A 71,216-nucleotide genomic window follows, 5' to 3' on the forward strand; every position below is an offset into this window, starting at 1 on the left:
AGACAGAGACATTCGAGAACCAAGAGATAAAGCCAGAGCGAGCACCTGGGGGGGTCCCATTTGAAAGCAGGGCCTGGCACTGCCTGAAGCGGGAGCCCCTGATGGACTCAGCAGCTCTGAGGCAGTGGGGACTTGTTTCCAGTTCCTTGTCTTTACTGACTGCAAGTGCCCAGGCCTTTGCTCTCCATAGCTGTCACTGTATCCCCCAGCCTCACCCTCCTCAATCCTCCACACAGCACCTGTGGCTCTGCAGCCCTGGGCCAACACCATGAGGATCTGGGTCCTGGACTGGCTGTTGGACAGCTCAGACGCAGAGGCCCAGAATTGGCTGCTGGGGCATCTCCCATTCCCAGGAGAGTGGGTTGCTCTGGAGCAAGGCTGCCTGGCCTCCTCAGGGAGACCCCAGCCCCTGTCTCAGGAATGCAACTTCCTCTGAAGAGCCCACTCCATCGCACAGACTCCAGGCCCTCGCTCCCTGCCCAGATGCTTCGCTGGCTGAGATTGCCCGCGCCCTGCTTTCTGCGCATTGCACAGCGTTTCAGCTCTTTAGCCTGAAGGTTTGCGTTATTTCTTGTTGGAATAAAATGCCAAACCAGAACTAATGGTGGGACTCAGTGAGCTGTTTGGAAATGCCTCTTTGAGCCACAGCACAAAAATCAGCACAGCATGTCCAACCTTCCTGTGAATTGAGGAAGCAGGCACCTGCGAGGTCCTGCGTGGGATGGGAGGGCCGGGGGTGGCTCTGAGCCAGCATTGAGGGGAGCGACTCATTCAGTCAGCAAGTGGGCCTGAGCCAGCTCGGGCTGGGGAGACCAGAGCAGAGGGCCTTGCCCGTGGTTTGAAGCCCAGGTGCCAGGGGCTGGTGTGTCCAGGACAGAGGCCCGTGCCCCTTGCTCTCAGGGAAGATCCGCCCAGGAGTGAGATTCTGAGTGCTCCTCCAGCCTCAGCCCCTCAGCGTGTTGTGACAGGGAGGGGCAGAGGCTGGGGAAACCAGTCAGCCACTCTGTGAGTCAAGCCTTTGGCAGGCGGCCCCCAGCCCCAGGGCATCTCTGACTCAGCCTGCTGACTGATGGACAGGAGATCTATGGACAGGAGGCAGTGAAAGTGCCGGGAAAGGGTGGACCCAGGGCAGAAAAGGCGCTCAGCTTCCCCACAGAACTTGAATTGGGCTCCCTTCGCAGCCTGGCCCTGGGGCACCCTGCACTCCTCTCTGTCCTCCTCCTGGCACACCCCCTCTGTCTGAGAGCCTGAGCCTGTGAGTGCAGCCTGAGAGACAGAGAAGCACACTTCCCGGTCGCTGGCAAGCGAGCAGCCCAGCAGCCCCCTACTCCAGGGCAGACAACATCCTGCCCTCCAGAGGACCCGGTCCTCCAGTGAGGGTGGGGCTGATGCTGAGGGCTGAGGAAAGATCACTTCCTGGCCTTCAACCCTTCCACACCCTGTCATGGGCCCCACCCCACTACAAGTTCTCTCCAAGCACTACTCAACACATGCTTGGGGCCAGCCCTGACCCCCAGGTCGTTTTCTTAAGCATGTGTGCCTCATGGCCTCCCCCACCCTGTAGAGTGCTGCAGGTTTGGCCCCTCAGGACACACACACTCATTTCTCCGGTTTGAGCCCACACTTGCCCTGACTCCTCTCTGTGTTCTCTCCCTCCTCCCAGCCTCCCAGGCACTGTCCCCAGCCTGCCACTACCAAGGAGCCCCCAGAAGCACCCTCAGCCCCAGGGCCACCTGCAGGCCAGAGCAGGAGCTGCAGGAAGCTGCACTTCCTCTGGCTTTCTCAGGGCCGCCTGCTCGGTCCCCTTGTTCAGCCCCTTCTCTGCCAGCCCTACAGGAAAGAAAGAAGGCCACGCCTCACAGCTTGTGCCCCAGTCTGGAGCTTCTGCACCCATGTCCCAGGTCCATCTGGCCCCACCCTCACCTGTCTTCACTCTGAGCCTGGAGAGACCCAGGACTTCCAGAAAGCTGCAGACCAGGACCCTCAGCAGCTCCTCCCCATTCTGGGAGAAAGCCCCAAGACAGCCTCTGAGACGACTCTGACTTTCTAACTGTGGAACCTTGGGCAAGTCACTTAGCACTCAGAACCTCAGTTTCTTCACATGTAAAAAGGGATCATCGAGCCTGGAATATAGTAGAATGATGAATCAAAATTCTGTCTTATTAGTTACTATTACTGACTGTTGGTCTGTTTTGACTCACACCTGTAATCCCAGCACTTTGGGAGGCTGAGGTATAAGGATCACTTTAGGCCAGGAGTTTGAGACCAGACTGGGCAACATAGTGAGATCCCATCTCTACTGAAAATTTTAAAAATTAGCTAGGCATGTGGCACATGCCTGTGGTCCCAGCTGCTCAGGGGGCTGAGACAGGAGGATCACTTAAACCCAGGAGGTTGAGGCTGCAGTGAGCCATGATCATGCTACTGTACTTTAGTCTGGATGACAGAGTGAGACTGTCAAAAAAAAAAAAAATGAAAGAAAGAAAGAGAAAGAAAGAAATACCTGAGGCTGGATAATTTATAAAGAAAAGGGATTTACTTGGCTCATGGTTTTGCAGGCTGTCCAGGAAGCATGGCGCCAGCATTTGCTGGGCTTCTGGGGAGGCCCCAGGGAGCTTTCACTGGTGGCAGAAGGTGAAGTGGGAGCAGGTGTGTCACATGGTGAGGGAGGGAGCAAGGAGTGGGGCCGGCTCCTTTTTAAACAACTGGATCTTGCATGAACTCAGAGAGTGAGAACTCACTCATTGCCACAAGGAGGGCACCAAGCCATTCATGAGGGATCTGCCCCTGTGCCCCTAACACCTCCCACCAGGCCCCATCTCCAGCACTGGGGGTTACACTTCAACATGCGATTTGGAGGAGACACACATCCAAACCATACCTCTGACCTAAATATAGAGCACTAATTCTGAACCTTAACTGATTATAGCATCTCCGGACCCCTTTTGAAAGTGATGGAAGCTATGAACTCTCACTTCCAAGAAGGCACAAAAACAAAAATTGTAAATACCATATGGGTGCAAAGGCCTCCGAGGGCCATCCATGAATCCCAGGTTCATGGCCATCTGGGTCATTTCCACTTTGGGGCCCTTACGAGCACACACGAGGAGTGGATGCAGGGTCATTTGAGGATGGAATAGCCAGATCAGCTTGATGAGCTTCTGCTGAAGCATTTTCCAGAGCTGTTCACTGTTTTCCATGCCCATTGAGTGTAAGGAGCACTTAGTGTGGCTGCACTTTTGACTTTTTGCTCCCCTCGTGCATTCCCTTGCTCTTCTCACAAGGGCGGGTGTTGGACCTACAGACCCCGACACTGTGCTGGAGAGGCGAGCCCTTTGCAGGCTCCTGGAGACTTTCATCAGGAGTTCGCCACTGTCCAGCAAGGGCCTGCTGGGCAGCAGACACTGCTTAATTACATTGTCTCATTTAGCCCTGTCCAGTGTTCTTCAACACTGAAATGTTGAAGAAATGATTCTCCTGCATGGTGGATAAGAAAACTGAGGCAGATACACCAAGTTCTTTGTTTAATAGAGGGAACAGGCTTTAGGTCACACCAGACACAAGGAATATATCTACAGTCAGAGAATTAGAGGCCACCGGATGAGATGCCAGGCCTTGGCAGGGAACTCAAAAGTGGCAAGATTTAGGGTGACTTGTGAAGAAGTGAGTGCTGTTGGTCTTTTAGACAGGCCACATATATAGGACCATGTGAAAAAAAAGGAACATCTTTCTACAGGAAGCCATCCCTGATTTACTCTATCCCACATGAATAACTTCTCTGCTTTGCCTCCCTGATTATGCGCTCGCTTTATGATAAAACCTTTTGGGTTGAGTTGTATAAATATCCTTGATACCTGGAGTGGACACTTAAGGCATGATCCATCTCTCTGGCCACTCCACCTCTCAGCTGCCTTATTTGTGCTGAAGGATCCTGTCTCCTGGGACAGAGCTAACTAGCCTGGAGGAGAATACAGCCAGACCAATCAGATGCTCTCTTCTGAGAAACCGAAATGGCAGACTGGGAGATCCACTGCCAACAAACCACTGGAGCTGAGTCACGTTGATGAGAAGGCAGCACCACAATCTTCCATTACTGGGGTCTCCAGGGCAAACCCCTTTCTATGGCTTTGAGTTTGGGTCTTCCTTGGAGTCCATGAGACATCCAGAGTCCTCCCAATAAATTCCTTTTGGTGCTGAAGCCACTGCTATTTAGTCTCTTTTACTTGCGATTGAAAGAATCAGAAATGACCTAACTTCGGAGCAGGAAGGAAGCTCACATCCACCTCCTCACTTTTCAGATGAGAGAACCGAGGCCCAGAGAAGGGAGTCATCGATCGAGCACCTCATAGGTAGAGGACGGCAGGGGCTGGACTGGACTGCCATCCCCAGACACCCTGTGCAACACCCACAGTGTCAACTCTGAGGGTCACAGCAGGGCTCCCCACACCTGCCTCCTCCAACAACAGGAAGATCTCGGAGGGAGTTGGGTTAGGGACACGGTGGGAGGGAGGCCTGGGGAAGAGGCTTGGAATAGCTAACTGTGGCGCCAAGTACATATTTGTACTTAGAAATTTGTAACGCTTTTATAACCAACCCATACCCTAACTGGGGTTTCAAGTTATTCATGGGTTTTGGAACTCAATCAAGACTTGAATTATGAAATTAATAAAGAAGAGGCATCTGGCTGGTGACAGGCAAAGATGTGTGGGTTGTGTCTTGAGTTGACACCACAAGTTTGGCATCTGTTGGTGTGAGCCACTGACCCTTGGGAGGTGTCACCAGGTGACAGCCCTCCAAGACAGGGTTAACACATCTGTTCCAGCCCCCTGGCAGGGTGTAAACAACAACAGGCAGGTCGGAACTTGAGGATAACTTTTCATTCTTGCTATCAGCCCCAAAGGATATCCCAATTTTTTGGATGAACTGAGATTTGGCCTGATGGAGCTTTGCTTGGGATGAAGGCGCCTTTGGGTAGGACCTGAAAGTTTAGTTGGAAAGTGTGTGGTGATAGGATTGGGCTGGCCCATGCCCCTTCACTTCATTCTCTAATCTCTTCATCCATTCAAAGGGATGAAAAACTGGAAAACTGGTTCTAAATCTTGGAATGGGGAATAAATAAGGGAAAGAAGGGGATAAAGAGATGAGAAAGTATCTGTGGAGTTGACTTGTAAGGTCATAGAAAAGGTTGACATTGTCTCTCTGAGAAGAGACAGGAAGTCCCAGACACAATCCACACCCAACCGTTGGTCTTTTCTGTCGCTAATAGAAATCACTGGGCCACATCTGACTTAATTTCACTCTTTTTCTCCACCCTCTCTTCAAACTGGTGGAGGACCTTGGGGGACTTTCCAATTCTGGTTTTTCTTAGAGCAGAAAGACAGCAAACCACACAGGTCAGCTGCAATCCTCTGTACATCTCGACACCTCTGTCTGCATTCAGGGCCCCACATATGAAATTCAGCTCTGCTTTGATTTCTTGTAATTCAACAGATGGGCCTGAGATGGTGGCTCACACCTGTAATCCCAGCACTTTAGGAGGCCAAGGAAGGAGGATGACTCAAGCCCAGGGGTTTGAGATCAGCCTGGCTAACATGGCGAGACTCCATCTCTACAAAAATTGTAAAAATTAGCCAGGCATGGTGGCACACAGCTGTAGTCTCAGCTATTCAGGAGGCTGAGGAGGGAGGGTCACTTGAGCCCAGGAATTCAAGGCAGCAGTGAGCTGTGACTGCACCATGGCACTCCACCCTGGATAACCAGCTGAGATCCTGTCTCAAAAACAAAGAAACAAACAACAACAAAGAAAAAACAGAAACGTGTATGTAGTGCAAGCCTATTGTAAGCAAGACATCATGCAAAGCACTCAGTAAATATTAACAGAGAAGGCAGGAGAGGTGTTTCCACTTTCAGAGTTATCTTATTTTGGAAATTCTAACACTGAAAGTATTACCTATTCAAATCTTTTCCCATTTTTTTTCCTATTAGATTTTTTCCTATGGGGTTGTTTGGGCTCCTTGTATTTTCCGGTTATTCCCTTGTGAGATGGGCAGTTTGCAGATATTTTCTCCCATTCTGTGGGCTGCCTCTTCACTTTGTTGATTGTTTCCTTTGCTGTAGGAGCAGAAACTTTTTAACCCATTTATGCCTAGTGTTCCATCATTGGAATGCTAAGCTTGTGGGAGTTATTTGTATCCTACTGCTCAAGGTCATCACCAAGGTCCGATTTTTCACGCACAAAACATTTGCAGCCTCCAGCATAAATGGGTTAACTTGATGTGAACCCATTTTCCCATGTTGGCTTTGGTTGCCCTTGCTTGTGGGGTATTACTCAACAAATCTTTGCCCAGTCCATTAAACCAAAGTCTTCAACTATTTCAACCTTCTCATATCCCAATAACATATTTTAATTCTGAATTCTCCCAATAACCAATATCTATGCATCAAAATTCATAAGCTGAACTTTTTTTATATAACAGAATGATTAGGCTTGCACTGCCTCGCCTCTCTTACCTATCACTAGGATATTCACAGTTCTTTCTATTTGCATATTTGTATTTTTTAAAGACTTTTTCTCAGAGCAGCATTAGATTCACAGTATAACTGAGAGGAAGGTACAGAGATTTATCATATACCCGCTGTCCTCATAACTTCTCCATTATCAACAACATCCCCAGCAGAAGAATATGTGTGTTACTGTTGGTGCACTTTGATTTTTTAAAATACATGCATACACATATACACAGTCACACAAAGCCCTCGGGAACATGGCTTTGTTTTGATGGAGAAGCAGTTGACATTATAATAATGCAAACAACTTCACATGGAGCAGCAATGGCTTCGACTTGGAGTCTCACCAAGCTTAAAATGTCATTTACCACCCCCCATTCCCATCAGTCCACTCACTACCTTGCTAGCTCCTTCACTTTCCTCTAGAGTAACATTGGTCTCCATCTGTTCTCTCCCACATCACCTGCCCATCTCAACCTTGGCCTGCAAGGTATCATTTATCCCCAAATTGATATACAGGTTTAACACAATTTCTATCAAAATCTCAGCAAGAATTTTTGTATATATAGACAAGGTTATGCTAAGATGTACATGAAAGGCAAAGGAACTAGAATAACTAAAATAATGTTGAAAAAGAAGAAAACAACATGGAAGAAATAGTTCTACCCAACTTGATGACTTATTATATAGCTACAGTAATCAAGACAAGTACCCAGCCTGGGAAGCTCCCTCATCCTACTGGGTTGATACTCCTCTTCCCCACCCAGAGACAACAGGAGTCCAGGTGGAACAACCAAGGTGATTACAACACAACAGACCCCCAGCCTTTGATCAAGGAAGGGGCTATTCTGCTACAAGTGCCCAGCCTGGAAGAGCTCTTTATTCCTGCAGGCCAGAGACTCCCTCCTCCTACCCAGAAGCACCAGGCAGCTCAGCCTAGGGAGGCTCCTTCTGCCATTCTGCCGGAAGGGTTAGTGGGAGCCTCATTGGCACTAGATACACTAAGAAAACCAAAATAACATTGCAAAGACTCTGAAAATTAAATTTTCATTGAAACTACAGCTCATAAAACAAGCCAGTTTCTTTGTGCTAAACCTAATCAGGGTGACTGACTACTGAAATGAGAAATTTATATAGGACTCAGAGTCTCTTAACATAACGGGAAAATGTATGGTATGCAATAAAAGATCACCCATCATACAAAGATTCAGGAAGATCACAACTTGAATGAGAACAATCAATCAACTAACGCCAACAACAAGAATGAGAACAAACCTTGTAATTATTTGACAAGAATTTAAAGCATCCATCATTAAAATGCTTCAACAAACAATTACAAATTCTCTTGAAACAAAGGAAAAGTAGAAAATCTCAAAAAAGAAATATACACTATAAAAAGGAAAGTTATAAAACTGAAAAATACAATAAGCAAAAATAAAAAAAGACGCATTACATGGGCTCAATAGTAGAATGGAGGTGACATAGTAAAAAAAATCAGTAAACTTGAGGACAGAAAAATGGAATTTACCCCATCTGAACAGAGAGAAAACAGACTAAAAGGAGTAAGTAAACTGTTACAAGGATCTATATAAAAACGGCAAAAATCCAACATTTGTATTCTGGCATCCCAAAAGAGAGACAGGAGAAGACTCAAAAGCACTCAAAGAAGTAATGGCTGAAATCCCAGCTTGGCAAAAGACATAAGCCCACAGACACAAGAAACCGAGTGAAGTCCAATAGGATAAACCTGAAGAAATTCATGTCGAGACACAGGAAAAACGGAAGATGAAAGGAAAATGCTGAAAGCTGCCAGAGAGAAATGATACATTAATTCTAAGGGCACACCAATTTAAATGAAAATTTCTCATCTGAAACTATTCAGACCATAAGGAAGTGGCACAATCTTTTACAAATGCTGAAATAAAAGAACTGTCTACTGTGAATTCTACATTGGGTGAACGAAGGTGTTCTGCAGAAATGAAGGGGAAATAAACGTTCTTAGATGAAGTAAAAAAGAATTTGTGGCTAGTGACCTACCTTTAAAGAATGTTGAAAGGAAGCTCTTTAAATAGGAAAAGATACAAGGAGGAGTCTTAGGACATCCAGAGGAAAATAAAAAAGAAAGAAAAGAAATACGGGTACCTACAATAAACCAAACTACTCTTCATCTTGTAAATCACAATTGATGAAAAAGTAAATCTAAAACCGCTCTGAAAAATGAAGTCTATTAGTTTTTTTTTTTAAAAAAAAAGCACATGCATATTTAGAATCACTCCAAAGAAAATGAAATACTTAGATACACACTTACATATCATATACAAGATCTGTATGTTGGAAATTTTGAAATGCTGATGAAAGAAATCAGTGAAGAACTAAATAAATGGAGAGACACATGTCCATGAATTGAAAGACTTGACATAATGAAGATGTCATTTCCCCAAAAATTGATTTAAAAGTTTAATGCAATTTCTATAAAAATCCTAGCAAAGTTTTTGCCAACATATACAAGCTTTTTCTGGAAAGGCACAGGTCTTAGAATAGGTAGAATACTCTTCAAAAGAAGAACGAAGCCAGGCACGATAGTGCATACCTGCAGTCCCAGCTACTCAGGAAACTGAAGATCACTTGAGCCCAGGGGTTGGAGTCTTGCAACATAGCAAGAACCCATATCTAAAAAAATAAAAAATTCTTAAAAAGAAGAATGGAGTAGAAGAAATCCCCTTACCTGATATTAAGGCTTACTATATAGAAAGAATAATCAAGACAGTGTGGTTTTAGCAGATGGATTGACACATTGATCAATAGAAAAGAAAAGATGCCAGAAATAAACCCAAGCAAAATATGCCCAGCCGATTTTAGACAAAGGTGCAAAAGCAATTTAGTGATGACGGATACCCTTGTCAACAAACAGTACTGGAGCAATTGGAAACCTATAGGCAAAATCAAAAACATTAACAAAAAACAAAAATCCCACTCACAATAATTTTAGACTTAAATTTCATATCTTATTTGGAAATTATAGACTTGCATTATAAAAAATGAAACTAAAAAACTTGTAGAAAAATAGCAAAAAATCTCCAGGATCTAAAGCTAGGCAGAATTCTTAGACTTGACATGAAAAGCACAATCAGTGGGGCCGGGCATGGTGGCTCACGCCTGTAATCCCAGCACTTTGGGAGGCCAAGGTGGGCAGATCACCTGAGCTCAGAAGTTCAAGACCAACCTGGGCAACGTGGAGAAACCCTGTCTCTAAATAGATAGATAAATAAATAAATAAATAAATAAATAAATAAATAAATAAATAAATGGAATCAAAGCACAATAAGTAAAAGAAAAAATTAATAACAAGGACCTCATGAAAATTAAAACGTGTTGCTTTGTGAAAGTCTCTGTTAACAGGATGAGAAGTCAAGCTACAGAATGGGAGGAAATATTTGCGTGCCACACTAACAAAGGACTAGTTACTAGAATATGCAGAATATGTAAAGAACTCTCAAAGTTCAGCGGTAAAAAAAAGAACAATTCAATTAGAAAATGAACAAAAGACCTGAACACCCTTATTACCCAACAGGATTTACAAATAGCATATAAACACATGAAAAGATGTTTCCCTCACCAAAGTAAAACCATGATGAGATACCACTATGAACTTAGGAGAATAGCTATCATTAAAAATAATGATGATACCAAATGCTGGTGAGGGTATGGGAAACTGGATCTCTCACACGTGCTGGTGGGGATTGAAAAGGGCACAGCCACTCTGGAAAACGGTTTGGCAGTTTCCTATAAAACTAAGCATTCAACTACCATATGACCCAGTAATTGCATCCGTAGATGTTTATCCCAAAGAAATAAAAATGTGTGTCCACACAAAAAAGCATACACAAATGTCCGTAGCAGCTTTCTGTGTAAAAGCCAAAGCTGGAAATAATCCAGACATTCTTTGATGGGTAAATGGTTAAACAAACTGGCACATCTGTACCATGGAACACTACTCAGCAACAAAAAGGAACAGACTATTGATATATATTGGAATGACTTGGATGGCTTGTTTTTTTCTTTTTTTGAGACAGAGTTTCACTCTTGTCACCCAGGCTGGAGTGCAATGGTGCGAGCTCGGCTCACTGCAACTCCTGCCTCCCATGTTCAAGCGATTCTCCTGCCGCGGCCTCCTGAGTAACTGGGATTACAGGTGCTCATCACCACACCAGCTAATTTTTTGTATTTTTAGTAGAAACTGGGTTTCATCATGTTGGCCAGGCTGGTCTTGATGTTATATGGAAAAAGCCAGTCCCAAATAATTATACCCTGTACGATTCCATTTATACAGCCTTCTTGAAATGACAAAATCCTAGATATGGAGAACAGATTCGTTGTGTCCAGGAGCTGGAGAGAGTGGAGGAGTGGGGGCAGGGGTGGGTGTGGCTGTCAAGGGGTAGCAGGAGGGAGGAAGATCTTTGTGGTGATGGAACAGTCCTGTACCTGCATTGCCGTGGTTGGTCCACACATCTACAGGTGATAAAAGGGCAACAAACTGCACCCATCCAGTCACATGTCACTTAAAAACAGGGATACGTTCAGAGAATAAGTTCAGAATCGCCTGTCAGGCGATTTTGTCATGAGATCATCATAGAATGTATTACACAAACGTCAACGGTAGAGCCTGCCACACACCTAGGCTGTATGGTACGGCCTATTGCCCCTAGGCTAGAAGCCTGTGCAGCTTGTTACTGTACTGAATACTGTGGACAATCCTGTGTGCTCTCGGTCACCCTGTCCAGCCCTGAACACAGTGGCATTTGTGTTTCCAAACATAGAAAAGGTAGTGTGTTATGCTACGATGTCACTAGGTGGTAGGAATATTTTTGCTCCATTATATAATCACACGGGACCACCATTGACTGTGAGGTCCGTTGTTGACTGAAACGACATTGTCGTGTGGTGCGTTACTATCCATTGTACCAATGTCCATTTCCTACTTTGAGATTCCACTACAATCACAACAAGGTGAAGAGTACACAGGACCTCTCTTGTGCTATCTTTACAACCTCCTGTGAATCTATAATTACTTCAAGCTAAACAGTACACACACACACACACACACACACACACACACACACACACACACACACAGAGTCACACAAAACCCTTGGGAGCATGGCAAGAGAAGGAATTGATACCATAGGAGGGCAAACAAGCTCACGGGAAGCGGTGAGGGCTTCCATTTATAGTGTCTCCACTCCTAAAATGTCGCTCATTGCCCACCTTCCTTCTGGCATCCCTGGCACAATCCAGGGATGTGCTCTTCCCCCGCTTGATAGTTTCTTCCCCTCCCACCTCTGTTGTGCTCTGAAGTAACGTTCACATCCACCTGTCCCTTCCTACACTTCCTTCCCCTCTCTATCTTGGGTCGCCAAACCTCCACCACCCCTCTGACCCCTCTCCAAGGCAACCAATCAGAGGAAGCCATCCTCCTGGCCAAGGATGGGCATGTGACCCAAATTAGACCAAGCGGAGTCCTTGTAGGGGGCTGCCATTTGACCTCTGCAGCTCCGGGCTCAGAGCAAGGCCTTCCACGCGCATCTCCAGGGCCACCACTCCAGGAGAGCCACTCACGATGTGCTCTACGTAACATTTGACTCAGAGGGAATCTAAGCCCGAGTCCCAGAAGAGGAAACTTCAGGAAGGAAGGCGTGCCATAGCCAGGACTTCTGTGGGTGCCGACCAGCCAGGAAGGAGGGGCCAGAGCCACGCAGGTGGATACTACCCAGGCTCACCTGCCTCCCAAGGAGCCTGGTACCCTCAGCTGGGCCAGCCCCCAGCCCCATGGCTACTGGTAGCCAAAGAGCCCTTGCTGTGCTTCAAACAGCCTGAGGGTGTTACAGCACCCCACTCACATGGAAACCTTTCTGGGGTCCCCTGTCCCTTGCCTGCTGTGCAGGACGGAGGAGCCACGGAGGAGGTCAGAGTCTCAGAGCACCAGTGCTTAGGGACACAGGGCATTCTTTCCACAGGGAGGAGGCCAAAGCTAAAGGGGCTGGAATAAGAATCTCCTGGGAGGCCAGACATGGGCATTCTCTGTTTTCTCCCCCTCCCCGTCTCCTCACTTCTGTACCTCCTTTCCCTCTCTCTCCTCCCTCTCTTCATCTGTCCCTCTCTCCCTCTTCCCCCCTTGCCTGCTTCTCCGTCTCCCCTCCAAGGCATGTCAGAGCTAAGCAGAGCCAGCAGAGCCGTGTCTCTCTCCTCATCTGATTACCCCCCACGCTGGCCCCCTAGCCTTGCTTTCCCCAGCTCTGTTCCTGGCTCCCAGCCCCGGCCACCCTGGGCAACCCGGCCCAGCAAAGACCAGGCTGTTTTGGAAAAGTGCAGGGAGGTGGCAGAATGTGCGGTCTGTGAGTTCCCTCCAAACTGGCGCCCCAACCCCTGGACAAACAGAGTCCATGTTTGCCTGTCCACAGCGGTCTGTGTTCTCCTTCCAGGCTGGGAGATCCCGAGGGTAGGCGACCGTGTTGGGGACGTCATTGACCCACTGGGCCCATGGAGGAGAGGCAAGGACAGCCCGGGTGATGACAGGGCCAGCCGCCTGCCCAGCTGGGCCTGCCTACCCCAAGCAGGGTGGTCAGGCCGAGGGCAGCCCAGGGACCATGCTTTCATTGCCTCGGCTGCCACGCGGGGCATTCCACCAGGAGGGATGGAATTTACTCTCTGGAAAATGACTGCCTTTCTTGGCGCGACTCCCTGCGGAAGCTGGGGCTTTTCACTGCTTCTCAGGATGCTGGGGGCCTCTGTCCAAGGGAGCCCCTTGGAGAGGGCATGTGCGGGTGGGGCAGGCCACCAGTACTACCTTCTGCTTTTTGTGGCTTTAGAAAAGTCCCCCTGCCCCTTTCCCCACCCGGGGAGAGTGGAGGATGGGGGCCGTATCACAGTGCGGAGGAGAGGTGAGGCAGAAAGGACGCCAGAGCAGGTGAGCTGGGGTAGGATTGCTGAGCGTCCTGCTCTGGTGACATTGCTCTGGTGCTGGGTCCTTCTTTTCTGGGTGGCGAGGCTCTGAGACCTTGGCAGAGTGAGGCCCTACACCTCAGGGTGTGCCTGGGCCAGGGTACTCTGAGCTGAGGTTGGGTCTGACTTGACTGTACGGAAAAGAAACGTTGCAGCCGCAAAAAGGCTCTTCTCAGGCCAGCTCAGGGGTGGGCCTTCCCCCTCAGGCTGTGGGGATGGGACCGGGGCAGGGCGGAAGCTGGGGCCAGCCTGGCCACGCTGTGGCCTTTCCTGGTTCCCAGTGTGCAGCTCCAGGGGCCAAGGCTCTGTCTCTCATTGCCCTCCCTCCCCAACCACAGCCCCTCAATCCCGGGAACCACCTGGGGTTTTCTCAGCACTGAAAGCTATGCCCATCACAGGTCCTCGCCTCAGGCCTCTGTGATAGGCCGTGGCTCTTTCCATGAAATGTGATCATCAGCGAAAGAGGACAGGGTTTCAGTCCTCAGATAGGCCTGGAGAATGCTGCAGCCCATGTTCACCCCACACTCTACTACCCCTGAGGCTACACATCCTGTGGCTCAAGGTTCTGACAAGGTCTGCAGGAGGGGAACCAGGATGACTGTGTTTAGCCCATTTCCCAAACTCATTTGATCATGGAATCTATGTGCTCCCACAACACCCATGAAACAGGCTTTGAGAAGTGCTGGCATGGGACGCGAGGCCAGACGTCAGAAGAACTGAATTCTGCGCCCTAATTTGTCACGTGACTGTGAACATCAGTGTCCTCGCTCAAGTTAATAAGACAGACTCAGCGCTCTCAGTCCCCCTGTCCAGCCCCGAAACACCTGGCACAGCCAGCCATGGCCACACTCGGAGCGTCCTCCCAGCTGCCCCTCCCCATATAGGCTGACTGATTCTCTTTCTCCTTCCCCAAGGAACCTCCTCCTCCCAGGACTCTGTCACAGATCTCTGTGCCTGCACGCAAGGAATGGCGAACTGGCCTCACGGGACGGTTTTAGGGAAGAACTTCCTAACTGACAAGGTGGATGGGGCGTTGCTGATGTGAACACAGGTGGCCAGGGAGGACCCTTTCAGTAAGGCTGAGAAGGCAGAGAGCAGAGAGGCAACGGAGACAAGGGCGAGTCCCCACGGTTTATTATAGAAGCCTATAAAAGAGCCACATTGAGTATTTCCAAAATCACAAAATGCACAACATTCATTTTTTTAATATGCAACATGGAATATTATATACAGATTAAAACCACGACAGCAAAAACACTCACACGGTACCAGTTTCATATCAAAACAAAACACACAAGTGCTTTTTCAATATTAAAACGACTGTGATAAAAACATATTAATATTTTGAACCATGTTTACAATAGAACAAAATTCATATTTTACTAAATAACAAATATTTAACAGCAAAAACTTTATACTAAATATCTATTTTGAATTATAACAAAAATAGCACTTATAATAGTTTATAAAGACAGACACAAAATTATAACATTTATGAAAAACATGTTTGTGTATAAAATAATATAGCCATCTGGGCAGGGTCACGGTGGTGCCCAGAACACAAACGCCAGCGCCCAACATCGAAAGTGCTTCAATCTGCAAGCCCGTGGCAGGAAGAGTTTTGTGGGGTTTTGTCTTTTTAAGGTCAAGTTACAATAGTTAGGGATGATAAGTAAGAAACATCACCCATCTAACGCTAGCTCTATGAAACACACACGCACACACAGACACGGGAATCTCACCAGAGAGCTGAAAGGAGGGACCAATTACAACACAGGGGTCCTGTCAGCCAGCCAGAGCTTTCTTCGGCTCTCTTCTCATTGCCTTTGATACCCAGCGGGGCAAATGATCCTTCTTTCCTCCCTCACAGGAACCCCCCTCAGCTTTTCCTTCTCTGCCCCTACCAGGCTGGCCACCCCCAGGCAAGGCCCCTGAGACCTCCCAGCCCCATGCCTCCTGCCCGTCACCTGGACCAGACCCAGTGGGTTTGTTGTCTGAAGTTCCACTTACTGCTCTCCTAGATACTCAGTCAAAAACAATTGGTTTAGGGCCAGCTGGATCAGTTTAAAGGCAAATGAACCTTCCAGACACTCGTTTTGTGTTGGGGGAATGGGTGGGTACAGGTTCGGGTGCACCATGTAGCTATGTTGCAAGCTTTGACAAGTCTTTACCCATTCCGGCCTGTTTTTCAGGATTGGGGATGATCAATTTTGCCAATAATGTCTGTTCCACACTGTTTTTTAGTAGTGGAAAAGTAGGAAATAAATGAAACATCTGAGACTCGGGGATTGGAGAGCAGTCTGTGTGGTATGGGCCCGTTCCTATAGTCCATCGTCAAGGTGGCGGTGAGTGGGGCCAGGCTCAGTCTGTGGGGCTGCCTACGGTATCTGGTTGGAGGGAGCCGCTGAGGTGCTCACAGCAGCAATCGGGGACTGGCATGTCCTTCATTCTTCTGTGTTTTCGATTTTCTTGTAAAGAAGATTCATTGCTTTTACAAAACCAAATTGGTTTTTGATGTTTCAAAAACCAATAGAGAAACACAAAGGCAAGGGAAATCTGAAAACAGACACAATTGCTTAGAGACTCACCAAAGGCCCCCACAGCATCCCCAGGAGGCACCCCAAATTGCCAACACTCAAAACGCCAGTGGTAGGAGCTACTCCTCTTTCGCCCAGTCATCCTGACTGGCCAGTTTTCAACCCAATCCCCCTGACAAACTGCACATAGCCGCCTCGTCAGCTCTAGCTGCAGCAGCCTTCCCGCAGCTGTCCGGAGACCACACAGGGCCCTGGAGTCAGCTCCGAGGCAGAACTGCCGCTGCACTCACCTCCCCCACGCTTTCGCCTCTTCCCCACCCCTGAGCTGGGCTAAGCAGACAGTGGCATAGAGGTGGAAGGGACTTCAAGGACACCTTTTACAGGGTGGAGGGCAAAGGGGGAGGGTTAAGGAAGGGAAGACGGAGGCTCTGGCTCCCCGTCAGAAGAACCCGTATCCTTCCCCAAACTGATGCACTGGAGTCAGGGGCACTGGGGTGAACAGGGGCCAAGCAGGAACTGGCGGCCGCCTCCAAATCTACCTGATCAGGGTTTTTGACAGGAGAGGGAGGGGGCAATGGGCCATGTCCCATCTCCACCAGGGACAAGGCAGAGGCACTGGACTTCATTCAGCCCAGGAGTGAGCCTCCAAGATTAAACCCAAATAATGCCTGGAGCCGGGGAAGGCTTTCAACCCTAGGCCCGGGGGCTGGGTTTGACCACAGACCCCTTCGTCTTCACTCACAGAAGTCTTGCCAAGACAGCTGGAACACAGGCTAGGGCGTGAAGGGGAGGAGATGTTCGCTCCAGACCCCAGCATCCCCAAGATTCTCTATCAGTGAATAAATATGGGGGTAAGTAGCACATGAGCCGTGGGCCTCAGGCCCATGTGTGTAACAGGGCCCGGTTCAGCAGGGGATGGGAAGGTGGGGGTGTCAGTGCACCTGCCCAGGGCCACCAGGGAGGATGCTGGGGAGACAGGGCCTGGGGCTCCTTTGCCCCAAGGTCGGAGGACAGAACAAGTAGCAGCAATAGGTAATTTCAAATGTTCAAACCGGTGAGGCAGGGTGGGAACGGGGCACAGGGAAGGGCAGTCTCCAGGTTGGAGGCAGCCCCCACCCTGCCAAGGTTGACTCCTGTTCTGCTACCCAGGATGCTGCTCCTGGGCAGATGCAGTGGGGGCGCAGCAGAGGGAGGCGCTGAAGAGTGCACCAAAGGGGGCACCGCTCTTCCCGTCCCCGGGCTCCAGCTAAAAGGGTCCAAAAGGAACGGAGGGAAGGGAGCATTTCAGAACATCACAAGAATACTGTAGCACGCGCTGACACCAAACACTGTCACGGGCATGCAGAGCCCCCACCACGCCCTTCCCAGGGGCTGAGCTGATGGGAAATGGGGAGTGGCTGGAGGGAACCGGGAGCCAGAAGTGGAGCACGGCCCTAGGAAGGATGGGGCCCACTGGCTTTGGGTACGGTTTGCCAGGGAGGGGGGGCAGGGAAGGGCAAGTATGGGGGCCACTTGCCCTCCCCATTCCGGCCCCCTCCCACACACAGGTTTCTACCTCCCACCACCACCACCCCGCTGCCTGGGCTGGGCTGAGGCAGGTGGGCCTTGGGTTAGACTGTGGCGCTCAGCATGGCCTCTGTCTCCGGCAGGATCTTGTTCTGGTTGGAGTCCAGGCCAAAGAACTTGACGCTGAGGCCGTCCACGGGGTGCAGGACAGGGACCAAGGTGATGCGGGGGAAGGTCCGCGAGGCCAGCTCAAAGCGGCTGGTGCTGGCCAGCTCCACCGCCAGCACCTTCAGGAACAGCTTGGCCAGGTGCTTGCCCAGGCAGGTCCGGACACCGCCACCGAATGGGAGGTAATGGAAGCGGCCGTCCTTGTCCTCGCTCCGCGCCTGGCTGAAGCGATCGGGGTCGAACACATTCACGTCTTTGAACACAGGCGCTGTGTCGTGGGTGTCCCGGATGCTGTACATGACACTCCAGCCTTTGGGGATCTGGAAACCCTGGAGCAAGATGGGGGCCCAGGAGCGGGTGGTAAGAACCGGAGTAACACACGGAGGGCCTAGGACTGCCCCTGCCTGCTCAGCCCCAGATGTTCAAGACCTGTCTCTTCCTAGAGACACCCCACTGTGGCCCCCCAGGCCTGGCCAGCCAGCCCCACTCAGTATGTTAGTCCAAGCCCTTATCTGTAGATGTGCACATGTGACTTCACATATAACACCCGACTTGGCTTCACCTGATGCATTTGGGGCGCACTTCTCCCATGAGACTGAAAGTAAGCACTGTCTCCCCATCAGGCCTGATGTCCCTGAAATGGAGGCTGGTCTCCCGCCTTGCCCCTATCCCGATGCCCCCGCTCCCCCATCACCCCCAGCTCCACAGGCCCAGCCTCTCTCACATCGAGCTCGAAGGTCTGCAGCACAGTGCGGTAGCCCCCGGAAATGGGCGTGAACAGGCGCATGACTTCCTTGATGACGCAGTCCAGGTAGCGCAGCCCGCTGAGCGTGTCCAGGCGCAGTGCGCCCTCGCAGGGGCAGCCACTGCTGTGCAGCATGCCATGAGCCCGCAGCTCCTCCCGCAGCTTCTCCAGCACGGTGGGGTGCTTCAGCAGCTGCATGATGAGTGAGGTGCTGGCGCTGGCCGTGGTGGCATAGGCTGCAAAGATCAGCTCCAGGGTCCCGTCCTGCAGGGCACAGAGGACAGGCGTTGTTGGAGGTATGGGTTCAGCCAGGCAGGGGCTACCCCATTCGGCCAGTGGCCCGTGTGCCCAGGTCATCTGTGCTGGGCCCTGCCTGGTTCCTGCAGTGAATTCTGCTTCCTCTGAGTCTCATGTTGCCAGAGCATTAGTGTCACGATGGACACGGGGGTCACAGCCAGTTCCTGGCTGGGCAGAAGACACAACTGCTGCGACCCAGGGCAGAAGCACTGGCGCCAGTCCCTTGGAGTGGGGCCACTCCTCACTCACTGCTGGGTTCCTGGGCCAGCCCCACAGGCCTGATATGCAATGGGCTCACAGGAGAAAAAGAACAAATCCCAAGGAGCAAGGCCCTGCGCAGCAGGTGTGCATGTGCGTGTGTGGGGGATGCAGCGCCAGCCCCTTCCTCCATTGCAGGAGGAGGACATTCGGTGGGTAGTCAGGGGAGCCAATGGGGTCTGAGAGGCCGCCTGGGGCCACAGCCTGGGGCCACAGCCTGGGGCCACTCCCCTGGAGACCTGGGATGAGGCTGAGGGGAGGTGACCTCCTGAGGACCTAAAGACCCTGCCAGGGCTCTCTGGGGAGCAGGACACCAGGGCCATGGGTTCCCCATAGAAAGGCCCCAGCAGACCATCTCATAGCAAGCCCTGCATTTTACAAATGTGAACTATGGGCCCAGAGAGGGGAATGAAGAGACCTGGGTCCATTACTGGCCATGGTAACACCCATAAATCACAACGCTTGTTATAGTGGAAAAGCCACTCTGGCTCTTCCTAGCTCCCCAGGAAAGAAGTTGGAGCTAGAATACGGGGAGGCAAAGATAGTGGGCAGGGGAGGCTGCAGTGAGCGTCTGTGGGCACCCGGCAGCAGAGTGGGCCTGCAGAGCCCAGGTGGGGATGGGCGAGTGAGCCCTCCTCCGGTGAAACATCTGTCCAAAGCAGGGCAAGCAGGCCCTGCGCGGAGCACAGCCGGGATCACCAGGGGCCAGGGGGGTGGGAGGGCATGCAAAGTGCCAGCAACCTGAAAAGCCTGGGGGTGGGGGAGGAGACCTCACATCCAAATCTCCCCTGCTCTTCCCCAAGGGCTGAGGCTGACAACAAGCAAGTGGTTTCCCCTTGTGGGCCTGCATTTCCCTAGATGGTCTCCCAGGGATATTGGGACTAGGAAATGAACCGAGATCATTCCCAGGCCTGAGCTCCCTGTAGGCCATGGGGAGAGAAGGGAGGGCACCCCATGGCATCCTGCAGAGCAGGGGCGGGGACACAGACTTCGCTTCTGGTTTCGCGGTCTCCAGCCACTGCTCAGAAAGCATGTGTGGGGCCAGACTACAGGGGCTAGAAAGAGCAAGGCACATTTCCACCCAAGGAAAGCTCAGAATGGAGCCTGGGTGCTGGTGCTGCCAGCGAGGGGCACACGTCCCACCCCACCTTCAGCTCCTGCATGGTCATCTCCTTCCCGTGCTCCTTGCTGCTCTCAATGAGGAGGTCCAGGGCGTCCGAGTAGTCCTTGCCCTGCGTGCACTGCAGCTTCTCCCGGATGGCCTTCTCCAGCCCCTTCTGCAGGGTCTGCCGAGCCTGAATGCCCTGCGGCGGGAAGGGCTGTCACTCATATAGAAGGGCAGGCTCCCATCCGAGCCTTGGGACCACCAGGGATGACTCCAGCCTCCTCCTACCCCACGCTGACACCTCTCCCCTTTGTCCATGTGCCCTGTGCCTAGGTGCCCACTCCGGGGTCAGGTCAGCCACCCATCCCCAGAGAGGGGGCTCATGGATGCTCCTGCTCCTCTCCTCCCAGGCCCTGGGTGCTCACCCGCCGATAGCCACTGAAGGGCAGGTCAACAGGCAGGGAGAAGACATTCTCCACAAACTGCTGGTAGACCTCAAATAGGTGCCCAAGGTCCTCCTCGGGGATGCTGAAGCCCAGCAGCACCCGGATGGCCATGCGGAAGGTCAGTTTCTGCGCCTCCTGGTACACGTTGATGGCCTCGGGGTGGCTGCTCCAGGCACGCAGTGTGTCCTGGATCACCAGCTGGATCTTGGGCAGGTAACTCTCCAGGGCCTCATGGCTGAAGATCTTGGAGAAGACCTGGAAGGCAGAGAGGCAGGTGGGTGAGCAGATTGGCACAGCCCGCCCCGACCAGCCCCTCACTCTGCCTGAAGAATGAATGTGACCAAAGAGAACTTCAGCTTCCACACAATAACAGCTTTGGGAGCTGGGCAGGCCAGCTGCCAGCAAGTCTTTGAGGGATGTGGCTTGCATGGGGCACAAGTGGCAGCTGAGCGGGGAACCACCCTTCCATTGCAGAAGCCCATTTTGGAATCCCGGGACACAGGATGGAAGTGCCTGGGAGAAGTGGAGCATAGTCGTTGGATTGTACAGGAAAGTAGGGGAAGGCCATCGGGCGATAGCTACTCCACGGGGGACAGCAAGAGAGCCTGAGACTAGACCTCAAGCAGGACTTCCTGGGAACCAAAATTGTCATCACTTGCTGGAAAACACCTACTGCGTGCAGATTCTAGTAAGTTTATTAACAGCTGTGCCATGAAAAGGTCTTCAGTGTGGTCAGGTCCAAAAGCAGCGGGGGAATGGGGGCAATGGCTTTCCACCCCCAAAGATCACAAAGACAACCAGAAGCCCTGTGACTTCCCTGCATCTTCCAGGGCCACTGTAAGGAGGCAGTGAGTCCTGTTCCCACTTCCCTGTCTTCCGTCCTCCCGGCTGCCTGCGCAGCCCCCCTTGCTGCCCTCCTCACCCAGGACTCCCCCGCACATGTTTTCATGTGTGGAGGAGACGGGAGCACGTTAGTTTATTTACCGATAGCCTGTGGGTCTCGCTCATAAGCAGCAACCTCCATCCCACCAGAGTTCAGATGAGAAGGGGGAGCACCCCCACTACTAGCACCAAGCAAAGGCTGGGAGGGGAGGGACAGCGCGGAAGAGGGAGCCCCCCTACCCCATGCAAACCACACACACGCGCCGCCCTCCCCAACTGCCCCCCAAACACAACCACCGCACAAACTGTAAATGTGAGAATTTCCCCTGCAGTCAGCTCGGGGAGGAAAGGTAACATTTTCCTGGCCTGGGCCCTGCATGGCTAATGGGAGGGCTGGTTTGCAGAAATAACAGTGCTGGCCCTTCAGTGGCCCAGCCAGGCGTTCACAATAGCACTTTCATTCCGAAATTCCCGGTGGAGGGAGGGAGGGAGGGCAGGAGGCCGGCAAGGGGCAGAGAGGCCTGCACTGTTTGGGGCCGCTCCTGCTACAGAGAGACAGCAGAGAGGTAGAAGGATGATAGGAGGTCGCCTAGATCAGCCCAAGTCCAGATGGGTCATTCATACCTTGCCCAGTTTTGGGGGTCCGAGGGAATTTCCAGGGGACTCTAACTGCTGCTTCCCTTCAGAGAGTGATGGATAAAGGCAATGCTTGTTTGCTTCAACCCCCAACCCTCATGTCCTTAGGATTCCAGGTTCAGCCCTTGGGCAAGTGAAGGGTCTTGGGGGAATGAGAAGGGGCACTTCTTCTAAAGCCCAGCACTGGCCAGTGAAGGGCCCCTTACAGACAGCAGAGAGCCACAGGGTGGGCAGACAGCAGCACACAGGAGGGGAAAGTGCATCAGGAAAAAAGACAGGGACAGGAAAATCACTCTGCGGCTACCAGGCCTCCATGGCAGGACAGGGAGGCCAGAGGTGGGACGGGGAGGGCCAAAGAGGTCATACTTGGCCCAGAGCCAGCCAGCCCAGGACAGACTAGGTGTTCTGTCATGGAGGGTGCAGGGTAGGGGCTGGCCAGGGCCCCCAGCACATGGGAGACCTGGTCCTCCTGCCTCTCACCCCGTGCCCTGGAGGCCACGTCCACCAGGCCCAGTCAAAGTAGAAACTGGCGGGCTCTAAGATGCGGTGGGGTGACAGGAAAGGGGCTGAGTTGTAACTGTGCATCATCCAGCAACTTCCAGTGTGATCATGGCCAAGTGGCTACCCGCTCCCCCAAGCCTCAGTTTCCTCATCTGTAAACAGTGAGGTGGAGCCAGGAGGCCTCCCTTCAATCCACTGAGCACCTGAACAGCAGCCCCCACCTGCCCCTAAGTAGATGCTATCCCTTCCAAGTGGCCCCGAACTTGTCAATGCTCGAATCCCCTGGGCAGTGCCTTCCAGCCCCCACGCACACACCCCATGTGGGCTACAGTGGCCTAGGAGGGGCCATCCCAGGGTTTAAAAAGGGGGAGCACAGAGGGCCCACACCTCACCCACAGACAAGCCCTGCCTTGTCCCGTGGGTTCCGTTTCCTGCGCCCTCTAGCGATGGCCGGTTGAACTGCTCCTTCGCAGGCCTTGGGGGCCCTGGAGGGCAGGCAGGGATAGTCTAGGAAGAGAGAAGGGCCCAGGGACTGACCGAAGGACTCCAAGGGCAGGGGTCCACACCTGACCCCTGGAGGGAAGGGGTCCATGGGCAAGGCCAGGAGCTAGAATGAGCCGGAAAAACCACTGCCACCCGGCACCTGCAGGCCCCTGGGGCTGGGGCTTCTATAAGGAAAGTGAAGGCAGGACCAGGACACTGTCTCAGCCAGTGTCTGACTAGCTGAGTGACAGCCAGCAGGCCGCTGCCCCTCCTGGAGCTGTTTCCCCGCTGGGTTCATGAGAGGCCTGACTGGCCGTTCTGAAGGCCTTTCCGCCAGGCTGTCCATGACGCTCCTCAGAGCTCACCGTGAGGTGGAGAAATCCCCCAAATGAGAATCCCAGCAAAGGTGGGTGGAGGGCACACTGGCCCCGAGGGGCTGGGCTCAGAGGTCACCAGGTCCATGCCCCTGCCTCTGGCCCAGCTGCTCCACAGGCATAGGGGCCTCCCAGGCCCTAGGAAGCCTCCAGGGCCTCATCCCTGGGTTTGTGCCCAGGTGTAACAACGCAGGCACTTCCCAAAGCCAGGGCAGCTCTGAAACCACCACCCGCCACAAAGGACGGGTGGAGGCAGAGGCGCAGGCTAGGGCAGAGGGCGGTCAGGGCTGCGTCAGGGCGCGCTGGGTCTGAAGCCACCGCCTGCTGGGTCAGGACTCCGGCATACTGGGAAGGTGCCGGGGAGCGGCTCCCTGTGAAGAAAGGAAGGGTTCTCGGCCCGGAGCTACTTCCCTGACCACAGGCATAGCAGGAGCCACGGCTGCTTTGTTTCCTTCTGGGGCTTCCCTCGGAATTCCCAAAAGTCAGCCAAGAATGCCGGACAAAGGTCACTGGGAGCCAGCCCAGGCCCAGGCCAAGCCCTGCAGAGGGAGTGGCAGGTATGGACTCCCACCAGGGTTGGTGCCCGGGGAGAGCAAGGGTACTGTCACAGGAGACCAGGAGCGCCCATCCAGGTTTACCTGCTGCAGCCTCAGAGGCTTGGGCAGTTGCCTTGAGGGATGGCTTTGGGCAGCTCCCCTGCCAAGCCCCCAAAGACACAATAGGCTCAGGAGTCCACCCCTTGGTTCTCTCCCTCCCTCCGGAGTGGGCGCTGATCCCACAAGGGTCTAGGGGCACCAGCAGGGGCTCGTGAAGGCTCAGATTCCCTATCATTGTTTCTACAAATGCATTCTCCCCAAGCAGGCCTCCTCACTCCTCCTGCCTCTCACCCTGTGCCCTGGGAGGGGAGTCGCTTTGTGAACCCCCATGGCCCTACGGGCCGCGCTTGCTCAGCCAGATAGCCTCCCCCTTCTCTGCTGGCAGGTGTGGACAGATGGACAAATGGATGGGCAGCAGGAGCGAGTAGAGCCGGAGCGGGGACCCACTGCCCAGGCCAGTGACTCAGACTGGGAGGAATGGAAGCGGCTGCCCAGGAGGGGTGGGGGCCTGGGCAGGCCACCAGGCCAAGCCACCGGAGCCTCGGCCTGCGGAGTGGAAAGAATAACAGAGGGCAGGCAGGCGCTGAGGCAGCCGTCCGCACAGGGGTGACGCCAAGGTGTGTACTTTATATTCAAACAAGGGGGGTAAGAGAGGACGTCATCTTCCCAGCTGCCTGGCTGCCTCAGCTTCACCCTGGCCCAGTGGAAATGCCAGGCAGCTTCACCCAGAACTGGAAATGTCCAATCCGGGTCTGTGGGGCTGGGCACACTCAGCCCCTCTGGTTGTGGGGAGGCTGGCCCAGACCCCCAACAGGCTCCAGCGGTTGGAGCAGAGCGCCTGCCCCTGATTTGACTCCAGCTGTGATCATCTCACCTGGAGACGTGCTCCCCACTGCCCTAACTCTTCCACACATACCTACAGCACAAGGGGGGCAAGGTGGGGAGGGGCGGGCAGCACTTGGCAGACACCTGCCAAGCCACAGAATCTGTGATTTGCCCAGCCGCTCTTACCTCTCCCGCTTCCAGCCGCCACGAACCCCGCCTTAGAAAGCCGTGGATGGGGAGGGGCCTCCCGAGGTCACAGTCCAGAACGTGGCTGGCCACACCCACCAGAGGCCCTGAACTCCCTGCCTCCCACCACTCCAGACTCCATAGAGCTGCCCTCTGCCAGCCCTGGTGGGCTCTGAATTTATCCAAGGGTCCTGAAGGGGACTGTCCTCTACAGTGAAGTCCACTCTCAGGGTGAGGCCAGCTGTCCCCCCACTTTGGTGTGATCCTGGCATGTCTCAGGGCCCCGCAGTTGCTTCCTTTTAGGCTTAGGGAACCCAGGACAGATACAGCAGCCAGCCTGGGGGGCCCAGGGCCAGGGCAGACCCCACCAAACCTTCCCACTCCCCGCCAAGGCCACCTTCATCTTCCAAGGCTGGGAGAGTGAGCAAACACATCAGTACCACAGCCTTGGACCCCTCCCTGCCTTGGGAGAAGGACACAGAAAGAAGGGACAGAGGGAAGGGCTGGCCCCCGCATCCAGGCCGCCCACCCACCTGCTGCCTGGCACAAGGGCATGCAGAGGGAGGTTCCCACTCCCAGGCATCCTGGCAGCTGACTGTGGGCTCCCTCCCCCACTGACCTTCAGATAGATCCGCTGCTGCTACCCGCCCCCTCAGCAGCCCCTGTGCCCACCCACTGGTGCTACAGTAACTTTTGGGTGAAGGACTTGTGTTGGCAGAACAAAGGCATTGTGCCTATGCCAAGGGGCTGGGGCAGAGCTCCCAGCAGCAGAGCTGCCTGGCTGTGCCACTGGCCTTCCATCCAATACAGGTTGGACCTTCTGCCCCGAGCTGAGCCTGGTGGACATGACTGTGTGGCCAGAGGTTGTGCCTTGGTCCAAAGGCGAGCCAGGTGTGGGCTAGCCTTCCCTGGGACCCCATAACCATGGGTCCTCCTGGCACCATCTTCCTGCTGAGGCACCTCCTGGCCTCTCCATCCCAACACAGACCCCAGGAGCACAAGATTTCCAAGATAGGGCCAAAGTCAGGGATGGTGGATGGACAGGCAGGGTTTCTTGACTTCTACCTTCAAAGCCTAGTCCCCCACCTTGGCTTCAGGCCCAGAAGGCCCTGTAGGCAGGGATCTGGGTAGAAGGGGCAAGACTATCACTCCTGAGGTCTCCCCAGTTCAGAGGCTCCAAGGCTAAGTCCCTCCCCTGAAATACTCTCCAAGTTCCCTGAGGGTATCTCCAGGCCACTGTCTGGGGTGTCCTGAAGCTGCTGGCCTCTTGGTGCATAGAGGTCCAGTCCTATCTCCAAAGGAGAAGAGGAGAGGCCCAATCCTTGTGGGTAGGACTGGGCATAGGAAGCTTCTAGAATGATTTCCTAGCTCCTTCTCCATGTTTTGGACAACTGTCTCACCCCCACCTTCCTCACCAGACTCCATCTGCCCTTCTACAGCAATACTCCAGCCTCTCTACACACAAAGAGGGATGGGGTCCCTCCCCCATCCATCAGATACACCCCCAGGCCCTGGGCAGGGGAAGGGTAACCCAGGAGGAGGGAGTGAGTCTGAGGCCCTGGCTGCAAGGACACAGGCCTGGCTTCCAGAGATGATTCTGTTAGACTGGGCAAGACTTTCTGGACTTTTTCCCTGGCAACCCCACCCCTGCTGGCCCAAGACCACCAGGGCAGCCAGGGCAAACACCTGGAGCGCAGTGATGGCAGTGAGAAGCCCCCTCCAACACATCTGGTCAGACCTCCCAGAGGCAGGGTGGGCCACCAGCCCCAATGGAAACAGTGACGCTCCAGTTCCCCACCAGCCGGGCCCCAGCACACCTGGGCCCCACTTCCCGCTCCTACCTCCTAACCAGGCCAGTCCTGGCCCAGCAGCCCACACTGCAGCCAGGCACCTAACTGCAGCATGGACCAGATAAAGAGGTGCGCGTGGCACCCAGCAGCCCCCACCTTGGCCACACTCAGTCCACCAGGCCTTGGGTTCAGCAGATGAGCAGTTCTCTCCAGGACCAACATGGATATTTAGAAACAGTGGCCCTGAGTGTCCTCCTAGCTTCCAGCTAGATTCTACCTACCCAGCCCCAGGACTTCCGTGGAGTTCAGTAAACTTAAATCATCACTTAGGGAGATTTGGGGGGAAGAATTCTTTCATCTGGCTGACTACCCATTTCTCATTCGACCCTCCCTGCCAACATGCCTCACATGGCAAGCATAAAACTGCTACACACAAAGAGGGGGCCCTGCATTTGGCTCTCAGGCCTCTGGCAGGATCAACCAGCTTCTGGTGACTCCCCACCCACCCCCAGGGAGCTAAAGGACTGGCTGTTCTGAATAGGGAGCCATCACACCTCAGCCAAGGCTCTCAGTTTCTGCCCTGACCCCAGTCCCAGCCCTCCCCCTCCCTTCCCCCATATTCCTGGTCATCTGCGCCCTCCCTTCCTTCTCCCTCCCCTCTAAATGGACAATGTAGGCCAAAAAACCTTGGGGCTTTCCAGGCAAGCCCTTCCCAGCCAACACCTGGAGGCCCCAGTCCAAGTCAGGCCCAGGGTGGGTGGAACCCCAAGACAACACCCTCACCCCAAAGCCCTCTGCACCCCACACTCTGGTCCCGGCCACACCTCCTTCCTCACTGTCCACCCCAGCTTCCAGCGGCCCCAGGCAGGCCGGACAGAGGACTCTTCTCCCGGGCCCAGAGACTATTCCCGTGGACGCTGCAGTCCGGTGTTGCAGGCTCCCCCCCGAAATTTTCTTTTGTCTCCTGACCTGGTTCAAGTCTCGTTCTATGGCTCTGCGCTTCAGTGGCCCCTTCCGTGAAAAGCGGACAATAATACCCCTCTGACCAAAGCCTCTGTAAAGCAGAGCTCAGGAAGCAGCCATCTCGTTTGGAGCTGAGTCTCCGCTCTCCTCGCTCTTTGGAATGGGCCTGTGGTGGAGTCGCAAAGGCTGAGGGAAAAATAACTGCCCAACACCTTTGAAAAACCGAGGCTTCATTGCGAAGCCTCCAGCCCCTCCCAGCCACTCCCCAGAACCCCTCTCCCGCTGCCCCCAGGCTGTGGTAACTGCTTCCAGCTAGGAGTGGGGCAGATTGAAGAGAGGACTTTGGGAGCCCGTTTCCAGTTCCTGAAATACATGCTGTATAAGGGAACGGGGTGGGGGCAGTGATGCAGCCCAGCCTTCTCGGTTTGACCGCTCCTTCTTTTGTCTGCAGTTAAGAATTACCCTTCACAGGCTGTTCAGAGAACGTCAAGTGCTATAGGATGCGTCTGCAAGTAGAGCACTCCCCATCTTCACCAAGACCACAGCATATGCGGCCCCTGACGGAGGGAGTCCGCCTCCCCACCTCCCCGGTCTGCCACCGCTCCCGGACGGGAAGCTGCCTCTCCCTTTCCTTAGGTTTCAAACCTGGGTGAGTCCTCTCACCCAATGGAAAAAAATGGAGTCGGGGAGGTCGCGCGGCCCCCCTCCTGGCGGCTTCGGGCCCGCCCGCCGGCTCGGCTTTCGGGTTACTGCAGTTCAAACAGCACGTGCTGCCCGCGCTGGTAGCCGAGCGCAGCCGGGAGGGGCGGAGGCCTGCCCCGTGAGCGCCTCCTCCGCGCCTCCTCCAGTCGCTCGGGAAATCCAAGGGATAAACACCCACTTTCCCTTCCTCTTTCGGGGGGGTGGGTGCGCTTTGATCCCCGCTCGTGCCTCGCCTGCTCTCCCCCCGCCCGCCCTGCCCCCACGGCCCAGGCCCGTGCGCTCCGCGGCCCAAGGCTCACCGCACCTTTCTCTGACCAGGCCCAGCCACGGCAGCCCACAAGCTGTCCCCAACCTCCACGCGCAGCCGCCTGCCCGCGCCTCCCTTCAAGCAGCCTGTAGTGGGAAGGGCAGCTTTGATTTTAGAATGATCGCTCTCCAGTCCTCGGAATTCCCTGGGAAATGTGGCGAAAAGGCGAACGCCGGCCAACTGTCCCGCCCCCTTCCTTTTCCAGCTCTGTGGAGCAAGGCAAGGACAGGCTTTGGACACCCCAGATCCCGCACGCTCAAGCTCTTCCAAGTCACCGTTGGTGGTGCCCACGGCAGTCGGCCAGCATGATAAGGGACCAAGAGGAGGGAGGCCGGAGCAGGCCCTGGATCCGGACTTGAGGCCTTGTCGGCGGGGAACTGCGGGGTCTTCAAGCATGGTGTGCAAAGAGGGGCACAGATTCGGTAGGGGAACATTCCCCGGGCTCCAGGAACTCCTTGACCCGAGGTGAGGGGAGGGAGTGCACGGAAGAAAGAGGACAGAGTTCTTACCTTGCGCTTGTTGCGGTGGATGTCGCCAATGGAATTGGACACCGTGTTGGGGCCCAGCAACATGCGCGTGCTGCGAGGCCACTCGGTGCTCACGAGGTGGTGCTCGCCCATGAGGATCTTACGCACGTTCTCCGCGCCGGTCACGCGTATCAGCGGCCGCCCCAACAAGTGCGTCTTGAACACGTTGCCATACTTCTCCCTCCGCGACGACTGGAAGCCAGAACCCTGCGGGAGCCACACCGGGGTCTTTCTCAGGGTGCACTTCTGCAGAGGGCCCGCGAGGGAGGGGTGGCGGACCCCAACGCGGGGCACAGTCACCTGCCCCCTCTCCCCACCAAACACACACACAGACAAGCACGCAGGTTTTATTTTTCAGAGCGTGCACAAGAACTGGGAAGTAGGGCCTAGAGGATAATAAATAATGCAAGGAGGCGGAGGCCCAGGGGCACCCCCAGGAGGCTGTTTTTTAGTAATGACTTTCGAGAGGAAAGAGGTATCCCGGACAGCTGGACCCGAAGCGGGAGTCTCCGCCTCCAACCCCCCTCCCCCGCGCTCGGGAGCCTCTCGGAATAAATATTTCCAGGCTCCGGGCCACGGGCTGGCGAGACCCCGCGGGGTGGCCGCAGGCCAAAGATTATTTATAGCGGTAAGCGGTTGGTGCCCGAAGGCAGCAACTACAGATGGGGGTTGGAGTTTCCTCCGCTCTCCGGTGTGGCCCGCGCAGGGACCCGGCGGCCCTCGGAGGACTCTGCAGGGTGGGGTCACGGGCCGAGAGCCGCGATTTTCCTAATGCATTTTGCCCTGGAAATAACGGAGACCGACTTTGGTTGCCGCCCTGGAGTTTGGAACCCGAGCGCGGGGCGGGGCGGGACCGGGCAGGGCGACCCGCGCAGGTAACCAGATCCCCGGCTGTGGCGGCGCGAGCTGAGGATGACGGGGCCGGGGCCCTGCCGGGCTCTCGAAGCGGCTGGCGGAGCCGGCCCGGCGCGGGTACCGGAAACCGTGGAGACCTCAGAGGGGCGGGGGCAGGGGCGTCCTGCTCACCTTTGACGTCGGCACTGGTTACCCCACCCCACGTTAACCCTTCTCCTGCCGGGGCAGCACCGGGCGAAAAGGGGAGGGGCGCCACCTGTCTAGCCGCCCCGCCTGCCAGTCCACCGGCGTACCGACTTGGGCTCCAGATCTACCTGGTCCTGCAACCCCGAGGGGACAACTCGGTCTCCCTATCCCGGGTTGGTCCCCTTCCTCACTTTTCTTTTTTCCAAGGAAAACTATTCTCCAGCTAAATGTGCACACACCCCAGTACAGCCGAAAAGTGACTCTGCAGAACCCGGAGCCCTAATCACTTTTCCACATGCGCCTCCGGCCCCGGCGCGCGACGGGGAACGAGCCGGGAGCGCCGGCGCAGCCAGGAGGGGGGCTGGGCCGCGAGAACGCTGTCCCCCTCCCAGGCTGGAGGACGGGGAGAGTTCCCCCCGCCGTGCAGCCCTTCTAGACGGCGTCTACCCCTTTAAGAAAAATCTAGGCGGAGGTGGGGTGCGACAGAGCGGGTGGTGAGGCGAGGGGTTCCCTCCCTCCGTCTGCTGTACCCGTCTCCCTCGCTCCGTCTCACTCTCCGTCTTTCCTCTCCTTCTTTTCCTCTGTTTTTCTTTTCTTTCAACACAAAAGTTGGGTTGTGAATTTTCCGTGGTCGCCGCCGCCTCGCCCCCAACCCCTGCCTCTGATCTGCCTAACTATAATTAAAGTGCGTTTTTTGTGGCATTAATAAAGAGTTATTTGTCTGCCGTTTCCACGGTCTTCACAAAGAGGACTTTCATAGGGGCGGCCGCTCGGGCCGCGAGTCCAATTTATACAAAAATGTTGTATTTTTAGCCCTGAGCTCTGTTTAGATGGCGCTCGGTGGAAACGGAGAGCCCTTGGAGGTCCCCCCGTAAAATCTGATAAATGACTCCGAAAAAATAACGCTGGGATTCAGAGGGCTCTCATTAACCCCTTAGGCGCTCTGTACCCGTAACCCCTATTTCCCTCCCCCACGCCAGATCTAGGGCCCCGGATTGGAGGGATGGGGAGGCGTAGGTTTCCTCCTCCCTAACTTCTGTGCAGGTTGAACGCTGACCCCCAGGGGCTCTTGTGGGATTCGGAGAAAAGGTTATGGGAACCTGAGGGGGGCAGAGAGAGGTAAGGAAACGAAGTGGGGGTGGGTGGTGACAGACGGTGGATTCAGCAGACTGGCTCCAAAAGGCGGGAGCCGTTGCCCAAGTTATTTTATTTCCTAAATTCGCGGCCCAGAGCCTAGAGCACCGCTGCAGTTGACCCTTTAAGTGTGGTGGCGAGGGGAAAGGCTCTGGGGATTTCTTTGCGGGGGTGGGGGGGGATACTTCCATTGGTTGAAGGGACCCCTACCTCATTGCACTAACAACCGCAAAAAGAGATGGGCCAAATCCGGGACGTGGAAAGACCACAGGGCAGAGGAACTTCGAGCCCCCTCCCCGCCCCCGCTCCGCTGTCACTCGGCCAGGGGCAGGGTGAGTGCGCGTGTGCGCGAGCGCGCGAGCGCGCGGATTGCACGCGTCTGTTAATTTCAAGCCAAGCTTTCGCACCTCTAAACCCACAGGTCCCAGCGCTCACCTTTCGCTTCACCTCTCTGGTGCGGGGATTGTCAGTTTCAGGACATCCCTGCTTCCGCTAACAGAACAAACGCGAGTATGCACAAATACACCTCCCGCAGTTACTGCAGAGGCTCTCCCCTACCCCAAGAAGAAAACTGGTGTGTATCACATTGCAAAAGCGATTGTCTACCACTTGATGAGGTTAACTCTAGGTTAATCTCCCCATTACCTACCTGGGTCTGGTCCCTGACGCGCCCCACCCCCATTATCACCAGCAGAGTGGGGTTGTGCGGCATCCAACAAGCACCCACGCACTCTCTCTGTGGATCCCACACTCACCTCTCCCAAGTTTCCCTCTCCTGCCAAACTGTCCCCACCCAATAAGTAAATAGACCCTTTTCCCCGAAAGCCTAGAGCCCTGGCTTCTCAGGCTTCTCATTTTTCTTTGGGTTACCTTCTTCCTCTTCCACCACAAAACAGACACACCAGCGCGGACCGCGGACCAGGGCAACTGTACCTGGCGCTGCCGACGGCGCCGCCGGAACACAATTTTAAATCGGCAGTTCAAGCTGCCACCAGCCCCCTCCTCTTCCGACTCAATTTTCGGCTCCCAGCGACACAGCCAACCCCAGAGAGCCGAGGGCGACTGGGGCTTCGAGCACCGAGGGGCGGCGAAAGCGGCTCAGGACCTGAAGCTCCCTCAGGATCGCGCCGCGCTGGGAGCCCCCAGGGCGCTCCACGCCCCTATGCCAGGCCAGCCGCGACCCAGGCAAGTCCATCTTGGGAGCCCCTTCAGGTCCAGGAACCCCTCTTACCAGCCCTCTGAACCTGCTCAGCGAGCGCCAGTGGTCCTGGAACCGCGCTGCCGGCGGGCTGGGAAAGCCTGGGCTGCTGCGGCAGAGAGGAGGGAAGGGGCGGGGCGGGGACCAGTGCCTTCAGGCTCCCGGCGCCCCCTGGCCGGCCCGCCGCTCCGTCCGCCCAACGCTCGCAGCTAGCGGACCCCGGAGAGCAGCGGAGCGAGCGCGCCCTTACCTGCAGCAGCCAGTGGCCGGTCTCTCCGATGAGCGGGAAGCCCATGGATCCCTTGGGGATGGGCAGCTTGCAGCTCTTGTCGCGAGTGGCGGCCCAGCGCAGCTGCCACAGCTGCTGCGACACGGCCAGCAGCAGCGTCACGGACACCAGGCACGCGGCGAGGGTGGCCAGCGCCGACACCAGCTCCAAGCCCTCAAAGAGCATGTTGGCGGCCGCTCGGGGGATTGGCTGTGCTGGCCGCGGCGGGGGAGGGGAGGGCCAGACGGGAGGGGACCGGAGCGGCGGGGGAGGGGAGGCTGCGGCCGGGGGTCCTGGCACCTCCAGCCGAAACAGAGAATGAGGAGGAAGGGGCCGAGGGAAGGGGAATGGAGGCTGCGAGGGGAGCGGAGAGAGGGAGGAAAAAAAATTGCCTAAAAGAAGAGAGGAGACACGAGGCGACTGGGGTGTAACTTTGTTTGTTTGTTTGTTTGTTTGTTCCTTTATAGCGGGCTTAGGGGCTGCTCAAGGGGTGGTGAGATGAAGCCGTGAGTCAAGCTGGTGGGTTTGCTCTCCCCGCTACCATCACACTCGGAAAACTTTGGAAAACTTTGTCCAGAGGGAGCCTCTCTCTCCTAAGCCCCTTTCCCTGCTCGGAAAAAAAGAAGGGGACAGAGAGCTAGCGGAGAGGAAGTGCGGTCGATTTGTCAAAAGTATTGCAGTATGGCCCCAAAATTCCTATGTAAAAAAAGAATTTAAAAAAAAATCCTGAATCCAAAAATTCCAACGAACCCAGAAACTTTGGGGGCGAGGGAGAAAGCTCCCTGGCTGAGGCGAGTGGAGAGGCCGGAGCCCAAATGTCCCTGGGCTGCCCCAGGCGGCGCGCTCGAGCCCCAGAGCCGCCGCGGCACCCCTGAGGCAGGAGCGGCGGGCGCGGCGGGCGAGGCGGCGGGGCGGCGAGGCGGGCGCTGCGGCCCGAGCGCGGATGCGGAGCTGGCGGGCCGCGGCCGGGACGGGACGCAGCCGGCGACAGAGCCCCGGGCGGGCGATGGGGCGGCGGTGGCGGCGGCGGCGGCGGCGGCAGCGGGCGGGAGGGGTGAGGCGGGGTGGGGTTGGGGGAGGAGGTGGAAAACCCGAGCTGGGCTATTGTATCAATTAAGAAAAGGCAGTCCGTCCCGGGACGCGGTCTCTCGGCTCTGGAGTTGCTGCTAGGGGAAGAGAGGGGGAAAAAAGAAAGGAAGGCAAAAGGAATGAAAGAGGGGGAAAAGCAGGAGGCAGGATTTCAGGGCTGGTGGTTTTAAAAGCTTCTCTCAATGTGAATTTGAGTCCAAAGCGAGGCGATGCGTGTGTTTATATAGAGGCGGGAGGCTGCGCCGTGGGCGCTCCGCCAGCAGCCCCCCCCAACCCGCGCGCTCACAAAGCCGGAGGCGTGGTGAGAGGCCGGGCCCGCGGCCGGAGCTGTAGAGCGCAGCCCGGCCTCCCGCCCCGCCCCGGCCGCCCGCCGCCCGCAGCCCGCCCGGGACCCACTTGTAGCCGCCGCAGGATCAAACTCAGTTCACCTCTCGCCTCCTCTTCTTTCTCGCCGGCGTCTCGCTGAGCCCAGCGCCTACAGACGGACGAGATGAGACACACGCGCGCGCACCTACGCGCACACACACACAAACAAACACACGCGCGCACACACACATACACCACACACACCTCCGCACACACACGGTGCGCACTCGCTTAGTGCCTGCTTGGCTTCTAGGCTCCTTCCCTTCCTCTTTTCCTCCTCAGGTCAGCGGCCTCCTCCTCCAGCTCCGAGCAGTCGCTCCTGGGCCGGAGCCCCAGCAGCAGAGGTCCTGGCCCCACTGCCCCCTCGACTGGGAGGCGCCCAAAGCCCTCAAACCTGTGTCTAGGGTCCCGAGCTTCCAACCCGCGGGATCTTGCTGGCTCCTATCTCCAGGGACCCCTCAGTTACGAGTCCCAATCCCCCTAAGCCAAATCCCCCATTCCGGATCCCTACATCCTCACACCTCCGATGCTAAGGTCCGTCCCCCCACCCCCGCCATATGTCTCTTACCCCACGGAACCTGGAGGTTCCCCAGTCCCCGTCAGCTTCCCAGGCTGCTGACTCTGCAGCCCCTCCTCTCCGCCACGTAGGGACCCCCTTCCCCTGCTTTTGTAGTCCCCATCCACCGTCCGCAGCGTCGGGGAACCCCGATGCTGGTCCAGCAAGTGTCCTGCGCGGGGACAAACGCGGCGGCCCCGGTACCCAGAGGCAGGAGAAGACGGGCACAAACGTTCATTGATACAAATTAGTAAATAAACGTGCTGGGTGAGCACGGCCACCTTCTCAGCGCTGGCAGTAGAGGGCCCGGCGCGCGTGCTTGTGTATGGTGTGCGTGTGGCCCGGGGCCGCACCTGTGTGTTCGCGCGCGTGGCCTTGCGTCGGCCCGAAGTCTGTGGAGCGAGGTGGCATGTCTGTGGGTTTGTGTATTCTTTCTAGAGCCGTGAGTGTGTCTGCGCATCCGTGCATCTGTCATCTGGCCTCTCCTCCTGCGAGTCTGTGTTAACGTGGAGCTGCGCACAGCAACCCCGGCACTGGTCTAGCTAGTGCCTGCCTCTCCCTCTCCCATGCATCCTGCTTCCCTCAGTCCCCTTGGCTCTGGCGTTCACTCTCGCACTCCGGGAACCAGAGTCGATATCCCATCTTTTGTTTAGAGTAATGTGTGTGTCAACGATGCTAGACTTCCCTTTGAACACCTTGCCTGCACCCATACGAGTTATGCATTAGAGTTCACGAGACGAGAATGCGTGTGAGCGTCTAAGGTGCGCTCAGATGTGTTGTCCCTCCCTGGGTGAGCGCTTCGAGGCTGGTGTAGCAAGAGATCTAAACGCTGGTCTAGCTCCTAGTGCTAGGTCACCTCGGCTTCACTCTCTGCCCTGGAACCCCACCTGGTGGGCAGTTGTAGTACTACAGATTCGGGGAAACAATTCCCTCTTCCCCCTTTCCGCACTCGCCCTTCCTAGTGGGAGATAGCTCCAAAGGGCTCAGTTGTAGGTTTCAAAGCACCCCACGCCTGTGTCAGTGCCCTCAGACTTCCACCCCAGGATGCTTGGGGCCGGACACTCACGAAGGCCCTGTCAGGACCACTGTGGTCCCGAAATAGAGAGCTAGGAAGCATCCTCGGAGCAGGGTGGTTTCACAAAACAGTCACATCTGAACGGGCACATCAAAGTGCCAGAGCCACTCCACACCCTATCTGAGGATGAGGCTAACATAAAATGGGGTTGGGGGAGATTGTTGAGGCCTTCCTGGCTTGAAGAGCTCTAAGAATCTAGCCTGACCCCCAGACACAGCACTGGCCACAAGGTGGTGAAATGGGCAAGATAACCCAGGAAAACCCACCTGTAGAAATCTCCATCTCCTAAAGGACAGACATGCACACAGCTTTATGGAGATGCAGATAGATGCACAGGTTGATACTGAGCACACACACACACACAAAGGATCATTGTCACAGTCAGAAAACACCCAAGACCTTCCAGCCACCAACCCAAGAGACCACGGGAGGTGTCTGCGGTGTGAGGATCACAGCCCCAGAAGTCCCCCAACACACCAGTTGCCTTCCTCCCATCTCCTTACTCCTGGGTGGGGGTGGCTTTTGTGCCCTTTTGTCCTCCACTGCCCACCCTTTTTTCCTGTTCAGGTATGGAGGAGGAGTTGGGAGGGACGTAGGGGAGAAATTCTGAGTCCTTACACCCTGTGCCAAGTGGGATTCTGGGGAAAGTCTGCAGGGATGGCACAGCCCCACAGTAATAGTCACTGGATTTCCTAATTAGAACCGCCTCTCTGCTCAAATCTCACAAAGTACTTCGTAAAGATGAAAAGGAGAGCATGGTACTCCACTCCAAGACTTCCTGGAGGTGCTGTGGAGAGTGGGGGTGCTGAGGCCGTGGACAGGCTTGTGAAGAGGGTGGCTAAGATAGAGAAAGCTCGGCAACTGTCTTTGCCAGTCAGATTCCATCAGAGGACTTTCTTTCATTAACCTCAGATGGACTTCTGACTCTGATCCCAGACAGAGCCCTGCTCCAAACCTCAGTCTAGCCTGTAACCCTGACCTAAAACAGACCCCTGAGCCAAATCCCAGAATGATCCTTAATCCTGGTCAAAGATTGACCCTGTCTCTAAGCCCAGACTGAATGCCAGTACTACCAAGTATCACTTTGGCCATGAAAGTGTGACTGGCCCCTTGTAGACTGCCCCAAAGCTGGGGCACAGCTCAACCCCTGAGGTGCTGGGCACGCAAGTGTGTTCCAGGGGATAATATTTGCCTCATTCTAGCCTTGGGATCATAAGCCTGTTGGCTAATGGTCATCCCTCTCCCTCCAGGCTGATTGTAGGAACTCCCAGACTGCTGCTCCCACCACACACACACACACACACACACACACACCTCTTTCCCATGGACCCAGGGCATACCCCGAGGCTTCAGCTGTTGCCTGCAGTGCTGTAGTTCAGGGCCTGAGTCACACAACCCTGTAGCCTTTTCGGCACTTTGAAATCAGTCAGAGCAGCCTGGGACATGAGTAAGGAGATGCTAGTTCAAGTGGAGCTCTGCCTGGTGACATTTGCAGTCTTTGGCAGAAAGGGCCTGGGAAATACAGAACGTAGGCCTCAGGCACTCAGGAATATGCAAGCAATGGGCAAGCACAGCCTCTGCACCCACTTCCCCAGCTCAGAAAACTCCACATACAGGGGCAGGTCTGCCTAAAGTCCTGCTGCTCACAAAGACACAAAGCTGCACAGGGGTGTTGTCTGCCCTGGACTTGCTATACCCAAGGGAATGAAGGCATTACCCCTTACAAGTCGCTTACATGCATGCAGTCCTGTATAGCCAGTAATTCTCTTCCACAGCTATGATTTTACTTCAGTGAGATAAAATAGTGAAATAATACTATTTTTAGATATTAGATATACATGTTACTTTTTGTATTGATGAGAAAACAGAGGGCCAGAGTCCCTCAATGCCCACTCCCACCACACACACACACACACACACACACACACACACACACACATACATTGTGTTGTCCTGTTTCCCCTCCCACCACACCAGCACACATCTCCAGGAGCCATGAGATCCTGTCCATACGGCAGCTTCCTCTTTGTTTAATGTCCATGCTTCTGACAACTAAAGCCGACAACAGAGGGAGCTGTCAATTTTATGCTCAATTCTGTATAGTTTTGGCCCTGAATTTTTTCAACTGATGCTAATTTGCTTTCTTTTCCCTAAAACCATTTCTAATTCCTCCAACCGGAGCCAAACAGAAAGGAAGAAATTGTCCAGGATCAAGGCGACCACTTGGCCCTACTGGACAGGGAGTCCAGAGGCAAAGAGACCAGGAGGCAGCCAGCAGGAAGCAGGGCTGTGTGTTCAGGGACCAGCAGGGTTTGCTAAAGTCCTCCCAGCCTCTGGCCTGCACCTTGGGCCGTCTAGCCTGAGGGACAAAGCCCAGGATTTTGCCTCAGGGAGCTCTTTGCTCTTAGACCTGTTCTACCTTGCTGGCACGAAGGAGTCCTCGGAAAACTCAGCTCTCAGCAACTTCTCATTCTTCCCAGGGTCTCGGGCTGGCTCCCTTCTGTTCTAAGTCTTCTTGGTAACACTGCCTGACAGTGGCGGGGCCCTTTGCCTGCGAGATCCCAAGTCCCATGGGGAAACGACATTTCTGAGGGGCTGTGGTGGAGAGGGACCTGGGGGGCAGGTCCTGCCCAGACCCTTCTCCAGAGCCAGAGCAGAAACTATGACTCTGGTGGGTCAGGGATGCCCCTTTCCCCTGGAACCCAGCTTGCGGCCCCAGGTATTCATCTCGAGGCCTAGGTCCTTATCCTTCTCCCACTTTGTGCCCTCCCTCCAGAGCCGGCAGCACAAGATCGGCAGCCCTCGTCCAGTGCCCAGTCCTCAAGGGCAGCTTAGAGGGCGCTCCCTGCCTGTGCCCTGGCTGTTCTGATGGGCTGGGATCCCTGCTGTCCAGGCTGGGCGGGGGTGGGGGTGTATGGTGGCACTCAACCCAGCTCAGCTTAGAAATCAACACGGTACCAGGAATTCTGCCTTTCTAGAGCCTGTAGGGGCTAAACTCTCCTTCTCCCCCAACCCCTTGCAGCTTTGAGGGCTCTGAGGCTGTGTAGAGAATGCAGTGACCCCTCAAAAACCACCGCCTGCCAGAAGCCCACGCAGCCCACCCGCCCCTTGGAGAGGCCATCCTGCTGTTTCAGTGCTGCTGAAGCAGAGCAGGGTTCTGGGTTCTGTGTTTATTTCTTAAAGGCTGCCTTCTTCTCCTTCTTTGTTCCTTAGTGCCACTTGCTCCCACCCCACCCCTAGGTATCTTCAGATTTTGATTTTCATTTTGTTTTATAGATAGCAACCACTATACAGCCATCTCTACCTGGCAGAGCCAGATGTAGGCACAGCCTGGCCCCTCATTCCCAGCCCCTCGGAGAGGAACAGCGAGGAGGGAGCCCCTCATCCACTCCTCTGCAGCCCTCTAGGAAGGGGGTGGCCTTTGGGAAATAACTTTGCTTCTTTCTGCTTTGCCTGAATATGTAACAAGCCTCACGTCGTACCTCATCTCAGAAATCTCAGCTTCAGAGACTTGCCTCAAAAGGAATTTTCGAAAAGAAGTGGAAATACTCCCATCGTCCCCTGTCAGAGCCCCAAACTCAGTCCTTTTCCTCCCACCCCACACCCAACCCCAGCAAAAGCAATCCAAAAAAGGACTTGCCAATGGAGAGGACGGATAGGTGCGAGGAACGCAGCTGACAGCTGTGTCCAAATCGGCACTGTCTGGAAAAGAGTAGCCTGCTCGGTGGCAATGGGACACCGGCAGTGCCCCAAGCTGGCTGTGGCTGGCAGCGACACTGCCGCAGTGATGGCGTTCCCTCAGGCCCGGGCAGCCAAGAGCCCTTTATAGCCTGAAACCTGCCCTGGCACCGCCTACTGGGCGGTTGCAACAAGGGCCTGCAACTAGGGGAGTCTCTAGGAGCTGAGAGGGCATTCGTCCCAGGACCCCAGGGCCAGGGCCCCACACACAAGAATCTGGGATTCAGCCTCTTCCCACCAAGGCAACTGTATGTCCTGGCATGTGTACGAGACTGTGTGTGTGTGTGTGTGTGTGTGTGTGTGTGTGTGTGTGTGTGTGCATGCGCTCGTGCTTAAACGTCCATTCAAAGACCTCAGATCTCATTCCCTCATCCTCTTTCTCTGGCAGTAACAGTTTTTGAAAGGATGGGGAGAGCAGTGTGTTTCTGCTCAGTTTATCAAATTACACTCAGTGACAAAGGACTGAAGTGCATTTTCTTGAAAGCTTGACAATTGGGATCCAGGAAGAAAAAAGAGGCATGACAGAGAACCCAGAGCTTTTGTCAAAGGTAAAACACGGATATGAAAAGCGGGGGGTGTGGTTGGGTGGCTTTCAGTGAATTTGTCTTCATGTTGCTTGGTGTTAAAAACTGCTTCCCCCCACCCTCCACACAAGCTACAAACATCTCACAGATCCTAGAAATCGCAAGATTGTTGATTTTTAAAAGGAACACTGTTCATTTTTGCACAGGCTGAATCAGACAAGCTGGTGCACAGCCTCCTCCCGCAGGGCCCCCAGGTTCCCTTTCCAGCCTCCCATGCCAGAGAAGCCTCCTCTGAGAGGTCACTTACCAAGGTCCAGTGCCCTCCATACTGCTCACCTCAGCCTGTCCAGTCAGCTTCTCCTGAGGGGTACAGTTGAGACAGGAATGGGGTGGGCTTCTCCCTGCCATTCAAAGTTCCGTCCTGCACCTGAACTCCAAGGTTGCTAGATAGAGAAGGATGGACTCTTGGGGGCAGGTTTGGGCTGGAAGCAGAGTACACAGGGGCCCTGGACTGTTTGTCTTAAAGTTTCGCATTCTCTGGGAGCAGAAGGGAAGCCAGCAACCTAAGTGACCAGCCTCAGGTGCAGAAGGCTGAGAAGAAAAATATCCCCTCATCCAGAGCTTGGATACCTGAAGCAAGTCCACCCTGCCTGCTGTTCCCAGCTGGCTTTTGTTCATAATCCCACCACAGGCAGACCAGACAACTAACCAGCAGCCTCTCCCAGAGACCTCGCAGAGCAGAGCCTGAGAATCTAGTTGGCAGAGCTCTCCATTCCCAAATCCAAAATGCTACCAAACCACTTCCTCTCACCTGAGGCCGAGACTCCTGCCCACTGCCTCTTAGGAGATGGAGGGGCAGAGCGAAGAGGCTGGGTGGTGGCCCGCCTGAACATCTATCTTTCTTCTCATGCCTACAGCCCAGCTCCAAGCACACAGGGGCCCTGCTACTGGAGCTTTAGCTAGTTTCTTCTCCAGACACTGGTGTGTGGCTGGAGCATAAGAGAGCAATTCCCAGTGAGACTCCCACTCCCCGTCTCCACTGTTCTGACAGCCAAGGTTATTCTGGCACATGCCTGTGAAGATTTCACCGCACTGTCTGCGCCTGACCACTCTGTCTCAAGAAGTTCCTGGGAGAACTGCTGCCTCTCTAGCACATTCTGTCCATCAGCGTCCCCAGCAAAGCTCTATGCTTTCTGTCAAACCCAGCTTCAATACAAGCTCCCTGGTCTCCCACCCCCAGCACCAGATGGCAGCTCTGATATCTCTTCTGTATGGAAAATCTGGAGCACCTCTGAGCTGCTCTTCTAATTTTCCCTCCATTGGTTTCATTCTTTCCTCACTATCCTACTATTCCAAATTTATTAATTCTTCATGCTTGCAAACAGGCAGAGTGGCTTAGTAGCTAAGAACAAGGGCTCTGGAGTCAGTTAGAAGTGGGCTTAAAATCTGCTCTGCCACTTACTAGCTTGAGCAATATACTTTACGTATCTAAGCCTCAGGTGCTTCTCCAATGTGGAGAATGGGTTAGAACAGAATGAGAGTTGAGGCAGGGAGACCAGTTAGGAGACTATGGTGATAACTCAGGTAATAACAATGAAAGTGATAATAACAGCACAGTAATATACACTAACACTTCTTTAGCACCTTCCTAGCTGTGGGGCACTTTAAAAAGCCCTTCGCTTGTTTCAGCCTCCCTCACAGCAACCCCAGGAGGTGGGTAGGTGGATACTATTGTCCTTGCTTTATAGAGGAAGACTCTGAGATATTAAGTGGTTCAGTAGCTTGCCCAAGTTCATCCACCCGCACTTTTGAGGTTAAGTTTAATCTCCTCTAAAATTCAAACCCATTGAATGTGGATTAGAATCTGAGCTGTTAGCCGGCATACTAAAGACTAAATGAAGCTACTAGCAGGGATGATGAAGAGAAGTGTACAGATTAATATTCAGAGTTAGAATTAAAAAGTGGACAGATTTGGCAACTGATTAGGGGTGGGAGCAGGTGGTGGGGAGCGAGGCCAGGATTCCAGGCTGGGGAACTGGGTGTGTGGTGATGATATGTAGTGAGCTGGGGAACTCGGGAGAAAGAGAAGACTTGGGGAACAAGATGGTGAGTTTGGTTTGGGCCAGAGTAGGCTCCAGGTGGTGAAGGGATATGCCAATGGAACTGTCTGCTGGCTGTTGGACATAGAGGTCTGGAGTGCAGAAGACAGATCTGGGCAGGAGAGAGAGACTTGGACATCATCTGCATTCACATGCTAACGGGGGACACAGGAGTTGAGTAGCCTACACCGAGTGGAGAGAGCCCCAGAAACACCAGCAATGAAGACACAAAGAGAGGAAAGGAGTCTGGGAAACAGCAACCAATTTCCTTTACCCACACATCCTGGTTAGCCTCACTGGAAAGTGATTATTCCTTTTGTTTGTTTCCCCTTAGTGCTTATTTATTTGTTTTTTGAGACAGTCTTGCTCTGTCGCCCAGGCTGGGGTGCAGTGATGCGATCTTGGCCTTACTGTAACCTCTGCCTTCTGGGCTCAAGCAATTCTCCTGCCTCAGCCTCCTGAGTAGCTAGGACTACAGGCATGTGCCACCATGCCCAGCTAATTTTCATATTTTTAGTAGATAGAGGGTTTTGCCATGTTGGCCAGGCTCTTCTCAAACTCCTGACCTCAAGTGATCCACCTGCCTCGGCCTCCCAAAGTGCTGAGATTACAGGCGTGAGCCATCATGCCCAGCTGTTTCCCCTTAATACTTAGAATCTCAGGGTTATCAAGAAACTCGGAAGCTGGAAATTTCAGCCTCCACCTGAAATTTGCATTTAGAGGCTGGCGAGGACAGAAGGGCAGGTGATAGGTGAGGGAGAGGGAGAAGGATGGAGGTGCTTGGGCAAGGTCTCCACATGATAATGCTAGTTATTAAAGCACCAGCTCAGACAGCCCTGGGCTAGGTATGGCCTCTGATGGGGATGAGGCATTGCTCTGAGCAACTGTGGGGAAGCTCCCTGGCAAGACCACCAAATGGAGACCAAAGGAGCGGGGGAAAGCTGGCAAAGCTTCCTCTGCTGGGTGGATGCATACATTCTTGCTCTCACAGATGCTCCTGCCCCTGCTCACAGAAATCCACAAGGTCTCTGCCCAAGACACACACGCCCAGCTCCTCCCCATTCTCCATGAGCTGGTTCAGGGGCTGAGCTTCGTGGCTCTGAGACTCTTGCCTGGCAGGAGGAGGGCCACCCACTACTCTCAGGACCTTCCTACTCAGAGAAGCTTGGCTGCTATGTGAGGAACCGCACACTAGAGCACATGTGGAGAGGAAAAAGGAAGGTGTGCTGGGATGGACCTGGGCATGAGGGGGCAGCCTTCTCAGAAGTCCACACCGATAGGAAAAGACCCTGCATGGCCTCTACCTGGCCCCCAGATGTGGGATGTGGGCTTCCCCCTCTGCTCAGCCTCTGAGCTCTCCCCACCAGGACCCAGTTCCCATGGGGCCATGATCAGTCTGGGGGAGGCAAGCGGTGGAAGGGCAGCCCCAGGCTTAGAGCACTCATCAGGCTGATCCCCGCAGCCCTGTTACAAGGCTTTCTCCCAACCCTTCCTGTCCCTGTTTCTGCGTCTGCCTGATTGCTCTCCACCCCCACCCCAGGGTAGCTGCAGCTGGGACATTTGGGCTAGAGGCTCCTACCAGCCCACCACATAACTAAGCAACTCAACTCAGGCCAAGGACCAGAGGAGTGAGCAGAGCTCATTCAACAGTGGAAGGTGGAGTTGAATGGACCTAGTTATGTCACTTACCAGTTGTACAATCTTGGCCAAGTCACTTCACCTCCTGAGGCACAATTTTCTTATAAAACTGGAGAGAATAAGTCTTGCCTTACTGGACAAGTGATAGTTGTGAGGATCATGTACAAAGATAATGCATGCCAAGCACTTGGCAGGGTGTCAGACACACAGCTAGGACAGATTCACAGCAAGGCCAAGGAAGGTGAAACTGTAGGGACCCTCATGTGTACAGGCTCCTTTCAAAGTCCTAGAGTAATAATTTTTGTTATTTTCTTTAAAAAGTTTCTTCAAATCAGACAAGCCTCAGGTTCCACAAATCCAGGGACCTGAAAGGTAGTTGTTGCCTCTCTTGTCCCAGCCCATTCTCAATCCGCTCAACGTGTTCCCCATCCACCGAGGGAGAGTTGCCCAGTCTGGCCAGGGAGAGTTAAAATGAGCCCAAAGCAAGGCCTCGGCCCAGATGGAAAGCTGGGGTGAAGTCACCCTTCCATGTGAAGGTTGTCCCAGGCCTGGTCTCATTCCTAAACTGAGCTTGGCGCCTACTCCTCCCCACACTATTTGCAGCAGTCAACCCAACCCAGAAACCCATTGAAGACATGCTCTGGAACTCTCCAAAGTTGTGGCAAACTCTGGGCACTGTGTCCCGATCCTGACAGAGGCTTTGCTCCAAAAATTATGACCTCCTAGAAGAGCCAGTTCTAGGGCTGTGCTAGGGAACATGGGGCTCAAGAATGGGCCTTAAGGAAAACAAAGGCAACTTGGCTGCTTTCTCTATTAGCACCCGTTCCCTAAGGAGACTTGGAGGGAGTGGAGACACAGGGCTCCCTCCTCAGTGTCTGAGAGATGGATGGGGCTGATTTTTTCCACGATTCCTCCCCATAAATCTGATTTGGCCCCTCATCTGTCTAAGCCAGTCTCCATGGAGGTGTGCGGTAGTGATGAATGGGCTGCCTGACTAATGTGACTGTGGTGGCAGGGATTGGGGAGGGGCTCTGCCCTGATGGATGGTCCTCATGAGGGGATATTGCATTAGACACCCATAATGCAATCAGCAGGGCCATTAAGATACCAATTTGTTGCTTCTCCTTACCAAGGTGGGGCAGTGGATCTGGAAGATTAAGGAGGATGTCAGGACTTTGGAGACACCTGGGGGGATTTTGAGAAGGGGCAAGATTTCCCTGTTGGGGGCTGTTACTAGGAGAATAATATGGAGCCAAAGAAAGTGTAAGCTGAAAAGGGAAAACAAGGGAAGTGAGGCCCAGAGAGGTGAGACCTGTCTAAGGTCACTTCTGGAACCAGAAGAAAGAACTAGAATTAGAACTTGAGTCTTCTGCTTTCTGTGCCAAGGTAGCCAGGAATGGAGGAGGGAATGGGTTAGGAGGGGAGAGACAATCTCATTCTGGCCTCACTGCTGCTGGAGGCCTTCCCACCCCTCAAGAGGTTTACTGAGATGGGTGACACCAATGACTGCTTCTCTTCCAAAAGAAGGTGGTCCACTGTGGGTCCCTGTGGAGGGCACCCCACAGAGGACACCATTCCAGACTACCCACCACTGTGCTGCCCCTCCTACCCACACTTGTTCTGATTTCTGTATTTTCCTCCTGTAATTTTAAAGTAGATGTCTAAACATTACACTGTCCAAGTCTTTCCTTATCCTTTTTAAAACAAAATGTTTTTTCCTGCTTAAAAGCTGTTAGCAGTTGCCTGTTGCCTTCAGGATTGGGGGCCATCACCCAGGCCGCACTCTGATTGCAGCCTCTGTCCCGGCCTCAGCTCTAGGCTCCCTTGACCTCACTCAGCTTCTCCTGTGAAGAAAGCATACCAAGCAGTTTACACTCCTAGGGCCTTCATTTAGAGTGGATGAGTAGGGAACCAATCATCATACTCCTCAGTTTAACATTTCAGCCAGCACTGGCTTTACTCTAGTTTCCTTTTCCTCTTCAACTGCCAGCCCCACTCTTGATCCTCAGCTTCTGCCCCCAGATACACACTCCATTGTGTTGGTGTATATGGATACATGGTGGTGGTTATGTATCCTTGAAAACAGTGCTGTCTTATGTACAGATGCATTTTTAACTTTCATCAATGATCTTGCACTAAAGAGCCCTCTTGTTTGGATTTTTAAAGACATTTAACACTGTTTTGAGATTTATTCATGTTGCCTTATGTACTTCTAGTTTGTTATTTCTGACTGCTGCAAAATATTCCCAAATGTGAGTGACAGACACCTAGACTGTCTCTAACTGCTTATTTCTACAGTGGCAGTGAATTCATATTCTCTGTGTGTTTAACCAGGAGGGAACTTACCAGGTCCTTGGGGATGTCTGTACAAGTTCTGCTGGGTGACTCTCCAGAGAGGCTGCTCTAGTCCAACTCTTCAGCAGCGCAAAAAGGTGCCGCCTCCCTCATCCTCAACTTGCATGATTCCACTGTCTGATTTGTCAGTCTGACAGGTGTAAAGTGGCCTAAGCCTTTACACATAGCAGTTACCGCTGCTCTGAACATATTTCCTTTTAATATCATTCTACTTGAAACATCCTCCTTTCACTGCCTGGTAAACTCCTAATTATCTTTCAAAATCCAAATCTAGTATCATATTCTTTGTGAAGTTTTCCAGTTTGCCATTCCTTCCTTGGTGCTCCTGAACACCCTGTGCAGATCATCCTAGCAATTATATCACTGTAAGCCTTTCTTCCTCATTTATACAACTGCCACCGCCCCTGGCCCCCGGCCCCCGTCAACCTTGGCAATTAAGGCAGAAATGGTTCCTGCCTCAGGAAACCATGGGGTAGAGGGAGAGAGGAGGTGAGGAACGAGTGAGGTAAGTTGTATAGGTAGGAGCTGGGAAGTCAAGCAGTTAATTTTATAATCCTTTCTCTTGATGGATTCAAAGGACTTTAAATACTGAAATTGTGCATGCTTCTTCATGGTTCCAGTGTCTATGCTGTCAATAAGTGTTTTTCTGAATAAATTATCTCTTACGTACTTCAGGATCTCACTCAATTCTATCTCAAACAGCTTTATCTTAGCTATTTCTAAATGTTTCTCCCCTTCTGTCTATAACCAAGCCAGTATCTCTCTTAGTCTAGAAAGACTTTCCCTTAATGCCAATGAACTCCGGGCTGACATTTCAAAAAGGATGGGATGCAAAGGAAAGAGCATAGTAATTAGAATTAGGAGACTCTGGGGAGTTCATGTACCCTTTCTTACACAGTGGAGCTAGGTTTGTTGCATTCCACAACCATGCGACAGCACTGTGCATCCATTCTCTTTCCTTCACCAAGCTTCCAAAAAATATCTTCACACATGGCCAAAATTGAATTCCCCATCTTCTTCCAAACCAATCCGCCTCTGGAATATTTTTGCTTTAGCAACTCTATCATTTTCCCACCTCCCTGGCTATTTAGTTAACTAGAAGTCCATTAATTCATTAATTCACCTTTCCAGTTGATACTTAAATATGCTCCGCATCTCCATCCTCATTTGCACTGTTCTCAGAGTAGAGGAATCTTCAGATTGGGTATGAGTTTGTTTAGAGATAATGTGTACAATTTAAGTCATCTGCTAACCTGTTTTGGTAGGTTACATCCCACCCTCACTGCTTCTCCCCCATCTACAGACTCATCTGACGTGTTATAGGAATTGCAAATCATCATTGACCGGCACTCTAGCTATCTTCCCCTGCTCCAGATGAAGTTAGTTTTACAAGTTTTGTCAAGAAACAGATAATCCTTGATACACTAAAGCAAAGAGAGGGAGAATAAGATTTTTCAAAAAAAAAATTTTTCCTACATACCAAAACAAAACCTTTTGAAGGCAGCATAGAAACAGTTATGTACATGGCTGGGCATGGTGGCTCACTCCTAGCATCTTAGGAGGATGAGGTGGGAGGATTGCTTGAATCCAGGAGTTTGATACCAGCCTAGACAATATGGCAAGACCCTGCCTCTACAAAATATTTTTTAAAAGTTAGCTGGGCATGGCGGTGTGCACCTGTAGTCCCAGGTACTCGGAAGGCTGAGGTGGGAGGATTGCTCAATCCTGGGAAATTGAGGCTGCAGCGAGCTGTGATTGCGCCACTGCACTCCAGCCTGGGTGACAGAGTGAGACTCTGTCTCAAAAAAAAAAAAAAAAAAAGAAAAGAAAAGAAAAAAGAAAAGAAAAAGAAAAGAAACAGTTCAGTACAGACAAACCTTATGCATATTTATATAAAAATCCTAAATTAAATGTCACCAAGTAAAATACAGATGTTTGCCAAAATAATAAGACATTTTGATTAAGCATGGCTGAAATCATAAATGAACCAATGTTTCAACTTAGGACTTTACTATATTAAAAGGCAAGGGAAAAAAGGGATTCCAATAGAGGCTAAAAGGAAGTATTTGATAACATTCAACATTAATTTCTTTTAAAAGCTAACAATAAAGTAGGAAGAGATGAAAACTCCCTTAACTTGATAAGCCTATAGCAAGTCTCACAATTAATAACTAACTTAGAAGCACTTCAACTGAAGCAAGGAGAGACAAGTTCTTACCATTACCACCGTTATAAAAAACTGTCTGGTTGGCTCAGCCAATTAAATCAGAAAAAAATCAGAAATGCAAGGAAAAATCTAAATCATAAATATAGAAATAGTAGTGATAGATCTTGGACAAATTTCTCAACTTCTTTCATGATTATTGCTCTTTTGGAGTGTTCTGTGTTTTCTTGGCTCAATTCAGGTAATACATACTTTTCTAGAAGCATCATCTATCTTCCCTTAGGTTTACAGATTTATTTCCACAAAATTGTATAAAGTATCCTCAACATGATTTACATGAATATTAGGACTATCTACAATAGAATTTTCTAGGGAATCAACCGCAAACCTATCAGATATAATAAAAACATGTAATAACTTCTTTGGATACATGTTGAACATAATCAATAGCTTCCTTATGTGTTTATAATAATAAACTTGGAAATATAATTTCAAATATATAACAAACGTGCATATTCATGTGAATTCATGTGAGTAATGTGAATTCATGAGTCATGTAAGACTTATGGGAAGAAAACATAATTCTTTGTGAAATACATAAAAAAGGACTTAAATAGAGACTTGCCATGTTGGGATGTCAGTTTCTCCAAAATTTAATAAATTCAATGTAATCCTAATCAAAATCCCCAAGAGATTTTCAAAATGATGCTTCACAAATTAATTCTGAAGCTCATCTGTGAAACTAAATACACAACGAGAGACTAGACATTTTTGAAAAAGATCAATAGTAGGAGACTTTCTCTAGTAAATATCAGAACATATTTTAAGGTTATATAAATTATAATGATCTCATATTGGCACAGAAATAGACCAGAAGAATATAGAGTCTAGGCAGTGAGAAATGGGTTGACTAATAATAATAAGCACTTAGGATCTTCAGATAGCCATTTGAAAAAAAGTTATATTTGCATTTTATATAACCCCAAATAAAATCTAGAGAGATTTAATATTTAAATATAAAATGAAACTAAAATATTTTTATAATCTGGTGGTAGTGGTGGGTGAGAAAGCTTTCCTATGTAAGATGTAAAACTCAAGAGCTAAAGGAAAAGACTGATGATTAAACTACATTAAATTTCAAATATCTGTCTGATGAAAGATGCCATAAACAAACATTACAAATAGGTGAAAGTGGGAGGTATGGGTTAATAATTATGAAACTGTATGCAAGGGTTGAATAACTAAGTAAATAGCTAGTATATGATAGGAGATAGGATCTCACTCTTGGAGAGAGATGAGCAGTAAGGAAAGACTAGAATGATCCCTGGGGTACCGGATTACAGTTGGAGACATCAGTATGAACTCAAGTTTTATATATATATATATATATATATATATATATATATATATATATATGGCCTCATAACACAAACATACACACAGAGATGTACAGATACAGAAACAACTAGAAATATTGTATATACATGCATTATCCTACATAATACAGTATCTAGCTCTGTCTGCTGAGAGCATAAAAGCAATGACACCCCAGGAACAATGAGCATGTCCAGCACCCAGATCTTGATTTGAAAACACCACTCTTCAGTAAAAGGAACCAGTGCTCCATGAAGAACTGGTTAATGCTAGGGCTGGGACAGGGAAAGTACAAGGTAATCTTGCAGCATCTTGAGTATCATAAAGCAAGGAAATCATCATCAAAAAAAAAAAAAAAAAAAAAAAAAAAAACAAGGATAAGGTATGTCAAAGGCACACAGAAGCCAATCTGAAAGAGTTCCCAGTGATCAAACCTGGAATAATTTAAGTAACCAAATAGGTAAGTAACATGGAATTGGATTATAATCCAAAGGACAGAATAAATACATAAGGCAAAGGATAGCTACATAGATCAATAGGAGAGAACTGAGAGTCCAGATATAAAGCCATACATTTATAATTAATTGATTCTCAGCATGGATGCCAAGACCATTCAGTGGGAAAGAATAGTCTTTTCAACAAATGGTGCTTGGAAAATTCAATATTATTTGAGTTGTTCATATATAAAAATCAGTTCAAAGTGGATCAAAGACCTAACTGTAAGTGCTAAAACCATAAAACTCTTAGAAGGAAACAAAGTTGTAAATCTTGACTTTGGATTAAGCAGTTGTTTCTTAGATTCTTAGATATTATGCCAAAAGCACAAGCAACAACAAGAAAAAAATGGATAAATTTGGACCTCATCAAAATTTAAAACCTTTTGCTTCAAGGATACTGTCAAAAAGTGAAAAGACCCATAGAAAAGGTTAAAATATTTGCAAATCATATATCTGCTAAGGATCTAAAATCCAGACTATCTACAGAGCTCTTACAAGACAACAATTAAAAAACAAATAGCCCCATTTTTATATAAAAGGTCATGATGATATACAAATGGTCAATAACTACATGGAAAAATTCTCAACATCATTAGTCATTAGGGAAATGCAAGTCAAAACTACAGTGAGGTGCCTCTTCACACCCACTAGAATGACTATTACTTAAAAACATAAACCAAAAAAATGGAAAATAGGAAGTGTTAGCAAGAATGTGGAGAAATTGGAACCCTCATATATTGCTGATGGGAATAGAAAATGAAGCAACTGCTGTAGAAAACATTTCGGCAGTTTCTCAACAAGTTAAACATAGTTATCGTATGACACAGCAGTTTCACTACCAGGTATATACCCAAGAGAATTGAAAACACATGTTCAAACAAAAACTTGTATACTGATGTTCATAGTAGCATTATCAGTAATGGCCAAAAAGTGGAAACAACCCACAGGCTCATCAATGGGTGAATGGATAAATAAAATGTGGCATACAATGAAATATTATTCAGATATTATTCAGATAACAGATATGAAGTACTGAGCATGCTATAACATGGATGAACCTTGAAAACATTATGCTAAGTGACAGAAGCCAGGCACAAAAGGTTGGATATTATATGATTCCACTTATATGATATGTCCAGAATAGGCAAATTCATAGAGAGAGAAAGTAGATTAGGGAAACAGGGGAAGAGGGGAATTGGGAGTGATTACTACTAGGTATAAAATTTCCTTTTGGGATGATGGACATCTTCTGAAGTTAGACGATGTTGGTTGCACAACATTGTGAATATACTGTAAACCACTGAACTGTATGCTTTGAAATGGTGAATTTTATGTTGTGAGTTACGTCTCAATAAATACAAAAAAGAAGCCTAAAATAAGTGCCAAAAATCCAGATAAGTTCACGCTAATATAAATAAGTGACTTAAACTATTGGTCAAATAAATAAACTGTATTGAAGAGACAATTCTTTCTTCCAGAAGAATTCCAAATAATTTACTGAGAGAGTCTTTGTGAGAGATAAAGCTTAACCCTCCTGCCCTTCCCTGCCCCGTCAGTATAGGCTGCAATTAGTGATTTGCTTCTAAATATGGAAAGGGAAAAGTAGTAATTTTATAGTGGAGAAACCTGGCAAATGCTGCCTTAACTAGTGATAAAGGTTAACATCACCAGTGATGTCATGTGAATATCATGTATAGACTGATATATGATAAGGAAGTCACTTTGCCTTTGGTGTATTCTTTCAAAAAACCCATAAGCCCAATCTAATCAAGAGAAAAACTTCAGACCAACACAAAGTGAGGGACATTCTACAAAATACCTATCACTCCTAAAAACTGTTAAGGTCATGCAAAAGAAAGAAAGAGTGAGAAACTGTCACAGACCAGAAGACACTAAGGAGATATGACAGCTAAATGCAAGATAGTATCCTACACTGAATCCTGGAACAGAAAGAAAACATTACTGGAAAAAGTGGTGAAATCTGAATGAAGTCCAAGTTTAGTTAATACTAAATGTGCCAATGTGGTATAAAAAATGTTCACAAGTGTACATTGTAATGTAAAACATTAACAATAGGGCTTACTGAGTGAGTAATATATGGGAACTCTCTACCACTTCACAACTTTTCTCTAAACCTAAAATTATTCCAAAATAAAAAGTTTATTTAAAAGGAAGTGGAACATTAGGAGAAACTATTTGCTCATATATACTGAACAAGTATGTAATTACCATCAAGAGGATCAGTGGGTCAAGGATCTTGTGACAGACCCCATCTCTTGACAACATTCATTTCCCCCTCATCTCCCTGCAGAAAGCACTCAGACTGGCTCAAGTAGTGGTGAAGATATCTTGATATCATGCCCCTATTCTATCCATTTATCTTTCCATTCATGCATACAGTCAGTTCATTCAACAAAATTTCTTAAGTGTATTTTATGTGGCAGAAACTCTTCTAGATACTGAGGATAAAGCTGTGAATAAAGCATCCTGCTTACAGGTACAGGAACTTACAGGGTATGAACCATGGTTGGTATGAACTGGACATGATGATCTTACTCCCTCTGGTCATGCTTGGTTTGGGGGAGCCCACATGACCCAGTTCTGGCCAAAAAGATGTAAGAGGAGGTAATATGAAGAGATAATTTTAAATAATAATTTACATTTGGGAGGCTGAGATGGTAGGATCACTTGAGCCCAGGAGTTTGAGGCTGCAGAGAGCTATGATTATGATACCACACTCCACCTTGGGAGACAGAGCAAGACTCCAGCTCTAAAAATAAATGTAAATAAATAGTTTGGAGAATACTTACATAATTTTAGGGGAAAAAGTAAATCTGTAAGCCTAAGGAAAGATAGAAATCATAGACTTTTAAGAAAGCGGGGGGAGCGGAGCAAGATGGCCGAATAGGAACAGCTCCAGTCTCCAGCCCCCAGCGTGAGCGACACAGAAGACAGGTGATTTCTGCATTTTCAACTGAGGTACTGGGTACATCTCACTAGGGAGTGCTGGACAATTGGTGCTGGTCAGCCGCTGCAGCACAACCAGAGAGAGCTGAAGCAGGGCGAGGCATCACCTCACCTGGAAAGTGCAAGGTGGAAGGGAATCCCTTTTCCTAGCCAGGGGAACTGAGACACACAACACCTGGAAAATCGGGTAACTCCCACCCCAATACTGCACTTTACCAAGGGTCTTAGCAAACAGGCACACCAGGAGATTATATCCCACACCTGGCCGGGAGGGTCCCACGCCCACGGAGCCTCCCTCATTGCTAGCACAGCAGTCTGCGATCTAACCGCAAGACAGCAGCGAGGCTGGGGGAGGGGCGCCCGCCATTGCTGAGGCTTAAGTAGATAAACAAAGCCGCTGGGAAGCTCGAACTGGGTGGAGCTCACAGCAGCTCAAAGAGGCCTGCTGTAGGCTCCACCTCTGGGGACAGGGCACAGCTAAACAACAACAACAACAACAAAGCAGCAGAAACCTCTGCAGATGCAAACGACTCTGTCTGACAGCTTTGAAGAGAGCAGTGGATCTCCCAACATGGAGGTTGAGATCTGAGAACTGACAGACTGCCTGCTCAAGTGGGTCCCTGATCCCTGAGTAGCCTAACTGGGAGACATCCCCCACTAGGGGCAGACTGACACCCCACACCTCACACAGTGGAGTACTCCCCTGAGAGGAAGCTTCCAAAGCAAGAATCAGACAGGTACACTTGCTGTTCAGCAATATTCTATCTTCTGCAGCCTCTGCTGCTGACACCCAGGCAAACAGGGTCTGGAGTGGACCTCAAGCAATCTCCAACAGACCTAAAGCTGAATGTCCTGACTATTAGAAGGAAAACTAACAAACAGGAAGGACATCCACACCAAAACCCCATCAGTACATCACCATCATCAAAAACCGGAGGCAGATAAAACCACAAAGATGGGGAAAAAGCAGGGCAGAAAAGCTGGAAATTCAAAAAAATAAGAGCGCACTTCCCCCTCCAAAGGAACGCAGCTCATCGCCAGCAACGGATCAAAGCTGGATGGAGAATGACTTTGACGAGATGAGAGAAGAAGGCTTCAGTCCATCAAACTTCTCAGAGCTAAAGGAGGAATTATGTACCCAGTGCAAAGAAACTAAAAATCTTGAAAAAAGAGTGGAAGAATTGACAGCTAGAATAATTAATGCAGAGAAGGTCATAAACGAAATGACAGAGATGAAAACTATGACACGAGAAATACGTGACAAATGCACAAGCGTCAGTAACCAACTCGATCAACTGGAAGAAAGAGTATCAGCGATTGAGGATCAAATGAATGAAATGAAGCGAGAAGAGAAACCTAAAGAAAAAAGAAGAAAAAGAAATGAACAAAGCCTGCAAGAAGTATGGGATTATGTAAAAAGACCAAATCTATGTCTGATGGGGGTGCCTGAAAGTGAGGGGGAAAATGGAACCAAGTTGGAAAACACTCTTCAGGATATCATCCAGGAGAACTTCCCCAATCTAGTAGGGCAGGCCAACATTCAAATTCAGGAAATACAGAACAACACCACAAAGATACTCCTCAAGAAGAGCAACTCCAAGACACATAATTGCCAGATTCACCAAAGTTGAAATGAAGGAAAAAATCTTAAGGGCAGCCAGAGAGAAAGGTCGGGTTACCCACAAAGGGAAGCCCATCAGGCTAACAGCAGATCTCTCAGCAGAAACTCTACAAGCCAGAAGACAGTGGGGGCCAATATTCAACATTCTTAAAGAAAAGAATTTTAAACCCAGAATTTCATATCCAGCCAAACTAAGTTTCATAAGTGAAGGAGAAATAAAATCCTTTACAGATAAGCAAATGCTTAGAGATTTTGTCACCACCAGGCCTGCCTTACAAGAGACCCTGAAGGAAGCCCTAAACATGGAAAGGAACAACCAGTACCAGCCATTGCAAAAACATGCCAAAATGTAAAGACCATCGAGGCTAGGAAGAAACTGCATCAACTAATGAGCAAAATAACCAGTTAATATCATAATGGCAGGATCAAGTTCACACATAACAATATTAACCTTAAATGTAAATGGACTAAATGGTCCAATTAAAAGACACAGACTGGCAAACTGGATAAAGAGTCAAGACCCATCAGTCTGCTGTATTCAGGAGACCCATCTCACATGCAGAGACATACATAGGCTCCAAATAAAGGGATGGAGGAAGATCTACCAAGGAAATGGAGAACAAAAAAAAGCAGGGGTTGCAATCCTAGTCTCTGATAAAACAGACTTTAAACCATCAAAGATCAAAAGAGACAAAGAAGGCCATTACATAATGGTAAAGGGATCAATTCAACAGGAAGAGCTAACTATCCTAAATATATATGCACCCAATACAGGAGCACCCAGATTCATAAAGCAAGTCCTTAGAGACTTACAAAGAGGCTTAGACTCCCATACAATAATAATGGGAGATTTCAACACTCCACTGTCAACATTAGACAGATCAACAAGACAGAAAATCAACAAGGATATCCAGGAATTGAACTCATCTATGCAGCAAGCAGACCTAATAGACATCTACAGAACTCTCCACCCCAAATCAACAGAATATACATTCTTCTCAGCACCACATCACACTTATTCCAAAATTGACCACATAATTGGAAGTAAAGCACTCCTCAGCAAATGTATAAGAACAGAAATTATAACAAACTGTCTCTCAGACCACAGTGTAATCAAACTAGAACTCAGGACTAAGAAACTCAATCAAAACCGCTCAACTACATGGAAACTGAACAACCTGCTCCTGAATGACTACTGGGTACATAACGAAATGAAGGCAGAAATAAAGATGTTCTTTGAAACCAATGAGAACAAAGATACAACATACCAGAATCTCTGGGACACATTTAAAGCAGTGTGTAGAGGGAAATTTATAGCACTAAATGCCCACAAGAGAAAGCTGGAAAGATCTAAAATGGACACTCTAACATCACAATTAAAAGAACTAGAGAAGCAAGAGCAAACACATTCAAAAGCTAGCAGAAGGCAAGAAATAACTAAGATCAGAGCAGAACTGAAGGAGATAGAGATACAAAAAACCCTCCAAAAAATCAATGAATCCAGGAGTTGGTTTTTTGAAAAGATCAACAAAATTGATAGACCACTAGCAAGACTAATAAAGAAGAAAAGAGAGAAGAATCAAATAGATGCAATAAAAAATGATAAAGGGGATATCACCACTGACCTCACAGAAATACAAACTACCATCACAGAATACTATAAACACTTCTACGCAAATCAACTAGAAAATCTAGAAGAAATGGATAATTTCCTGGACACTTACACTCTCCCAAGACTAAACCAGGAAGAAGCTGAATCCCTGAATAGACCAATAGCAGGCTCTGAAATTGAAGCAATAATTAATAGCCTACCAACCAAACAAAGTCCAGGACCAGATGGATTCACAGCTGAATTCTACCAGAGGTACAAGGTGGAGCTGGTACCATTCCTTCTGAAACTATTCCAATCAATAGAAAAAGAGGGAATCCTCCCTAACTCATTTTATGAGGCCAACATCATCCTGATACCAAAGCCTGGCAGGGACACAACAAAAAAAGAGAATTTTAGACCAATATCCCTGATGAACATCGATGCAAAAATCCTCAATAAAATACTGGCAAATCGGATCCAGCAGCACATCAAAAAGCTTATCCACCATGATCAAGTGGGCTTCATCCCTGGGATGCAAGGCTGGTTCAACATACGCAAATCAATAAACGTAATCCAGCATATAAACAGAACAAAAGACAAAAACCACATGCTTATCTCAATAGATGCAGAAAAGGCTTTTGACAAAATTCAACAGCCCTTCATGCTAAAAACGCTCAATAAATTCGGTATTGATGGAACGTATCTCAAAATAATAAGATCTGTTTATAAGAAACTCACAGCCAATATCATACTGAATGGGCAAAAACTGGAAAAATTCCCTTTGAAAACTGGCACAAGACAGGGATGCCCTCTCTCACCACTCCTATTCAACATGGTGTTGGAAGTTCTGGCTAGGGTAATCAGGCAAGAGAAAGAAATAAAGGGTATCTAGTTAGGAAAAGAAGAAGTCAAATTGTCCCTGTTTGCAGATGACATGATTGTATATTTAGAAAACCCCATTGTCTCAGCCCAAAATCTCCTTAAGCTGATAAGAAACTTCAGCAAAGTCTCAGGATACAAAATTAATGTGCAAAAATCACAAGCATTCTTATACACCAGTAACAGTCAAACAGAGAGCCAAATCATTAATAAACTTCCATTCACAATTGCTTCAAAGAGAATAAAATACCTAGGAATCCAACTTACAAGGGATGTAAAGGACCTCTTCAAGGAGAACTACAAACCACTGCTCAGTGAAATCAAAGAGGACACAAACAAATGAAAGAACATACCATGCTCATGGATAGGAAGAATCAATATCGTGAAAATGGCCATACTGCCCAAGGTAATTTATAGATTCAATGCCATCCCCATCAAGCTACCAATGAGTTTCTTCACAGAATTGGAAAAAACTGCTTTAAAGTTCATATGGAACTAAAAAAGACCCCGCATTGCCAAGACAATCCTAAGTCAAAAGAACAAAGCTGGAGGCATCACAGTACCTGACTTCAAACTGTACTACAAGGGTACAGTAACCAAAACAGCATGGTACTGGTACCAAAACATAGATATAGACCAATGGAACAGAACAGAGTCTTCAGAAATAATACCACACATCTACAGCCATCTGATCTTTGACAAACCTGAGAAAAGCAAGAAATGGGGAAAGGATTCCCTATTTAATAAATGGTGCTGGGGAAATTGGCTAGCCATAAGTAGAAAGCTGAAACTGGATCCTTTCCTTACTCCTTATGCGAAAATTAATTCAAGATGGATTAGAGACTTAAATGTTAGACCTAATACCATAAAAACCGTAGAAGAAAACCTAGGTAGTGCCATTCAGGACATAGGCATGGGCGAGGACTTCATGTCTAAAACACCAAAAGCAACGGCAACAAAAGCCAAAATTGACAAATGGGATCTAATTAAACTAAAGAGCTTCTGCACAGCAAAAGAAACTACCATCAGAGTGAACAGGCAACCTACAGAATGGGAGAAAATTTTTGCAATCTACTCATCAGACAAAGGGCTAATATCCAGAACCTACAAAGAACTCAAACAAATTTACAAGAAAAAAACAAACAACCCCATCAAAAAGTGGGCAAAGGATACGAACAGACATTTCTCAAAAGAAGACATTCATACAGCCAACAGACACATGAAAAAATGCTCATCATCACTGCCCATCAGAGAAATGCAAATCAAAACCACAATGAGATACCATCTCACACCAGTTAGAATGGCAATCATTAAAAAGTCAGAAAACAAACAACTGTTTTCCATTGTGGAAAACAGTATGGCGATTCCTCAGGGATCTAGAACTAGAAATACTATATAACCCAGCCATTCCATTACTAGGTATATACGCAAAGGATTATAAATCATGCTGCTATAAAGACACATGCACACGTATGTTTATTGCCTGCACTATTCACAATAGCAAAGACTTGGAATCAACCCAAATGTCCATCAGTGACAGACTGGATTAAGAAAATGTGGCACATATACACCATGGAATAGTATGCAGCCATAAAAAAGGATGAGTTTGTGTCCTTTGTAGGGACATGGATGCAGCTGGAAACCATCATTCTCAGCAAACTATCGCAAGAACAGAAAACCAAACACCGCATGTTCTGACTCATAGGTGGGAACTGAACAATGAGATTACTTGGACTCGGGAAGGGGAACATCACACACCGGGCCTATCATGGGGAGGCGGGGAAGGGGGACGGATTGCATTGGGAGTTTTACCTGATGTAAATGACGAGTTGATGGGTGCTGACGAGTTGATGGGTGCAGCACACCAACATGGCACAAGTATACATATGTAACAAACCTGCACGTTATGCACATGTACCCTAGAACTTAAAGTATAATAATAATAAAAAAAAAATTAAAAAAAAAGAAAGGGATTCAGCCTGCATGGCTCTTCATCTCTTTTCTTTTCTTTCTTTTTCCTGCCTGGAAAGTGACTGTGATGTCTGGAGGTGAAGCAGCTCTTCTGTGTCTATTAAATGATCAACATACTAAGGATGACAGAACAAAAAGACCGAGAGTGTCTAGGTCTCTGTTGCTCCAATCCTGTATCATTTATGGTTAAACCTCCAGAATTCTTCATACTTCAAAAAACAAAAACAAAACAAAAAAAACTCCAAAAGCCCCCAAACCAGAAAAAACCCTACCCAATTATTTACTGCACTTATATGACATTTTGAATGAGTAGCTGAACATATTTCTAATTGGTGAAGTTATCAACAGGCAAGTTATTGATAATAACTAAAAATGGCTGAGATGTGGAAAGATGATTCAGCCCAACAGAAACTGGCAATTGAAAATTATATGCCATTTCTCCTCACTCCAGTTTGACAGTCTTACTGAGGGTATGGGGAAATGGACCCTCTCCCATGTTGTTGGTAAGGGTATAAACTGGTACAGCCTTTCTTTTATTAAAAAAAAAAAAGACAATTAACATTACTGATCTAGAGAATGTTTGTATATATGCAAAAAGATATCAAAGATGTTTGCTTCAGTAGTTCTTGTAATGATTCCCAAGTAAAAGCAAGTTAAATAATGAGGAAATGGCTAAAAAAATTAAGGTACAGTCACACTGAGGAATACTATGTAGCCACTAAAAAGACTGAGAACATTATGTGGAATACAAATCTATTTGTGAAAACATTTCAACATTTTGCTATATTCACTTAATTTTTAAAAAAGAAATTAGACTTTATAAAGTTAAAAAGCCTACTTTGTACCCCCATGTCCCTCATTTTTTTCTCCCTCTGCAGAGATAACTGCTATACCAAATTTGGTGTTTATCATCCTCATGCACATTTTTAAAGTTTGAATTGTATTGTATTGTTATCTACAATTCAACTTTTTTAAAAAAATTCAATAACTCTAAAAAATATTTATTCATGTTGACCCATGTAGGTATAGTTCACTTTAACTGCTGTATAGTATTCTATTAGATTAATATATCACAATTTATCTATTTTCCCACTGATGAACATTTAGGTTATTTCTAATTATTCATCGTTACAAACAGTGCTGTAATAAACATTCTTATACATGTCTCCTTGTGCACATGTGGATAGATTTCTCTAAGATATGCACATGTTTAATTCTACTAGATACAAGTCCACAATACGTTGTTCAAAACCCTTGGGGCCAGATATGTTTCAGGATAAGATTTATTGAATTTCAGAAAGGCAATACGGCATATGTGCCATATAAAACACCCTCAGTAAGGTTTGGGAAATAGACATAATCAAATATATTACTTTTTCTGTGTTGAAAAGTATAAATATCCACATTAAGTGGGATAAATACAGATGATATATAACTTCTCATCAGGTCAGATTTTGCACCAAATCAGTAAAGAAAGAATGAGCTTTTTCAGTTTCTGAATTGCCAGTAAGGGATTTGGATTGGTACCACCAAGCTCCTCTGTGAAGTAGGTATATTCATTTATCTTCCCACCTTTATGAGATCCTGTTCCTACATATCCTCATCAATAATTGGTAATATCAGACTTTAAGATTTTTGCCAGTCTGATAGGTGAGTACATATTACTTTTGCAATTAAAACAAAAAGAACACATAGAACACGAATGAGGAGATCTCATTTTTAACAGTAATGAAAACATAAAACATTTATGATTGTACTAAGTAAGAAATGTGAAGAATCCAAATGCAGAATATGTTAAACTGTTTGAGGAATGTGAATGTGATGAATAAATGCACAGGGCCTTGCATAGGCAGGCTTTGTGTTACAAATATGTCCTTAACCTGTAAATTATTTTATAAATTCAGTGCAACTCCAATCAAATCAAAATAGAACACTGGAAATGAAAAAAATTATAAAATTAACCTGGAAGAATAAATATCTGGGAACATTCTGAAAGAGGAAAGTGTGGTGTATTTCCTCTAATAGGAATGGGCTACTAGATATTAAAACAGATTACGCAGATATGGTAATTAAAACAATTTGGTAATGGCTCAGAAACAGAATGATCATGAGACCATAAAGAAAATCCAGAAATAGATCAAATATAAATATGGATTAAATATATGATAAAGATGACATTTTAAAATTAATCAATGATGTTACAGACAACTAGTTAGCCATTTGGAAAAAAGAAAATGCTGGATCCCTAACCATGCTCCTCACATCAAAGGAAATTTCAAATTGATAAATGATTAATATATTAAAAATGAAGTATCAGAAGAAAACACGGGCCAATATTTCTATGATTTTGAAGTGGGGAAATCTAAGTATAACATGAAATCTAAACATCATAAAGGAAAAGCCTTGTAATTTGACATTTCAAGAATGAAAATCCAGCCAGGTGTGATGGGTCATGCTTGTAATCCCCAGTACATTGGGAGGCTGAGGTGGGAGGATCACTTGAGTCTAGGAGTTTGAGAACAGCCTGGGCAACAAAGTGAGACCCCTATCTCTACAAAAAATAAAAAAAAAAATTAGGTGGGCATGGTGGTACATGCCTGTAGCATCAGCTACTCTGGAGGCTGAGGTGGGAGGATTTGCTTGAGCCAGGGAAGTCAAGGCTGCAGTAAGCCTTGATCATGCCACCGCACTCCTGTCTGGGTGACAGAGTGAGACCTTGTCTCAAAAAAGAAAAAAAAAAAAAAAAAAGAAGAGAAAACAAAAACATTCTATACAGCAAAAAATACCATATTGTGAATATTGAGGCTGTCTTCTCCACATTCTTTCCACTGTCTTCCCCATTGTGTGGATGCTACGCAGTTTGTTTGGGGGTAGGGTATCCATACCTCCTTAGTCTAAATTCCAAGGGTGAGAGTTGATTGTTTTAACCTATCAAGGTAATCTTGTTGCCCTTGCCACAGTGATTGGTTCAAGTAACCCTGATAAAAGCAGTAAATTCATGACATGCTCCTGATAAAAAAGAATGACATATAATCCAATTTAGGATTCTCAATATTGGAGGCTTATTGGATTAAAAAATTCCTTGCTCTTCTAAGAGAGCCACTGGAAGTTTCTGTACAATGTAGTGTGGGGATGTGAAATCTAGAAAAATGACAGCCAATTAGGCACCATGAGGGAAGTGAGATTTAGGATGGCCTTCTTACCATAAAAGGCAGAGTAGAGGGGAGGAAAGGAAACAGTCTTCACATTTTTTTAAGTCATTGAATCATACTAACCCTGAATCACCTTTGGATTTTCGGTCGGTAAATATTTTCTGAATTGGGTTTTTTGTTACCTGCAAAATAAAGGGTTCTAACTAATATGAACCAATGAACAAACTCAAAAGACAAACTAGGAAAATATTTGCAATGCAAATGCCAAATAGCTAAAATCCCTAAAACAAAGAACTACAAATCAATATGAAAAGAAAATAACCTAATTTTTTAAAAGGCAGACTATCTCAATAGTTCATACAAGAGGAAATACAAATAACCAACAGACAATATCAATAGATACTTAAGTTCACTATAAATTAAAGAAAAGTAAATAAGAACAAAGGAAAATGATTTTTCACTTGAAAGGCTGACAAAAATGGAAAAAAACATTAATATTATGTAGGACTGAGAATTCATAGGGAGACAGATTCTCTCATTACTTATTGGAGAAAGTGTAAATTGGTGATTTTCAAAAGAGTAATTATATACTTTCTATTAACATTTAAATACTCATAGGTTTTTTGTTTTTGTTTGTTTGTTTGTTTTGTTTTGTTTTTTGAGACAGTATCACTCTGTCACATAGGCTGGAGTGCAGTGGCCAGATCTCAGCTCACTGCAACCTCCGCCTGCCAGGTTCAAGTGATTCTCCTGCCTCAGCCTCCCGAGTAGCTGGGATTACATGTGCCCACCATCATGCCAGGCTAATTTTTGTATTTTTAGTAGAGACAGGGTTTCACCATTTTGGCCAGGCTGGTCTTGAACTCCTGACTTCAGGTGATCCGCCTGCCTTGGCTTCCCAAAGCGCTGCAATTCCCAAAGTGCTGGGATTACAGGTGTGAGCCACTGCACCCGGCCAATATTCATTGCTTTTAACCAACCAATTCCACTCCTGAAATTGTATGCTACGGAAATACCTAAGCAAGTAGGCAAAGATGTATACAAATATCTCGCAGTATTGTTTATAAGAGTGGAATACTGGAAGCATTCTCGATATTCATTAATTCAGAACCGTAAATAAACTCATGGTAGATTCATGCAATGGAAGAACTTTATGGGCTTCATAAAGAATGAAGAAATTCTGTATGTTGCCAATGAAATATATTTCAGATAAATTAAGTAAAAAGTAAAACTGTAATAAATAGACTATGATGATAATTTTATGACAGTATATACAGATTAAAATAATTGGACAGAATATCATCATACTATTAACAGTGATCTGATGTGGGAAATGGGATTAGGGTTCAGTGGAGAAAGCTCTAATTCTGTGTGATACCCACATACTCATACACAATACTCATGTACACACACACTTATCACTACCACCAGGACCACATCCTGCCCATCAGGAATTAAACTGCCACTTTGGTTTCTCACCTGACTCTTAACCTATTTTCAACCTGTTCCCTACTCTGTGGCATGACAAGGATAGGATGGTACATGTTTGTTGAAAAATTTAAAACCACAATGAAAACAGACTAAAAGTTGGCTTGCTTTTTTTGTTATTTACTCTATGTTGGCAATTCTAAACAATGCCAATGGTAAAATAGTCCTCCCAGCAAGGGTACTGCTCTCACAGCCCCCACGTTTGCACATGATTGCCCCTCTGAAAATCTCATTTATTTGACCATGAGTGCCCATGTGCCATTTGCTGGACTAGCTGCTGCCCATCTTTGCCTCCCTGTCTCCAGTGTACAGACCACCAATAAATTCCCACTTTGCTTCTGAGAGTGTTACATGAAAATGCCTTCCCTAAAATCTTGGGAAAAAGCTGAATGGCTGCTTAAAACTGGCTATCTGAAAAGCCTTTGGCTGGTGCAGTCATAGGCCCCTTACAAGTACCCACGGAAGTGGTGCTTCCCCAGCAGGCTTCTCTGGAAAAGGGGATCACTGGAGAGGGCAGGGCCTTACTCCATCAGCTTTAAGAATAAGCACCCCATGGAACAAAAAGAAAGCCATCTACCCAGCATAACCTGAGCCTTGTAACAGAGAGGGGAGTGTGTGGGGAGAACAAGAGGCAGATCCAATTAATTACCCTTAGAAGCAAAGGTAAAAGTTGAAGATTACGAGACCCATTTACAGGAGGAAATAGACCCATCATTGAGCCTAGAGAATGGGAGGATTGTTTAGGGCCAGAAAAGCGTCTCAATGCTCAGATTCCATTCCTTTTCTGGAGCTCTGGAGAGAGGAAGGTCACAGCTTGGGCTTGGAAGTTACACTTAGCAGTGGGTTCAGATTGGTAGGAGGGGGGCTGTTGTCTTGGGTCCGATTCTGGGCCCCCAGCTGGCCCCCACCCTGAGGGGACAGAAGCTTCTATCTTCTCTAGGGGCTGGCCAAGGAGGGGGTGCCCCCTGCGAGAGGCCCATCCATTACCATCACAACAGCTGATGTCACAGACCCCACAAAGCAGCTGGGGCCCCAAATGCAGGGTAACCCTAACCCCACCAGCGATTGAAACAGATAGAGGGGTAGCTCTCCCACACAATGCCTGGCCCTCACTCCTCTCCTCCTCCCCCTTGCACTTCCTCAAGAGCCTTTGTCTTCTGGTCCCTAGGGCCTGTAGCCTCTCTCATTCCTGGCAAACTCTGTCCATTAAATTCAAAATGAGGCCTCTGGGGAAAGGGTTTGGCACTTTCTTTCCCTGCCTCCTCTTATCTCCCACCAGCTATTCCCCATCCGCATCTGTCTGGCAGGCAGATAAGAAGTCCAGCTGTGAGAAAAGGGGCAAGGTGGTGACTGCTTCACATCCTTCCCTGGGCTGTTTTGATTTGCTTTGTTTTTCTGCCTCAGAGCACCCCACAGGGTTACTGGTCTCTCTCTGGACAAGGCCTTGGGCCGGAAGTCATAAGAGTCAGTACTGAGGCTGTGGGAAATGTTCTGGGGTAAGTCAGGTTGTTTGACTGTTATAGTCCAAGTCTCTGTACTGAACTCTGTCATCTCCCCAACCAGCTGGAAGCCTCTGTGTTTTCAGGAGTGCAGAGTCCTCCTGTTCCCCCTCAGGACCCCAGCATGCTGAAAGCCAGGAGCAGTGGTTTCACCAATCTTTAGGTGTGACATGGGGTTCAGGGGGAGGCTTCTGGAGAAGGTGGGTGGCAGACCAGCAGGGCTTGAAAAATCTGTCAGAGCTCTATGAGGCAGGGAGAAGGGTCACTGCTTAGAGCTTCTGGCTTTTCCCCCACGAGGAGAGCTACATGTCTGAAGGGATTTGGTTATTATTCAATATTTTAGTCATGAATCTCTCTTAGACATTGATGAAAGCCATGAACCTTCTTTCCAGAAAAAAATGGGTGGCATGCACACATACATGCAAACACACACACACATCTGTGATGGTTCTTGGACACCCGGTTAAGAACTCCCAATAGAAGAAGGTATAAGTTTTGGAACCAAAGCGAGAGTAGAGAAGGTTCCAGGTAGTGTTGAGGATAGGCTGTCCTCAGAGCCAGGTGGCTGGCTGATTTGAAAGGCATGTCCCTCTGTTTCATATACAGGTGCTTGTGGGGCATGGCTATCACCAACCCTGTAGTGGACTTGGGGAGAGGATGTCAGGAGGCAGAGAAGCCCTGGACACCTTTGTCCCTTGCTCAGCCATGAGGCATGTTGTGGAATTGGAAGGTAGGGAGGAAAAGGCCTTAAATATTGCATAGACTATTGCTCGATGTGATACTGGCTAAGCATTTTGACCTTCCACAGCTCATTTACACTTCACAACAAACTTGTAAGTTGGAGACTACCATTCTGCTTTCATGGATGAGGATGATGACATTTAGGGAGTTTGTTGAGTAATTGTTCAAGGTCAGAGGCTAGTAAGTGGCATTGCAGAGATTAAAGCCCAGGTCTCGGGCATGAAAGCCCAGTTGCAGCAGTCAGATATCTTACTGAAGAAAACTGTTTCTAGTCTATTCCCATTGCTTGTGTGCTAGCCTGGAGGGCAAGCAGGCTGGGCATTGCTACACTGGCATTGCTGGTCTTACTTACCATGGTTCCAGATGTGCCTAGGAGGTTCTTCATTACATCCCAGAACATACCAGGCTCATGCCAACATTGTACTCTAATGTGGTCTGCACCAAAAATACTCTTTCCTATGACTTCACAAAATTTGACTTGCATTCCCCTTCAAGGCCCAGCTAATTAACATCCTGCTTCTTCTGAGCTGTCTTTCCTAACCAGACCCTTTCCTCCACTAGGCCAGGATGACTGTACCCCTCCTGCACTGAGTCTAAAATAGGCTCATCTCTCCCTTTTCTCCAGCGTGGCCTTGTTCTGGATAATCCTACATCACTCCATCTTGACTGGGAGCCTTTCCTTGGCAGGGCTAGTGTTCAACATTGGGTTCCAAGTTGCCTAGCCCAGTGCTCCACTTAACTCAAGCAGTTCAAAAAGTTCTTCTTGATGATGATGTCAGTGTTAGGTGCATAAGCAGGAAAAAAACCTAACCCAGGGGTTAGGGATGTTTCCAAGGCCACAGTATGGCTCCTTGCTTTGTGTGGAAGGTAGGCTTTCTCTTCCCCACTAGGCTCTCACCTGCTCTAGTCCTCAGTCTAGCTGAGTGGGGATCCAATGTCAGTCATCCAGTTCACCAACCACAGTTGCACTCTGCAAATGGGATGGAAGAACAAAATACCCATGAGACAACACCGTGGCTTTTGAAACAGGTATGTAGGCTTTCTTGTTTAATAGCAGTTAAAAGAGGAAAATGTACAAGAGGAATAAACATGCTCTTTTCACAGAGGAGATTTCCCCTAACCATGCGGCCCATCCATATCAGTAGCTTTACTAGTAAAGTTTTACTAGTAAAACTTACTAGTAAGTTTTAGAGAAAAAAGTTCCCTTCAGAGTTAAAAATGGACTTTCCTAATTTTCTCTATAAATGTGCAACTATCTGTGCAAAGTAAAAACGCCATTTCCAACACCTTTGTGAAAAGTACTTGTGAATGCAGGCAAAAAAAAAAAAAAAAAAAAAAAAGAAGAAGAAGAAGAGGCAGTTGCAGTCAAGAGAGGAATCCTGGGAGAAGGGAGGCTAAGGTAGGGGAATTTCTGCAGCAGTCCCTAGAGAGTGCGCTCAGAGGCCTGACGAGGAAGGTCATGGCCAAAGCCAATCTTGAGAGATAAAAGGCCGTGGGTCTGTGACTTGCTGAGTAAGCACTTGTCAAGTGTACAGTAAGGCTAGACTGACTTGGAGGACTGGTATGCAATGAAAACACTGGGCAATGCACCCTGGAAGCTGTTCATTCCCTTTGCCAACAGGGTCTCACTTCCTGGTTCCCATTTTCAGGTCCTATTCCTTCCTTCCTGCAACAGCTTCATTTACAGCCTGCTCAAAGAGATTTTTCCTATGAATGTTAAAATCATGCAAGCAGCCTATATTACTACTGAAACCTAATAGGGTCCCAAACTGGACTGTCCCTTCAGGAACATAGACCTGGTTTCCCCAGGAACTTGGCCAAGGGTTCATCCTGACCAAAAGCCATATGGGCTTCTAGCCATCTGTGTGCTTGCCCTCTTATTGAAGCCCTCCAGGGTTTCCATATCTGTAGGTATTTGATGCCATATCTGAAGAGTCTGATGGGTATGGGCACACATGCTTTGCACAAGTCCTCTCAAGGGTTGGCCCAGCTACAAGTCTATAGACAAAACTAAAAACATTCCACTTTTCTAATTCAAAAACTTGACATTGCTGGTCCCGGTTTTTATCTTCCCTGTCCAACCAAGACTATGTCTCTACATACAACTCAGTAGCTGCATGTTGCTTTTAGTTAGATAGACTAAGAATGGAGAGAAGATATATCAAAGGGTCCATCTTTATATATTGAGCTTGAATAAGCTTTTTCTTTCAGGGGACTTCTGTGCAGAATAAACCCTATTCCTCCACCTTGTTCACCTTTTCCTCTATAGCACAGTTCTTCCAAGGCAGAGGTTTGGGATGAGACCAGCAATGATGATCCTCTAAAGATAAACACTGTGGCATGCTTACATGTCTCTCCATTTCCACTTCAAAGTCTCTCAGTACTTAAAGCTGAAGAGATCTTGCTACAAAGGGGATACTAGTGAAGAAAAGCGTTTTTAACCCTTCTCAAGCAATAGAACTTCAGATTAATATAATCGTTTCTCACTTGTTTCAACAAAGACAAGAGCTTGGCGATGCCATTTTGGCTCCTGCCTTCTCTTGGCTTATCAAGTTCTGGGTGGCAGTGCTCATCCCTTACCCTCATCTTGAAACCCTGGCCAACCACCCAGCCCTCAGGATGAGCTGCAGCAGGCGTCTGTGAGCTCACATGTAGCCTTGTCTCTCCAGTTTTGAGGAAGTTTGTATGTCTGTGTGCACATCCTCTTCCCCATGACTATCAAGATGTGATAGGATATGGTGAGGTAGAGGGGTTGAGGGTGGTGGGGGGCAAGGAAGTGCTTCCCTCCCCAGAAGCAACTCAGTAGCTGACAAAGGTAGTGAAGAATTCTGTTTGATAAATCTCTCCTCCCACCAATCCAAGCTGGAAAGTCCTGTGTGGCTTATTTGTCATTGTTTGGTGATGTGCAATTATACTCTTGCCAGTAGCCATAGTAGCATCTTTCTGAAGTATCTTAAAGTACAGTTTCCCCTGACTGACTTCATAGCAAAGCCCTTGTATTAAGTCTCAGGAGTCCATCTGGGACAATGAATGCAGCCTCCAAGCTAAGCTGCTCCAGGCTTTAGAGTTTGGAGGATAGGATTATAGGCAATCTTTCTCAGACAAAGCCAAAGATGGCTTTGGGGATCTCAAAAGAGGATGGGAACCTTGGGCTTCAACGACAAAATAATATCTAGGATATTATTTAGTGAAGGACAGTTGGGCCAGAGGCAACAAATCACAAGCCATGGCTGGCTCTGATGACTTTATGGTAACAATGTCTCCATCCCTAGATGCATCCAGTCCAGTCATGGCTGCCCCCACAGTGCAGAGCTGGTGACATTTCCTTGAAGATCATAGCCAAAACCACTGGTTTTAAAACATAAAGGAACAATCACAACTAATCCTCAGGTTTCACCTAAGGGTAAGGTAAGGGCCATTTTTAGGCTTCTGAAATCTGAACTATTTCAGTGGCATTACTGGAGAAGGCTAAGTCTCAGACGCTCTGTGAAGACCTATGGAAATAACTGTTGATTTATGTCCTGAACCAAATGCTCTGACTGTGAATGAAGGAAATGAGATGAGCAGGGAAGGCATTGGGTCTCTGATTCCATGAAAACTGGCTTTCAAGATCCAGAAAAACTCCTTGGGTTGAGACTCAACACTCCTAGAGTTGGGGCAATCTGCAGTTAAAGATGGGATCCAATTATTACCGCTCTCTACTTAGCTGTATCCTGCCCCAGAAAAATTTGCAGTAAAAGCCTCAGGTTAGATCTAGGCTAAAGTAATTGCCAAGCTTGGGGGATTGGAATGAAGCTGTCATCTTGCCATATGACATGTTTGTTCACAAGCCAGTGAAAGTCAGCAGACTGAGGAGATGACCCTCCAGAGCTCCCCTTAGTGTATTAAATAATGTTGGCCAGGCCCTTTCCTTGCATTGAGAAGAATCAGCCTCATCTATGCGGTGAATGGGCATCCAGGAGTGAACAGGACATATTTTAGTATCCTTTTGCTTATTCACTCTACCTCCCAGTGCCAGATACCCATTTTTTGTGGTTCCTAAGCCCCAGACCTAAAGCTTTAGAGCCATGGATGGAAGGTGGTTCATCACACTGGGATTGATGATACCACCATCTCTAAGATAACACAGATAGTGTAGTAATAACTTCCCCTGAGTCCCAGCCTAGCAACATCTCATGTACTTGCTTATTCTTGTGCCTCTTTTACTATAGGGAAATGTTATGTGAATACTGCACAGGGGTTAATAAAAAAATACATATGCTCTCTTTGAAGAAGAATACACAAATGCAGGGTCAGCTGGGGTTGGATCCCAGACAAAGGGGCTGCAGCAGGTCGCCTCTGTAGGTCCAGGCCACCCTTCATGAGTGGTGGCTGCTGATGAGTCCTCGGAGCTGCTTGGCCACAGTGTCAATGAGTTTCTGCTTGTCTCGCTCATTTTTCCGAAACTGTGCAAACATGTTGTTCTTGCGGCTAGTATCCTTCATCCTAAACAGAGAAGGAAAGAAAAAGGGCAATGTGTTTGAGGAAACAATGGTGGAAGGAGAACCTGCAGGAGGCAGGATGGCAATGCATCTTAACCACTATCCAGAGTAATGAGAGAGTCCAGAATATCTCCAGTGTCAGGCCCACACTCACCTACTCATCAGGAAGCTGGCATTCTGGCACCTATATCTCTCTCAACTTCAGTCACCTTTGGAAACTGGTCAAGACCCAGCTTTGGAGGGGCCAATCTCCTTATCCCTTTTATCTGCTCCACCTAATTCATTCCCTTCTCTCAGCAGGTGCTATAGGTGTGTGGGACACGGAACAGCTCTGCTGGTCAATAAACCCTTATAGAATGTCTAGGATCCA

The 71,216-nt window shown here is 49.2% G+C and overlaps 2 protein-coding genes across 6 annotated transcripts in view; both read right to left on the reverse strand.

The window, feature by feature from the left end:
* Positions 1 to 14,623: 14,623 nt before the first annotated feature.
* LOC104661347 (cytochrome P450 26B1) lies at positions 14,624 to 34,212 on the reverse strand. 5 transcript variants are annotated; one of them, XM_030921724.1, is made up of 6 exons: positions 32,964 to 34,212; positions 29,323 to 29,547; positions 20,548 to 20,823; positions 20,166 to 20,321; positions 18,442 to 18,726; positions 14,624 to 18,046 (listed from the first exon to the last, which is right to left on the reverse strand). In XM_030921724.1, exons 1-6 carry the CDS (start codon positions 33,165 to 33,167, stop codon positions 17,654 to 17,656), a joined length of 1,539 nt encoding a protein of 512 aa, XP_030777584.1. In that variant the 5' UTR covers positions 33,168 to 34,212; the 3' UTR covers positions 14,624 to 17,653. The 5 variants fall into 5 exon arrangements, with proteins under 5 accessions (XP_030777584.1, XP_030777585.1, XP_030777588.1 ...); XM_030921725.1 differs by lacking the exon at positions 32,964 to 34,212 and adding an exon at positions 32,449 to 32,792; XM_030921728.1 differs by lacking the exon at positions 32,964 to 34,212 and adding an exon at positions 32,747 to 32,765.
* Positions 34,213 to 63,831: 29,619 nt separating this feature from the next.
* Positions 63,832 to 71,216, reverse strand: part of EXOC6B (exocyst complex component 6B) — a 694,448-nt gene continuing 687,063 nt past the window's right edge. Inside the window, exon 24 of the mRNA XM_030920515.1 lies at positions 63,832 to 70,850. Within this exon, the coding sequence (XP_030776375.1) occupies positions 70,724 to 70,850 (127 nt within the window). The 3' untranslated portion in view covers positions 63,832 to 70,723. The remainder of the gene's footprint in view (positions 70,851 to 71,216) is intronic.

This window comes from Rhinopithecus roxellana, chromosome 17 (assembly GCF_007565055.1).
Source record: "Rhinopithecus roxellana isolate Shanxi Qingling chromosome 17, ASM756505v1, whole genome shotgun sequence".
Taxonomy (NCBI): Eukaryota; Metazoa; Chordata; class Mammalia; order Primates; family Cercopithecidae; genus Rhinopithecus; species Rhinopithecus roxellana.

What these genes read in the sequence shown, in the direction of transcription:
- LOC104661347 (XM_030921724.1), bottom strand. Translation starts at nt 33,167, where the DNA reads ATGCTCTTTGAGGGCTTGGAGCTGGTGTCGGCGCTGGCCACCCTCGCC. An exon ending in TCCACCGCAACAAGCGCAAG is followed by an intron (nt 20,824 to 29,322) that starts GTAAGAACTCTG and finishes TCTGCCTTCCAG; the next exon opens with GTCTTCTCCAAGATCTTCAG. An exon ending in CCTTCAGTGGCTATCGGCGG is followed by an intron (nt 20,322 to 20,547) that starts GTGAGCACCCAG and finishes TTCCCGCCGCAG; the next exon opens with GGCATTCAGGCTCGGCAGAC.